Genomic DNA, 54,347 nt, shown 5'->3' on the forward strand with positions numbered 1-54,347 from the left:
TTGAGCATATTGTCGCCATCAAAGTGCGTGCCATGGATGGATGACACATTGTTTATACTTTATACCACTATCATATCTCTATTTTCTACTGCTTCACTGGATCCCTGGTACCAGCATATAACCGATGGTACACGATTGGTGGCATCGCTCAGTTGGTTAAGTTCTTTTGTGATGGAACCTGCCCATCTGGATTCGAGTTCTCGACTCGGTATGGATGCTTATATTTTTTGAATTTTTTCTACAAATTAACGTCTCTATTCTTCCAGTGGTAGGCAACGTGATCGTTGATGGCAAGACGCCTATGATGACTTTGTCAATCTCAAGATCTACTATGGTCTCTTGGAGGTCTATGTGTATTCATAGGATGAGTGTGTGCACGAGTATTTATAATCATCTGTCAAAAAAAATTATCTTCTGTTCACTGGCTCCATATTTATGGCACTGCTAGGGTCACACACAGATCAAAGCGTATGCATGTGGATAATTAATGGCTCAGCTAGTGCTAATAGTACCAACATGACTCCATGTTCTTATAGTGCACCAGCCAATGTGGCCACAAATGGGGCATGGGAAGCAAACGCCAATATGTGCTCTACCTCAACCTGAACTACTACTCTTAGTGTGTCCAAGCTTGCTTATATTATATTGTTTATATTGTTTAAGATTATAAACTTATAACCATACTCTTAGTGTGTCCAAGCTTGCTTATATTATATTGTTTATATTGTTTAAGATTATAAACTTATAACCATTGTAAAGAGTATATTTGATTATGAATTCAACCATATAAAGTTTACATTATAAAAATAAAAAATTGATAATTAAATTATTGGTCAAATATTGTAAAGTTTGAATCTTGATATGCGTGTGCGCCTTACAAATAAAAATTGAGGGAGCATATAGTAATTTTTCTATTCCTAATGGACCTGACAAAGTCATCATTTGATGTTTTTTGTTCCTAGTCAATTCGTGCATTTTGTATACATTCTCATAATACACAACATATTTTGACAACAATCGTTAGTGTATATATATCAAGTTGAGGATAGAAAAGGTCCTCATGTCGCACTCGGAGTGACTCAAGGAGCACCCACCCCCGCCCGTCGCTGCACCCCACCAAACCCTAGGCCAGTCGCCGCTATTGCCATTGCTGACTAGCAGAGGCATGAAGTCAGTTTCTGCACATGTTCCCCCTCCTTCTTCTCTCTTCCCCTCTCCCTCACTCACCCTAGGTCGCATCTCTTCTCTTCCTCCACCACCTAGGGCCTGGATGCATGTTAGCTCCCTGGCTTATGACTTTGAAACCTTTTTATGCCTTTGATTTCACCCTGGGTAATGCACTAATAGACCCCAATGTTGACTCACATTGTATTAAATTAATTGCTTTCCACATTTCTATACACGTTTGAGCCTCCCTTTTCTACTTACATGTAGGGGTCCAGACCCAACAAAAGGGGGATGGAGTCGACTGGGGACATTGGTCTGAAGCTCGACTATAGTGTGTTCACAATCCCATAAATAATTCCCCCGCCCCTACCAAAATCTAAGCCTCCATATCTCGATCAAGATAGTGGATATAGCCACATAGGATGCAACTATTTAAAATGATAAAAAAGTAATCGGCTATGTAAAAAATCCTTCGTCATTTATTGGCAAAAAGGAAAAATATCAATACGAAGGAGTAGAAATATGAAATAGTAATATTGTCCAAGCATCTAGAATTCTACCCGCAATAGGGGAAGTAGAAGGCTTAGGTGGAAAGAATCCGAGCTAAAGCTCTCTGCCGATAGCTAGTCTACTCTCCCCTATGCTAGGTCATGTTGTCCGAGTTGTGCGGTGGCTTCCCCTGCTGCTGATGGTGGTTTGCTGCAGCAGCTGATAGGCCATCGTGCCACAACGGGCACCATGTAGCTGTTGTTTGATCTAGTCTTCAATTTGTGTTGACCGATACATGAACTACATGATAGCCGAAGTCCATATCCTACACGCCTTGCTAGCATAAGGATAGAAATAAATTTACATAAAGTGCTACGAAAAGAGAATTACAGCTACCCAAAATCCATATCCATCCGGGTACATAAATATTATTGACCCGTGTGTTGAATATGGTTACGTATACGGTAAATAACATGTTTGCTAGCCGAAGGATAAAAATTACATTAATTGGCAGCTCGTACACGCATGAGGTCCGTATCTTTCCTATTGTATCACGTGAGGGTACGAGGTGCTAATTTATTTTTTATTTCCAATTATATACTTATTAGTTGTATTCGATATGGATTCTTTTAACATAAAATTTAATGATGTATATTCTTTTTTCGATTAACGTGGGAATTTCTAAACCCTCTCGACAAATTGGTGGCTTCTTTTAACACTATTGTATTAAGATAATACTCAGCCTTTCAGCATTTTCTGGTAGGAGCATAAAGCTTTGCTGGGCAGAGCTATAAAGCAGACCAGTCACCAGTGATGACTGATGAGGGACATGCCAGCTAACTGTCTTTTAAGAATAGTCCTCCTCCGACCAACTACTGAGGTGAAGCGGAAACTGGAGGACGACGATGCTAGCACAGTGGTCAATACTTCTGTTACATTTTCCTTCTTCCCAGAGAGCAGATCTTGCATCGTCCTTGTATAAGCAACTGATGAGAAGACCTGAAACTGAATTGCTGATGTATGCGTGAGTTGACAATCCATGCATTTTACTAGCTTTAGTGTCCAATTCTCATACCTGCAGTCAAATAAACAAAGATTGCTTGGAGATCTTCACTGCATTTTTATTGAAAGAAGATGTAGTGTAAGAACGGTTACAGTCCAGCCAAGCACCTTCACTTAGTCACTTTATACAACACCGGTGCTTGCACTTGCACGCCAGTTCAAGATAGAAAACCAGCGCTTTCCATTCCTTGCAGGAACAAACACGTCAGTTTCATCACAGGATCGATCATGGGCCTCTCTCAGGAAAGACTTGTTTGTTATAATAGGCAGGCCCCAACAGCCGGGTAACAGCCTTTTCTGATGTCTGACGAAGAGTGACTTACGAGAGCTCGCAATTGCCGTAAACCGATGGAACAGCAAGCAAGCAGCTCTCTTTTCCAAATTCCAACAAGGTCCGGCGTCGCTGTCTTCTCGAGATGACGCTAGCTACCATACGTTTTCCGTGATCACACATCGACTCGTTACCACTGTGATCTGCCTGCAGCTGTTCAGCTACTCCAGCCTCCACTTGCGTGGCGTCCGCCAGGCGTCGAAAGAAGCCCAGCGACAATGCTTTGTTGTTTTGCCTTCTCACAAGTCACAAGGATTAGTCACGAATCACGATGGCGAATCGACGAACAAAGCGATCGGATCGACCCGATCTGCGTACCCCGGCCGGGTCCCTGGTGACGGGCCACCAACCGCTTGAGCTGCACACGTCACCTCTCTCGCGTTCGTCGCTTTGCTTGAGCTGAAAGTACTTGCAACGCAGCACGCATTGACGCCGGGCGCGCACCGGCTCCGCTTCCGCTATAAGTAGCTGGCTGGCTCCGCTCTGCCTGCCCAGCAGCATCCGGCGACGAAACCAACGGCGACCACCGCCCCGTCAGTTCGTGAGTGAGTGAGCGGCGCACGATCATGGCCCGGCCTTCCTCGTCCCTGTTTCTTGGAGCGGCGGTTGCGGTGGCGCTTGCGGTCCTTGCCGCCGCGCCGTCAGCGCTCGCCGCGGACCCGGACTACCTCCAGGACCTCTGCGTCGCCGACCTCAACTCCGGTAAGCTCCAGGCTTTAATTTGCTCAGTACCTTGCCGCGACATCATATCTTTGCACGACTCCAGACCTTTTTTTTTCATACCTGTTCATTGCGCCGTGAGCATACTGTCGATTTTCGCCATCAGCGCATATCCCATCAAGATTTCCACGTACAGAGGCACGGACATAAGAGCAGCTCCGTTTCCCTTTTCCCTTCCTATGAGTGACAACGAATCCGCGTCCATGGTTGGAGAGTAGATCCACAATTCCGTTAACACGCATTGCTTTCTGAATGTGCGTACATGTTCAGTTAAACAATGTCATGATTTCCAAAGTCGTTTGGAATATTCTTTTAGGCCGCAATGCTAAATACACATCGACGACCCATTTCATAGCTTGGATCGCGAGCCGTTGCTAAGCGTACTGATTAGCTAGCTGCAGAGTGTTTTTCTTTTTCACTAGATGACACACACAACCCTACAGAAGCATACTGATTCTTGCATAAGGCCAGAGCTAGCAGATCTTTTCACGTGCCGCCATACATTATCATATGATCATATCATGAACCAGAGCCTGCGTGGGGCACCTGCCACTGCCAGAGCGCCCTCCGGCTCCGGGTGTCTTCTGCCACTGAACGGCGATGGCTCCAGAGCATCCTGCACGCCGCGTGTGACCCGATCACGGCCGTCCATCCACGCCGCTGCGACTGCGATGCACCACGCCACGGCCAGACTCTGACACGCCGGCATTTTCCTGTTACTGCAGAGGTGAAGGTGAACGGGTTCCCGTGCAAGGCGAACGCCACCGCCGACGATTTCTTCTCCAGCGTCCTCGCCAAGCCCGGCGCCACCAACAACACCGTGGGCTCCGTCGCCACGGGCGCCAACGTCGAGAAGGTCCCGGGGCTCAACACGCTCGGCGTGTCGCTCTCCCGCATCGACTACGCCCCGGGGGGTCTCAACCCGCCGCACACGCACCCGCGCGCCACCGAGCTCCTCTTCGTCCTCTACGGCACGCTCGACGTCGGCTTCATCACCACGGCAAACAAGCTCGTCGCCAAGACCATCTCCCAGGGCGACGTCTTCGCGTTCCCGCGCGGCCTCGTGCACTTCCAGAGGAACGCCGGCGACAAGCCCGCCGCCGCCATCTCGGCCTTCAACAGCCAGCTCCCCGGCACGCAGTCCATCGCCATGACGCTCTTCGGGGCCTCGCCCGAGGTGCCCGACGAAGTTCTCGCCAAGGCCTTCCAGATCGGCGCCGAGGAGGTGGACAAGATCAAGGCCAAGTTCGCGCCCAAGAAGAGCTGAGGATCCAGAGGAAATTTTGCCTGCTCAATCAATCGTCATTGGTGTTGATGTGCACGCATTGATTGGTTCGATTATTTTGCTGGCTCTTTGATCATTTGTGGCTGAGGGTGCCATGCAATCGTACGTGTCGTTGGGTTTGTGATATGATCGTCGGTTATGTGTGACCTGCAGAATAAGATAGTAGGTGTCTCTTGTAATAAGCTGCAGGCCTGCTGGAGAACATTCTGTTCATCTTATTTTATTAGCCCAATCATTTGTAAACTATTTCATATTACTATTACACATGCCTTTTTAATTAGTTACCAATCCTAGCACAGATTTGCTTGATTCGACATTGTTGCATCTGATCTGCATGGCTTGGTCGTTGCCCGGGTACAGTATCTTATCTGCTGACACCGGGAGTGGCCTCTGAATTAACTAGAGTGAAGTCTGAACTGAAGCATGAAGGATAGAATTCGCACCGGCAAATGATTTATCTTCAGCGAATGATTGATGTCAAAGCCTCCAAATCTGCTGGGAACTTATGTTTGATGATGGCAACGTTATACAGTCGAATGGAAATTTGAGTTGTAAGAAGATAAATTTTTTCTTGAAGTGTTGGTTTTATTATTAGCCCAATCATTTGGGAGATTCTGTCTGTAAACCATATGATATTACTACAACTACTACCTCTATAGTTTACCACATGGCATGATTTGGTCACCGCCTGTACTTGATTTTGTCATGTTGCATATGATCCATCTGCATGGTTTATAGTAATTTAGTTGTCGAGTAGAGTTTGTACTCCTTCCGTCCCAAATCGTAGGTAGTTTTGATTTTTCTACGTGAATAGCTTTTTGTATGTATCTAACTATAGTGTATATCTAGATGCATACAAACACCTATAAACCTAGGAAAGTCAAAACGGCCTACCATTTGAAATGAAGGGAGTGGTATACTAGTAGTATCTTATCTGCAACAACGAATTAACTAGTCTGAGCTGAAGCATCAAGCATGAAGGATCACAGTTCACGACGGAAAATCCTCATCTCCAGCAAATGATTGAGGTCAAACTCTACCAATCAGCTGGGAACACGACGGTTAAATGAGAATCTTCGAAGAAAAAATTATATAATTCAATGGAAGTTTCAGTTGTAAATAGAACAGACAAGTCATTAACTAGTATGGTCCGAGCATTCTTTTTGGTTTCTGAACTATTGCCAAGGGAATGCAGACTTGTACACTGTTGGAGTGAAAGTACGAACACTTCCTAGCAATAAAGAGAATCATTGGCAAAGCAAAAATACGAACTTCAAATCTGATCATGTACTTGTAGTAACTTCAGTACTCAGTTATCATCAACTCATCATACACTTGTTGTGCGGAACGAAGTGAACAAGAGAGAGTCCAGGTTCAGATACTTTCTTGATCTCAGTCTCACTGAGGGCCATTCGGCCACCCGAAAACGACGGGATCACGGACAGTGTTCTACTTCAACATGAGCACACGAGATGAAACTCTCCCTTGCAAGGAACAACCACCGGGTGTCAAACGAAACATATAATTCAGGCGCAGGATTAATCATGTCAAATCACCAAGATTCATCGGTTGAATTATTTGGCCATTGCCTGTCTTCCGGGATTATTAAGCCACCAGCAGCACGTATACTACTGCATCAGCGTGATCCATGACTCATGATTGACCCGATAAGAAACAGGGAGGCCACATGCAGCGTGCATGATCACCTCGTCGTCAGCCAACCGTTCGCTCGCCGGCAGTTGCAGGCTTATAAGTAGTAGGAGAGAAGAGTTGTGCAGTCGCAACAGATTGCAACTTGCAAGTGATCTGGTCAGTCTGGCAGCGTCTTGCTGAGAGACGATGGAGAAGGCGATCCTGCTCTTGCTGCTGAGCTTGTGCGCCGCCCGGCTTGACGACGCAGCGGCGCAGCAGTACTGGACGCCGGCCACCGCCACGTTCTACGGCGGGAGCGACGCGTCCGGCACCATGGGTAACACATCCACGCCGACGACCTTTTTTTTGACAGCTCCGACGAACCATGAGTTCGTGGCATTGATGTGCGCGTTCTTGTTTCGCAGGCGGGTCGTGCGGGTACGGCAACCTGTACAACGCCGGGTACGGGACGCAGACGACGGCGCTGAGCACGGCGCTCTACGGCGACGGCGCCTCCTGCGGCGCGTGCTTCCTCGTCGCCTGCGACGCGTCGCGGACGCAGTACTGCAAGCCGGGGTCGCCGTCGGTGACCGTCACGGCGACCAACTTCTGCCCGCCCAACTACGGCGACCCCAGCGGGTGGTGCAACTCGCCGCGGCAGCACTTCGACATGTCGCAGCCGGCGTGGGAGACCATCGGCGTGTACCAGGCCGGCATCGTCCCCGTCAACTACCGGAGGGTCCCGTGCAGCCGGTCCGGCGGGATCAGGTTCGGGATCAGCGGGCACGACTACTTCGAGCTCGTGCTCATCACCAACGTCGGCGGCGCCGGCGCGGTGGCGGCGGCGTGGGTCAGGGGGACCGGCACCGACTGGCTGGCGATGAGCCGCAACTGGGGGGCGAACTGGCAGAGCAGCGCGTACCTCACCGGGCAGAGCCTGTCGTTCAAGGTGCAGACGGACGACGGCAAGGCCGTCATGGCGTACAACGTTGCGCCGGCGAGTTGGCAGTTCGGCTGCACCTACCAGGCCTCGGTCAACTTCTACTAGAGAGTGATAAGATGATGATGATAGGCGCGGCACATGCATTTGCGAACTACTTGGGCCAGCTCTATGGTTGTAAAAAGAGGCCTTAAAGACTCGACTCAATGGGCCATGTTAAGTAACAGCCCATGAGCTGGGGAGAAAATTATTAAATAGTGCATATACCATCTTCGCAAAAAGGGAAGGAAAAAACACATTCTTTTAAGTGTGCATTTAACAGGGTTAATTCTATTAAAAGCACTCTTTTGTGGATCTGGATGTGAAGACATTAAACACACATGATGTTTACATGTGACCGAGCACGACAAGTGTGGAGATGCTTGGGAGTGTGGGGTAAGATCGATGAAATGCTAAACATTGATTGCTCTGGATCAGTACTGATATTCAGGGTGTGTTTGGTTGCATGCACCATATGATACATGTATGGATGATCCTGGATGGGGTGGTTCAACCAATTTGCTTGTACCATATGGTTCACTCTAATTAGTAGAATAATGTATTAAGTGGGATGGCCTCATCCTGAATGAGTTGGTCCAATTCACCCAACCAAACAAAAGGATCATTATTATTTTGAATCATTTCATACATGAATCAAATGATACAACCAACCAAACACATAGGGTCAGTGCCTCAACTGAATGTGTGCCTCAAACACACATGATTAGTGTTGACGGTCTGGTGGGAGAGAAGGCAGTTTGTACATGGTGAAAATATTCAGCCCCCATTTAGAGTGGCAATGTCCGATCCATTGGCGCTAACAACCCACATGTAACAGATGCACCGATGGTAGAGGCTTATGCTTTTAAACAGGGTTTGATGATAGCACAACATATTGGGTGCAATCGATTTATTCTCCAAACGGACTGCATGCAGGTTGTCGAGACAATGCAGGAAGGTGGCTTCTCAGCAACAGTAGCGGCTGCTAGGAGAGCAACATCCTTTGGAGTGGTTTTGATAATGTCTCTATAGAATATTGTAATAGGGAAGTCAATCAGGTAGCTCATGAGCTTGCTAGGAGATCTTTTTCTTTGAAAGATTCTTGTATTTGGGTCGACGAGCCTCCTAGTTTCATTCTGGATTTGTCGATGAATGATGTAACAATTTTGTTATATGAAAAAAGCTAGCCGAATGGTATTCCCTCAAAATGAGTGGTGACCAAGGTGCCAGGCAAAATATCTGAAAAAAAAAGGTTTGGTAGAACATGAAAAAGGCATGGCACACAACATTGCGGTTGTAATTGTTTTTTTTATGAAACAGGAGGGAAGTTACCCCTGCCCTGCTGGTTATATATTATATAATAAAAGAGAAAATACAAGCCAAGTATGGTCCTATTAGGAAACAAAGAAAGAAAAGAAGAAGATAAAAAAAGCGGTTGTAATTGTTGCACATCAACCTCCTTTTTTATTATGAAAGAAAGCAGCTGAACTCCGCTCCTTCCAAATGTTTCATGTAGTTGAGGTTGTGATCTCGGACCACCATTTTTTCATACTGGTCAGTAGAGCTCCACGTCGGTGACGTTCTGGAAGGCCTGACCAGGTAGCAACCTGTTCCAGACGGCGACCGTGTAGGTACCGTTAGCCAACAGTGCCTTCTCTTGTTCGACGGTTAGAATGTAGAAAAGCATGTATCTTGACCAGCCAAAGACCACATGACTCGTAGACTACAACTACAACCACCAATCTCCAAGCACTCCTGAGAGTACAAAAGTTGCCATGCACCTGAGAGTAGACTTGCAACACCATGAGAGAAAACACCCTCCTCGCCTCGGTATTTCTCCTGCTCGCCTCGTTGCCTTCCACTGCGCTTTCAGCAAGCGGAAGCCGGAGGAGCACTCTATGGCGCGGTGACTCAATCGCCGTAGTGGACGACGCCTCCGCCGACCTCCTTGTGTCTCCCAGCGGCAACTTCTCCTGTGGCTTCTACAAGGTGGCCACCAACGCCTACACGTTCGCCATATGGTTCACCCGCTCCGCCGACGCCACCGTGGCGTGGACGGCCAACCGCGACGCCCCCGTCAACGGCGGGGGCTCGCGCGCCGGGTTCCGCAAGGACGGGTCAATGGTGCTGCAGGACTTTGACGGCCGCGTGGTGTGGAGGACCAACACCAGCGGCACGCAGGCCGAGCGCGCGCAGCTCCTCGACACCGGCAACCTCGTCGTGGCCGACGCCGCCGGGAGCACGCTGTGGCAGAGCTTCGACTGGCCGACGGACACGCTCCTCCCGGAGCAACCCATCACCCGGTACAAGCGGCTGGTGTCGGCGTCGACGAGGGGCTTGCCGCGACGCAAAGCAAACATGATGCTTAGGCTCGGTATTAGGTTCGGATGATTCCGGACCACTCCATCCGGCGAACCAAGCACGATGTTTATGGACCATATGAGCATCTGCAAGAGGTTGCAAAGTGAAGCCACATCATCGATGTCCAATCCAACAAAAACCGCTCCAGCGTTTAGGTTCCTACTAGGTGACTCATACGCGACCCATCGAGAATTAAATACTACTCTTGTGAGCAGCCTTTCCCACCCACCATGTCTACATGCCGGCCTTTTCTCCACGAGGACGTTTTGTCTCAGGCAGACCCTTTTTTATTCCTTTGCACCAGGTGGGCGGTCAGATAGGTTTCGGATGCCAGGATAGCGCTACTTGCGAGTTGTGCTCCGTGTGTTGCACCCCTGAGATTCCTTTCTCTCACCTCCCAGCACCATCTAAAACCACACACTGGAGCTGCTCTAATGAGAAAAGATAGTTAGCTTCAATCAAATTAACAAGTTATTGTGAATCAGACAGTGTGATTTGGGTGCACTCTAGGAAGAATTAGTGCTAGAGCAGCATCATGCATTTCCTAATTTAGTTCATCAGTGCTTCGGGCTTTAAGAAACAACATGCATTTCCTAACTAACTCTTCAATACCCACTATTCAGTGCTTTCAGTAGTTCATCAGCACTGCTAGTAGGCTTTAAGAAGAATCATGCATTTCCTTAGTGCACAATTTATCTAGGAATTGAGAGCTTTGCAAAGTTTATTGGATTCCTAGTACCATGATTTGATCCATGATTTCAAATCTGACTGTCCAGTGACTTGGAGTAAGAGTTGTAGCTGCAGCTTTAGTGGGAGGGATACCTCCTTCTTCCTGAGTGGGATCAATTTCTTCAGCTTGAACCGTTGATTTCAAGGTTGAAGAAGCTGCACAACCCTTGATTTGCAATTCAATGACTCAGGCTACTGGATTCTAATTAGATATTACTAGTCCATCAACCCGTACTCCCGCACGGGCTAGTGTTTTTAAAAGTTACTGAATCTGAAAATTATTTAGAAATTAAACTCCTAACTAATAATTAAAATTGTTTACCTATTACTCTCTCATTTTTTCAATACTTCAACATACTACTCATATAGATATGTACTTATCTTTATTCAGTTGTGATTGATTTTTAATTAGTAATTACTCTATAAATTTTTTGATCCACATTCACACTTTTTTCATTTTCTATCGCACCTCCATACATTGTGTTTAGCATAAAAATTAATATTTTCATCAATTCCTCGCATACATGTATAAATGGTCTAAATGGTGACACTCATCATGCGTATATACTTTAACTTAGTATTTCTATATTAACAATGATATAAATAGGTAATTTAGAATCATATATTAGTTTACTTTTGGACATTTCTATATGATGCACATGAAGATAATTAGATCATGATTTAGGTATTTACTTTATGCTATTGTTAATAATAACATACGTGATTAACTTAGATACAAACTTAGAATGATATTTTAAATTATGCTTTATAATGATATGTATGAGTAAATTGGATGAATATTATTAGGTTATTTTAGATTATTTTTTATAATGGCCAACCTTAGTAATTTATATATAGTTTTAGAGTTTATTTTTAATATTTTTATAATGATAGTGGTGGGTAACTTTTTTTAGAAAATATAATAGATCAATGATTATGATTATTAGAGTTTACAAGATTGGTGTTTGATGTTTTTGATTTTTTTGAAAATTTTAAGGATTTGTTTTTTTTCTAGCGTGTCTCGTGGGAAATAATGCGTAGTCTCCAATGAAAAAATAAGACCACATTGATACAAAACTTTTACCATGAGCTACATCTCATTCGTTAAATATTCGAACACAATACTTATATAGATATATACTTATTGTCTTCATCCGATTGTGATAGATTTTAGTTAGTAATTGCTCTATAATATTTTCATCCACATTTATAATCTTTAACTTTTCAATTTGTTTAATGGATCCTAAGTTTGAGCTATAATTTTAACATAGAAACCTCTATTCTCATCACTTACTCTATATCTTTATAAATGGTGACGCACATCATGCGTATATACCTTAGTTATTATATTATATACCAATAGTGTAAGAAATAGAAGATTTAGACTCATATATTGCTGTATATTTTTAATTAAGGTGATTGGATTCAAATGTAGTCATGTTATTTTTAATAATGACATATGTGGGTAATATCGATGCAAATTTAAGGGGTTCCTTTAAGTTTTTTTAAGTATTAGTGATCGGCAATTTAGTTGCAAATTTAGGGTGTTATTTTAAATATTGTTTACAATGGCATGAGTGGGTAATTTTGATGAAAATTAGAGGGTTACTTTAGTTAATTTTATATAATGGCAGAAGTGGGTAATTTAGATATAGATTCAGAGGGTTACTTTATGCTAGTTTCTAGCATAATGCTCGTGTGTTGCTACGGTGAAATATTAAATTTTTTATTTTATATTAGTTTTATCCAATTAATGCATATTGTTAAAAAAGCAATAAGAAAATAATAGATATGTACTCATCGTGTAACCATGGATGTTTTGTCAATTTGATATGTATTGTTCGAAAAGCAATAAAAAACAATGAAACATAATATGTGCTTGAGCTTAGTATATACGTGCAAGATATTTGAAGCAAAATCTTTTCTCCACTTCTCTCGTAGAGTAGATAATACTTAATTTGGTGATGACCACATGTGCTCGGAAAGCATAATTAATAAGATTTGCCGGCTATTGAACCGTATCATGGATTGGCCCATTGGGCCAAAAACATGGTACCGTACTTCAAATGGTCAAATAAGTAAAATTGCTTAGGAAAATTCAAAACATGTGCGACCTGTATAGACCCCAGGTCATAGATTCAAACCTCTATCCCAGTAGTTTTTTTATCTTCGGGACGCCCTGCAGTTTTTTTGTTCCCGTCGGGTTGCGGTTTGTTCGCCCGGTTTGGTCTGGTTTCCTACGGTTTTGCGACTGTTCCGCACCTCCGTCAGTCAACGACGAAAATTGGTGGCAAAAATCTTAATTTAATATTAGGTAGAGATAATGGCCTTTAATATTAGGTAGAGATAATGGCATAGGTGGGTAATTTTTAGAGAATATTTTCTCTTTTTCTAAAGTGTCCAACTAAAAATCCTAGGTGGTTTCACTGAAGGTTTTAAATGGAACCTCCAATTAGTAATAATAAGATGATTACAAGGGAAACAGATACAATGCATGTATCCCACCACTAGATATTATTGCCGACTACAGTGTCAAACCTTTGGTGCATCATGTAGTAGGAGTCATATATCTTCTTGATCCGTGGCGTCGGCTCGACCCCAAGCATGAAAAGGCCGCCCATCCTCCGGAGGAACACCATGGCGCCGTCCTCATCGACGCCGACGATACGCGCACAGGGAATCTACTCACGGTCGTCAAGCGCCAGCGCCAGCGACCTTACCTCGCCGAACTTAGGGCATCGCGATCTCCACGCACGGGGGAGCAACGCGTCGACAAGGACTGTCCTACGGAGTGTCCAGGACACGGCGCCGGCGCCGTGGCCGTCGGCCTCCTGCAGCGCCCACCGGCGCAGCATGTTGCCCGTCACGGTGGCGAGGCCGAGCTCGCCGTCGGGCGTCCTCATGAGCTTCACGTTGCGCCCGTGGACTCTCCAGGCGTTCCTCGGCTCCAGGACGACGAGGACGTGCGGGCTGCCGCCGGCGCGCAGCTTGAGCGAGAGGACGCGGTCGTCGTCGAGCAGCCAGTACACGGAGTCCCCGACGGCGGCGCCGGGCGTCTGTGCCAGCCTGCCAGGGCATCGCGCGGGAGGCCGGGGCGGCTTGCGCTTGCGCGGTGACGAGGTCGCCCCACGGGCCCGTGTCAGATGCGTAGACCGCCGCAACCGCGGCGCCCGCCTGCGCCTGGACGAACGCGACGGCGACGCGGAAGCCGTTGCTCGTGGCATCGTCGCCACGGAGAAGCACCGCGCCGAATCCGTACGTGACACAGTCGTAGTTGCGGAGGGAATAATTTATCGCTGATAAAATATCGATAAATCCGATAATCTCGTTTATCGTCAAGGTCCGGTAAAATATTTTTTTCACCGAACTTTTGATTTTCAGTTGAATTCGCATGCAGTTCACTGGTTGACCCTCATAAACTTGTGGTGTTATCTCATTTCAGCTGTTATGTTAAATGGTTTGGAAATAAATATGTAACATTTTAGAGAAATTGGGACAAAATTTTGTTTAAATTTTGGCCGAAAATCAATCCGATAAACCGATAGATTTTCGATAAAACTGATAAACCCGTTTCTCGGTGCCCTCTGGTATATTTATCTTACCGGTAATGTTAACCCAGCGGACGGGCGGCCGGGGCACGAGGCGCTGGCCGTCAGTCACTGGGTCCCAGACGAGGAAGCGGGCGCCGGCATCGCAGAGCAGCACGCCGCCGCGGCGGGTGTCGCGGACGAGCCACGGGAGCGGCGGGCCTTGGAAGCGCGAGCCCGGGACGCGGTCGGGCGGGTCGCCGGCGGGGACGAAGCAGGTGCTAATGGGTGGGTTGTTGAGGAAGACGCCGAGGAGCGGGGCGCGGCGCTGGCGGAGGAAGCGGGGGTCGGTGACGAGGCCCGCTTGCGGCCGGAGGCGGAGTAGTATCTGGAGGAGGAGGTCGTCTGGCACCAACGGCGCCATGCGAATATGCGATGTACACGTGCTGCCGTCTCTGTTGTTCAAGAAAATCTTGGTAATCCTAGAAGCTATGAAGTGCGGTGCTAGAATCGAACACGGCGAAGACATTTAAATCCGAAACGAGTTTATGTGTTGACCTGTTAATTTGAGCAAAATAATGGCGTTTGTTGTCCACGCGAACACATAGAACTTCTGCAGTATGTGTAGTGCGTGCAACTAATCATCAAAATAACGCTGAGGACCGAAAGATTGTCGCGAAGGCAAGGGACGTGGCCAAACTGCACCGGGGGGTTGTCGGTTGTCACCTTGCCAGCAGTCATCACAGACTTCTTTAACAATTTTGGGGACTCCGATCAGCTCAACTCTTTCGAAGTCACAAAACCTGAGCTCCAACGCCAAGAATCGCGAGCATGGCGCGTCTATTTTCACTTCTCAGAACTGTGTCGTCGGCTCAGTCGCCAAATACCACTGCTGGAAAATTGAACATTGGTTTTAGCCCTTAGTACCAGTTGGTTTTAGACCCGGTACTAATGTGAGCATTAGTACCGGGTCTAGCCGTTTCCTAGGAGCCCCCGTGACCCCCTTTAACTTCCCTCCTATAAATCAGGCGTCTTTTTCATCTTGCCCGAGCTATTTTCTCCAGCTCAGGTTTCATCCATTCATGACTAAGGCTATTTGATTCACAAGTGGAGATAGGAGTCCACTTGATAGAGTCACGTTGATCATCCAATGGCACAAATGCAATTCTTGCGAAGAGCTCATTCCATTTGAGTAGTTTGTCCCCTACTAGTGCTCTTCTAAAAAAGATATTAAGTGGTACAGAACTTAAAGTGCTAGCTACTGTTATACGCTCTTCTAAAGATGGATACTGTTCTTTGAGAGGAACATTTCCGAACCATTTATCCTCCCAGAACCTGGCCTGAGTACCATTGTGAAGGTTAAAAGTTGAGGAGTCAAGGAAGTGATTCTTGACCTGACCAGATGTGTGAGTCCCTTGGCTTCCATTGAATTTTACCAATAGTCTTATTTTTTAGTATTTCTTTCTAAGAAGCTCCTTCCAAATCCCATCTTCATTTATTAGCTTATACAACCACTTACTTAGCAAACAAACATTTTGGATTTCAAGATTCAGAATTGCAAGACCACCTTGGTCTTTTGGTAGACAAAGAATTCCCCATTCTGTGAGTTTGTATTTCTTCTTATGGTTATCACCTTGCCAAAAAAAAAATTGGACCTATAGAAATCCAATTTCTTAAGAATACCTTTTGTATTTCAAAAAAAGACATCATAAACATGATCAGACTACTCAAAATAGAGCTTATTAGGACTAACCGTCCACCATAGGTCAGCATCTTTCCTTTCCAGCCACTTCAATTTTTTCTGAAACTGTTCTTCAACTGCCTTCCAATCTTTATTATTAAGTTTTTTGTGATTCATGGAATACCAAATACCGGAAAGGAAATTGTCCAGTCTCACATCCAAAAATTTGTGAGTATTGATCCGTATAATCCTTTGCCTCTCCATAGCAAAACAATTCACTCTTGTGGAAGTTTATTTTTAATCCAGAAAGTTGCTTGAAAGCACATAATATAATTTTCATATTCTTTGCTTGCTCCAAATCATGCTCCAAGAACAATATAGTGTCGTCAGCGTATTGTAAAATTGAGAGGCCACCATCTACCAAATGTGGGATCAAACTTTGAATCTGCCCATCCTCTTTTGCTCTAGTGATGAATATAGCTAATATATTCGTCACTAGATTAAAAAAAATTGGTGAGAGCGGATCTCCTTGCCGAAGACTTTTTTGCTTTGAAAGTATCAACCCACATCATTGTTAACTTCACTGCCTCCGGAAATAAATTGTTGGATCCACTAGCACCACCTTTCATTCGGAGTGTTTGTTGAAGGAAAATCCATTTAACTTTATCATAGGCTTCCTCAAAGTCCATTTTAAAAATAACACCATTCTGCTTCTTCCTATTATATACTTTGCTCATATGTGTGTGAGAGGTGCTGAGGATCCCAGACCAACCGCCACGTTTGAATTACGGTTGCTCACGTATGTTCGGATGGGGTATTATTAGCTCCCCGTAGCCCATATTATTTTTCTTTTCTTCGTGAAGGAAAAAATGTGTAATTGCTCTGATTATGCATTCTGGTCGATGGACTGAAAGAAGGATATGTGCATCGACGACTGTCATGCCTGCCTTCCTGTAGCGCTGTACGGGATACATACTCTGACGTAGCACGCATGACACATGTTGCTTTCGGTGACTGATTTTATCGTAAGCAGCCTGACGACCTGAAACCCTGGCCATGTTTATACACATTTGTCTATGTATTTGACTTGCCCCCCTTGGTTCACGGATTTTGGCATGTTGTTGCTACCCAGCAACCCCCGAAGAGAACGGAGACGATGTGTGGAGCCAGGCACCACACGTTGACTTGTGAAGTAGTCTAATCAACGGAGAAATTTGCGCAACTCCTCCACCCCTGTGCGCCCCATATCCTCCGCCTCCGAGCGTCTAGATCCGGTGGAGGCAGCGGCGCTACTGCCCTCGAGCGATCACATTTGCCAGTTTCATCGTCCAATGCGGGCTCAGTATAATGCATCTCGATTGACGACAGCATTTGGGAACGCGCAATGAAGCGATTGTTGCTGAGGTCAAGCTCCACGGTAGCCGGGTAGCGGCTCGCGTCCCTAGCGGCGTCACACGCTTATAGCGCAACCACTACCGTCATCTTCTTATCCTCTGGTCCCCGTGTCTCGTAAAAAGTGTTTATTTAGACTCCAAAATTTATCCCACAAAAGTATTCTTTTATCTCTTAGTAAGCCTTATCTAATTAAAGTAACATTCACACCAATAAAAAAAAATATGGAGAAGCACGTAGAACCAATCAAATAATCAATTGATGTTATTTCCCTAGTTCCAACTCACGTGCATTTGTTTAGGATTCAGAAAATTAAGCAGATAGTACGATTTTTAATTACAATTAATATTAGTTATTAGAAGCAACATAGACATTTGTAATAGTACCTATTATCAAATAGAGCTCCCACGATGCAAATCGGGGTCCGTGTTCGGTGAAATCGGAGTTGCAAACTAGGTCAAGCATGCCTGCGCCTGGCCGCGGCGGCGCGGCGCGATCCCCCACCCGCCACTCGCTGACGGCGCACGCTAACGACCTCAACGCCCAGATCCTTCTCCGCCTCCCGCCGGATGATTCCGCCCGCCAAGCGGGCTAGCTTCTCGGCCGTCAGCAAGCGCCGCCGGCCACCGCCACCCTGCGTTCGTTGCACAGGGGACGCCTCCCGCGTGCCGGGGCTTCCTCGATCTTGAGCCTGCACGATGATAAGCAAGCGTGGACTCTCCCTCCCTCCCCTCGCGGAGCACCATTGCAATCCAGGGAGGAGCAAACTAGGGACCGAGTTCCAGTGCAGTCGCTATAGGGACTGCAAGTTAAGCGATCGCCAGCTGAGAGAGGGAATACTGTTAAGCACTGTGCAGTACTGTTCGGACTGTTCATGTTTTCACTGTATTTCGTTACTGTAGTATTGCGCGGACCGTTCACAGGCAGATCGGACGGCCAAAATCACGTGCAGTCGATCTCCGTCCACAAACTAGAGGTCAATTGGACAAGCGAGACAGCAGAACACAAACCGTCTTTGTGTGAAGATGGACTTCACAGTTTTGGCAATCAGCTGCGTGTGGATGAACTCTACTTCAACCTCCCCCGTTGTTTCTTACATCTGTCGATCGATGCTGTAACATTTTCTTTACTTTCTTCATTGCTGAAAGGAAAAGGTATATGTAATTGATCTGATAATGCATTAAGGTAGAGTGAAAGAAGGGCATGTGCATTGACGACTGTTATGCCTGCCGTATTGTAGGGCTGTACGGAATACATACACCGACGTGGCACGACACATGTTGCTTTAGGTGACTGGTTTATTATATTGTAACAGTCTGACGGCCCTAAAACCCTGTCCATGTTTATATGTATTTGACTTGCCCCCCTTGGTTCACGGATTTTGGCATGTTCTTGCTACCCAGCAACCCCCGAAGAGAACGGTGTGTGGAGCCAGGCACCACACGTTGACTTGTGAAGTAGTGTAATCAACGGAGAAATTTGCGGAAGTTGTGAAATCAAGCATAATGTATGTGCTAAATCGCGGACTATGTACATGAATTATCCAGGAAATCGCGGCAGTCTGTGCTGAATCAAATTGCGCTACTCTTTTTCAGAATGTCCACTTCCTTTTATTTTGGCAAAGTTTTCTCAGGTGTGCTAGCTTGTGCACCAAAATTATGCTTTTCGGGATCTTAGTTCAGTAATCAGAGAAGTGGATTTCATGCACCATGGATGGTAGCATCCTTTGTGTCTAATAAATGTATTCTCTCCGTTCCAAATTACTATTCTAGATATAAAATTTTTGATATATATGTCTAGAGATACGTAGCAAAATTAATGTATCTAGAAAAACTAAAACGAACAGTAATTTGAGACGGAGGGAGTAGCACGGTAGCATCGCCATCATGCAAGCTTATTGTACGGTCGATCCGATACGAATATGATAGCGTAGCGTGCACACGGTTTTGTCGATGAACTTGTGATGATTATCTACAACTACAATGATCGGCAGTGGATTGCTTAAACCAAGTCGTGCTTGGAGAACAAGTCGTCCATGGATGCACCCTTATGACCTGGAAGCCGTGTTATCCGCGGGTGCACATGCTCTGATCACGGCCTCACCTAACTGGCTACGATCAGAGCATGTAGAACACACCATGCATGGCGCGCGGGAAGGAATTTGTGGCGCCTGACCGGCGAATTTATTTGCCGACGGTTTTCGGATGGTACTACCATCAGGTACGGCTCCTTAAATCATGCCACAACTTGATTCCATCCGGTGCTCGATCGGTCGTCGGCGTCCCACTGCAAAAGGTCAACCAGTTCACTTCACCATGCCCTGAGATGCCCGATACGAACAGACAGTTCCTCTCTCGCTTTCGCTTTCACAAAGCGCACGAGCTTTTTTTCCCCCTTGCAGAGACAGGTGGTAACAAACCTTTCCAGCGCAGTTCAAAGAAATGCGGTTTACGGACGCAAGAACTTTGGGTTGATTTCTTTTTTTTTTGAAAAATGTTGTCAGTACAAATTTCTGTAAGAAAATATAATTATAGGGTCCTGGAAATGTTGTCATTTTAGATTCATGCCCACTTGGCCGAGTTGGGTGTGCCTACGAGGGCACGGATACATGCATGCCCACTTGTATGACATGATCATTTCCATCATCGCCGCAGTGTGTCTCGAATCAGGCCGCACGCGCTTGAATCAGGGTTGGGAGAACTGAGCGAGACGCGCACATGGCCATGGCCGCCGGCGTCGGCGATCACTAGTTCATCCAGCGGTGGCACGAATTTTGTTTTCGCTGCATGCAACAGCAAAATGTTATCCAATCATGAACACCAACATGCAGGCGCGCGCAAAAGTCAATCCCGGCCAAACCATCCACGCGCTGGGCAGTCGCTTTCGAGCTCGCTGCAGAGTATGAACGGGGCCGGGCCTTGCCCCTCCCCGTCCGGTACTCGCCTGACCGGCCGGCTACTCGTCGTAGCAGCAGCGGTTGGTTGCTTGTGAAGTGGTCCTTGCAAGTGCCATCAAGAACCTGACACACTATTTATACGGCTCCTTGGTGGCCATTCCTGGGCACGAACACACTCAGCCGTACGGCACAAAACAAACACTGGCTAGCTACTGACATGCAGGCGAAGATGCTCGCGCTCCAGCTGGCCCTGTGCGCCTTCTTCCTCCTCGAAGGGTCGGCGGCGGCGGTTCAGTGGACGCCCGCCTTCGCCACGTTCTACGGCGGCAGCGACGCCTCCGGCACCATGGGTAAGCACACCCTGCTCGATCCATCCGCCATGCTCTTGCATTGAGTTATTCTACATCAGGTTATTACGAATGCTAACACCTCTGCTCCGCCCATCGATCGATCACCAGGCGGCGCGTGCGGGTACGACAACCTGTACAGCGCGGGGTACGGGACGCGGACGGCGGCGCTGAGCACGGCGCTGTTCAACAACGGCGCCATGTGCGGGGCGTGCTTCACCATCGCCTGCGACGCGCGTAAGTCCAGGTACTGCAAGCCGGGCACCTCCATCACCGTCACGGCCACCAACTTCTGCCCGCCCAACTGGGCGCTCTCCGGCGACTCCGGCGGCTGGTGCAACCCGCCGCGCCGCCACTTCGACATGTCGCAGCCGGCGTGGGAGACCATCGCCGTGTACCGCGCCGGGATCGTGCCGGTGAACTACCGCCGCGTGCCGTGCCGGAGGAGCGGCGGCGTCCGGTTCACCGTCAACGGGCACAGCTACTTCGAGCTGGTGACGGTGGCCAACGTCGGCGGCAGCGGCGTGGTGGCGCAGGCGTGGATCAAGGGGTCGCGGACGGACTGGATGCCCATGAGCCGGAACTGGGGCGCCAACTGGCAGAGCAACGCCTTCCTCAACGGGCAGAGCCTCTCGTTCCGGCTCAGGGCCGACGACGGCCGCGTCGTCACCGCCGTCGACGTCGCCCCCGCCGGGTGGTGGTTCGGCGGCACGTACACGTCCAATGCGCAGTTCTACTGACGTCGATCGAGGACGTGATCTTCTTCATGTCTCTTTTTTTTCCCTTGTTCTGTGTCGTGAAAATGTGTAGTATACCCAATGATTTACCAGGTAATACCGTAGTAGGTCGACGTGGCATAGGATCAAACGCCGCCCACGCATGCTTATACGCCATATACGCAGGATGTACCATGTGATGTACTGTGAACCGTACATTTTTTATGAACGGCTCAGTGTCAGCCTTAATCTTCCAATTTCTTTCTGTGTAGCTGTAGAAATTTAGTAGAAAATTCTTCTTTTTTTCAATTACAAAGGCCCATCAACAATCCACATATGCTGAGTAGGCCCAGAACGACGACCGCAGTGGCCGAGACGGAATCCGAGGCCTGTCCAATCTCTGGCCCAACTACATGCCCCCCGGCCCTCGGGCCACTGTGGAACGTCACACGGGCGGGCCACACGCTGCTCCTCATTCGCGCGGCTCACGCCGTGCGTGACCCGGCTGCCGGCTGCCGGCTGCCGGCGGCCAGAGGCACGTCAGATGCTGTGCCGAGGTGATCCCAAGAAAGTAGGATCACAGGTCAAGATTTCATTTTTCTCCATGCAAGGGAGCAATTTTGATCTCCAGCAAAATTTAAACTGGGGTTTCAAAACTTTGTTTTAAATTTGCTTTCAGTCTCGTCCGCTTGCTAACTCAGAATGTTGTGTGCTGAAGAATAATGAAGCGCTGGCTGCTGAAGCTTCTTTGTCACGTCGTCAATCCGCTCCGCGGTCGTGAATCAAAGCACGCGTGCTTTTTTTCCTCAGCAAAGAAGAGAGATGCCCAGGAATCCGATACTCGAAGTGGAACCAGATGCATATCAAACACTATTTTAATTATGATACTACTCCGTACGAGTTTACCATCTCGCTGATCTCCATAGGTGTCCGTACGTACACCAGCGGTGTTCTTCTCCGTGCCATGTTTTCACAAATTCATCATCTGCTGCATCGGAGAAATTTGGAAGATGCTAAATTTTAAGCTAAGAAGTACTACTACCTGACAAATTTGAGCGCTAGTATCGCTGAACCGCCCATGGACCATAAGATCACCAAACTATTGCAGCCGGCAGCCGGTTCGCTCAACGCCGCGGGCTGTCTCGATCGTCAATGAAAACGATGACAAGAACCAGCCAACGAACCTGTGATGGAACCAAATTGGTGGGGAGGGCCGCCGGAGCACGGTCGATGAAGGTGATCAAAACTAACAAGCCAACCACCCTACTTAACCATCAACCATCCTGCTTTTGTAGACGAAATTTAGTAGTAATTTTGTTTTTGAAACGGCATAGTAGTAATTTTGCAGCCAACGGCGAAGAACTCCAAACTCAGTGACTAGAAGTCTAGAACGCAGGAATCTCACAGGAACAGCTTGGGTTATCCAAAGCCAAAGGTAGCCGAGCAAATATTCGCGCGGTCCACAGGAACCCAATTGAACTGAATTGACCCGCATCATGACCTAGACCGCCACGTCGACGTCGTGCCACCTGGACCACCCGCCGAAGTAGCTGTTCCACACGCCCTCCGCCAGCCTGTCCACCCGCAGCGCCGCGACCTCCTCCTCCAGCTCGCCGTGCCCCAGCCGCTGCAGCACGCCGGCGGCGTCGACGGCGCCGCCCGCCACGCGGGGCGCCAGCGTGCCGGCGAAGACGACCTCCTCGCCGTCCTCGTCCACGCCGCGCCACGCCGACCTGCGCAGGAAGCACCCGACCTGGAGGCCGTCGCGGGCGCCGTACGCGCTCGCGTTGGCCTCGCCGATCACCTGCACCAGCCCGGCCTCGGCCTTCCGTCGTCCCTCCCGGCCGCCCATGACCACGACGGCCTCCACGGCGCCGCCGTCCCCGCCCGCGGCGCCACGCTCCTCGGCGGCGAAGAGCCCCGCCGCCGCGAGGCAGAGGGAGGTGGACGCCAGCAGCGGCAGGAAGGAGGCCGCGGCGCGCGGGAACGCCGCGGCGAAGCAGAGGAGCGCGGCGAGGGCGGCCGCGAGCGCCGCGGACGTCGAGGCGCCCAGGGAGCGGTAGGAACCCCGTAGCTGCGACGCGGACGCGCGGAGCTTGGCGTGGACAGCACCGAGCAGAGCGTGGCAGGCTTTGGCGGCAGAACGAGCGGCCATGGCTGTGCCTGCTGCGAGCGAAGTGGGAGTTGGGAGTGATGAGCTGATTAGCCGCGGGCGCATGGTTGGGTTATGGAGGAGGAGGAGAACATATTCGCGGAGCAGGAATGTGTCGGCTCGTGCTGGTAATCGCCTCCTAGCTTTTGGAAACGGAGGGTGGGAGTGGGCGATCGGCACTGGAAAAAGAATCTTTGTGCTCGTGTTTTGGCGCAATCGTTTACCACTCGTGACGGAACAACGAACTGCACTTCCAAAAGCTTTCAGCAGAAAGTTAACCTTTAGTCCAGACTCCAGAGGCCACTGCTCTGCTCCGTGGACAGGCCCGAAACCAACTCAAATTTGGGCTGGTAAGAAATGGGCTAAACCACAGTCCACCAGAAAGCCCATAAAGACTTTGGGCCCGTAACTCCTTTGGGCTGCTAAGAAATGGGCTAAGCAACAGTCCACTAGAAAGCCCATAAATACTTTGGGCCCATAACTCCTTTGGGCTCCCGCGGAGGTATTATCGCTCCATCTGAGCTGCCCTCTCTCGCTTCAGCGAAGTCGGGGTCTCAAAAAAAAAAAAAAAGCTTCAGCGAAGTCGTCAATGAACACGTCATCACTTTCAGAGTTTCAGTGCTGCCTGTACGCCACGAACCGGGCGAGGTGCCGCAGCGGCGCGGCGCGCGCGGCGTCGAACCCGTCGAGCTCGGCCTCGGCCTTCGCGAGGAGCTCGCCCGCGTACGCGCGCGCCCCCTCCAGGCCCAACAGCCGCGGGTACGTGGCCTTGCCGGCGGCGGCGTCCTTGCCCGCCGTCTTCCCGAGCTGCTCCGACGTGCCCGTCACGTCCAGCACGTCGTCCACCACCTGGAGCAGGAGCCCCAAAAAGTGCGCGTACCGGCGGACGTGCTCCACCTCGGCGTCCCCGCCGCCCCCGACCACGGCGCCCGACGCCGCCGCGGCCTCCACGAGCCGCGCCGTCTTGTGCACGTGGATGTACTCCAGCGCGGCGAGTCCCACGGGCGCGGACCCCTCGCCCTCCATGTCGGCCACCTGCCCCGCGGCGACGCCGCCCACGCCCGCCGCGCTCCCGAGCTCCACGACGGCGCGGAGGGCGCGGTCGGCGGGGACGCCGGCGGCCGCGCACCCGCGAGCCACGTGCTCGAACGCCAGCGCCAGGAGCGCGTCCCCGGCGAGCAGCGCCTTGGGCTCGCCGAAGGCGACGTGGTTGGAGGGGCGGCCGCGGCGAAGCGCGTCGTTGTCCATGCACGGCATGTCGTCGTGGATGAGCGACGAGGTGTGGATCATCTCGACGGCGCAGGCCACCGGCGTTGCGGCGGCGGCGGGCCCGCCGACGAGCTCGCAGGCGGCGATGGCCAGCGCGGGGCGGAGGCGCTTGCCGCCGGCGAGGACGGAGTAGCGCATCGACTCGCTCAGGGACTCGGGGCACCGCAGGCCCTGCAGGGCGGCGTCCAGCGCGTCGTGCACGGCCTTGGCGGTGGCCGACAGGTAGCGCTCGAAGTCGAAGCTGCCGCTGCCACCATTTGCGACGTCGACGCTGGTGACTTTGGGGGCTGTAACTGTAGCAGCATGGGCGGCGGCGCACCGGACGACCGGAACGGATCGGCTGCGTCCAGGCGAGATCTGGGAAGTGGATCTCTGAGGAGCGTAGGGCTTGAAGCTTTGGGATGGTGCTCCATGCTGGACGAAGCAGGATGCCAACTTGTCCATGTACCCGTGAAGTGTCTCGGCCTCAGAGGAGGTGCCGAGGTGGAGACTAGAGAGTAGAGAGAGTGGAGGCACTGAGAGTTGGGACTTGGTCGGGCTTGCTACCATTTTCGGGGACGAGCACTTTAAATAGACAGGCAAGGCCAATACATCATTTTTAGAGCACGTTTGGTTACCATGGACTAAAGTTTAGTCCACCCATTTTAGCTAGGGGTGTTTAGTTTCACGGATTAAAGTTTAGTCCCTATCACATCAAATGTTTAGATACTAATTAGGAGGACTAAACATTGAACTAATTATAAAATCAAATGCACAGATGGAGGCAAATCCGCGAGACGAATCTATTAAGCCTAATGAGTCCATAATTTGACAATGTGATGCTACAGTAAATATGTGCTAATCATGAGTTAATTAGGCTAGATTTGTCTCGCGGACTAGCCTCCATCTGTGCAATTGGTTTTGTAATTAGTCTATGTTTAATACTCCTAATTACTATCTAAACATTCGATGTGACAGGAGCTAAACTTTAGTCCGTGGAACCAAACACTAGTCCCGGGTGGACTAAAGGGTTTAGTCTTCTAGTCCAATAGGGGTGGACTAAAGTAGACTAAAAGGCATTGGAGATATCCCTACCCCTCATTTATTGCCTCCCTCCTGTCCGGCCCCCTCCCGCCCAACCCCCGCCGCCATCGCCGTACCTGCTGCGGTGCCAGCGGTCACCACCAGGTAGCGTGTCACGCGAGGGCGGTGGGAGCAGCACGCGGTGACGGAAGGTCTGGTCGAGGACAAGGATGCGGGGGAGGATCTTCCTGTGGATCGGATCCGGGAGGAGGAGGACGAGGCTGCCCCCGGTCCTTCCCGTGCCTGAGGGGGAGGGGTGCCCAAGGGGGTAGCTGCGGGCGTCGAAGCACGACCCGCCGATGACGTAGAGGTGGCGGCCGACGGTGAGAGCCGCGAAGTTGGTGAGGCCGTAGAGGTGCGGGGAGCAGGTTAGTGGCGGGAGGGGCCACCAGGCGGTGGGGGTGGCGGGATCGAGCAGGATCGGCGAGGTGAGGAAGGGGTCAGTGGGGAAGAGGCAGAGGAGGTGCCGGTGAGGGAGGTGGAGGCTGCGGCGGAGTGGGAGCAGCGAGGCCGCGGATAGGAGCAGGCGCCACACGCGGGAGGTGGCGCGGAGGCAGGACTGGTCGGAGAAAGTGAGCAGGCAGAGGATGACGGCCGTGACGTCGTCCGGGAGCCCCGATCAGCGATGCTGCCACCGCCGAACCCCTATGCAGAGCTAGGGTACCGGCGACGTGGCCGGCGCTGGAGGAGGACGAGGCCATTCCGGTCGGCCCTTGTCAGGATTGATGACTCGAGAAGGGGTAGCAGGTGCCAGAACTGGGGGTAGAAGGCGCACGCCAGAATAGGGGTAGCAGGCGCAAGCAGTAACAGGGGAGCAGGGGTAAAAACGACTTCGTTCAACTGCATTAATGAACTTTAGTCCATCGAACCAAATATGATAGGGTCTAAACTTTAGTCCATGGACTAAAGCAACCAAACACCTGTAAAAAAATTGAGCTAGGTAGGCAGGAAGTTTTTTTTTTAAAAGGCATGAGATAGACGGGAACACCTGACTAGCTCAAGTGCTCGCCGACCTTCGCGCTGCCTCAAGTGCTCGCCGACAAATTGTGCGCTTGGAAGTTTGGAACACAGTACGGTGATAGGATTCCGACGGATCCAGCGCTACCTGACGATGTAAGCAATGGGGCTAAAGGTGAGACAAAAATTGCTAAGTCCCAACTAAACTTTTCATTAGCCTTCCAAGCTAATGGGAGCTAGTTTTAGATATGAATGATAAAAAGATCAAAATTACCCTTCTACTTGAGCCTTACTATTTTTTTTTTCTCCTGCACCCACTAAGGGCAGATGGACTTTTACTTATAAATGGCTGGCTCCAAAGAAGACAGCTAATTTTAGCCCACTAAAACTTAGACGTCTAAATTTAGTCAAGACTAATCTTTAATTTTAATCTATCCAAACAGGCTCTAGTCAACGTCTGCAATGGCTTGTCATTGATCCTGCTATGAGTGATGTCGACAAAGTAACTCGGTAGCACCGTTTCTTTTTTTTCTTTTGAAAGAAGGTAGGAGCACTGCCTATTCATTTAAGAAGGACTCGGTAGCACTGTTGTAACAAAACACGTGAAACAAGAAACTCTGCGTGTTTTTACACGTTTTTGCGGGATGTTGCAATGTTAAGAGGTCACTGCAGTCGCTCCTCGTGTCGACATGTTTTTGCACATGGGTCAGGGTTAGCCATATTACCTCCTAATAATTTGCATTGAATCCATTTCTGCGACCTTAATACCTCGACACGACACATGGCTCCCGCCATGGATGGAGTCTGGAGACCTAGGGGGTGTTTGGATACGAGGTGATAAACTTTAACAGTGTCACATCGGATGTTCGGATGCTAATTAGGAGAACTAAACATGAGCTAATTATAAAACTAATTGCAGAACCCTGTGCTAATTTGCGAGACGAATCTATTAAGCCTAATTAATCCATCATTAGCAATGGTTACTGTAGCACCACATTATCAAATCATGGACTAATTAGGCTTAATAGATTCATCTCGCGAATTACACTCCAGCTGTGCAATTAGTTCTGTAATTAACCTATATTTAATACTTCTAATTAACATCCAAACATCCAATGTGACGGGTGTTAAATTTTAACACCCTATTACCAAGCAGCCCCCTAATGTTGGTGGCTGTACCGACACTGTTCGATGTGCTTCCCGTAGCGACTGGCGAGAGATTTGGGTCCGTTCATTCATCGGGGAAACGGATTTGGTAGCAGCCGCGCGCGCTGGATCGTACACAGCTGCCGGTTTGTCGTTGGATCTCTGACGGATGATCGTACACAGTAACTTGGCGCGCGGCACTGCTGCGGCCGTCTGACTGACCGCAGTGTTTTTGGCCATGCGTTGCCCAGCAGGTTTTGTTCCGTGAATAATTGGGCAGAAAGCACGTGAGCTAACAGCCCCTTTGTGCGTTTGTGGGTGTGTTTCTCGCACGCTCAAAGATGCTGAAAGCCTGAAACCGTTTCTTGTCTCCAAGCAAGCCTGAAGAATATTCAGAGCAACCGGATCAAATTGTAACGATTGGAGGAGTCTTTGCCAAGCACTTTTTTCCGGTGCGCTGAAATTACTAAGGACGCGTTTGGTTAGTCGCACGAGGCTCGTTCAGGCTCCAGCGATGCATGTTGCCGTTGATTGGTTGCCTGCATGTTGGCCAGAGCCTGGCTCGGCGCATGCAAAAGGCACCGGTGAGCCACCGGTGAGCCTGGCTCCCGTGAAATGAAAATGAAATCCGGTTCTCGCCGGCCAGGCTCGCTGGATGCAGGCAACTGCTAGCTAATCATGATATTTAATAGGTGATTAGCATATATTAAGTGAGATTAGTGTTTTTTAAAAGTGATTAAGATTTAATGAGGTAAAGTAAGATCTATTAAAATATTTTACACAATATAAATATTATAATGATACTTGGTTGTAGTATTTTATCTCATGCAATATATTCTCGTGCGAGCAACCAAACAACTTCTATTCACGACCTGATCAGATTAATGCGTGCAACCAAACAAACTCATGTTGCATTCATTGAGCGTGGCTAGCGGGAGCATGGTACGAGCCAGGCTAGCCTTAGCAACGAACCAAACGCGCCTTAACCGGCTCAATGCGCATTTTTTGTTTCGACCCCCCTGGGCTCGGTCCGGCCTTATTGTACTGTGTTTGTCTGAACGTTGGGGGTCAGTGGGACACACACTGACACACACACGCTAGCCTGCCTAGCCATTAGCCAAAGTGGACAGCTCACCTGACGCATGAGAACATGAACATGAGATTTCATTAGGAACATAACATGAGATTGATTAGTATTGTTAATGGTCTTTTGAAAAAAGATTAGTGTTATTACTTGCCTAGTATGTTTCTGAGCTAGCGCTAGACGTGTGTCGCTTGCGAGATCGACAAGATAGATAAGAAGGAACGTCGTTGGAATTATACAGTACAAGTCTGTGTCACGTGGAACATGTGTCAGGCCACGCTGAAACATCACCGCGCCGGGTGCGCGTGCACGAAATGACGAAACCCCTCCGTTTTCGTGTGGGAAGGCCGGCGTGCGTTTTGTTACTAGGTCACTGTACTGAAAAAGGCCAAAAGGAAAAATGTACTGATGCGCGCAGATCTGTCGTACGTGTACTGTGTATGTGTTTTGAGGTTTGTTTTCTTTTCTTAATTTTTGCGTGAGACCTGCCCCTATTTCTTCAAATGCAAGGGAACAAATGAAGGCGCAGTTGAGAGCTGCTTTTGAATTTCAAAATGCGTTTCACAGTTCACACCACCACGGCAAGTGCCTGCAGGACAGCAGGAGAATGGGACAAGATGGTCAGAATTATTGGCGCATCAGCTATGAGAGGAGGATGGGACAAGATGGTCAGAATTATTGGCACCCCTCACCCCTGCAGAGCCAACACATCAGATGGTGTTCTGAAAAGGGTTCTGTAAGCTGGGCAAGTGAGGATAACGATGGGTCGATAGCCACAGGTTAGATCGGTGAGTGAGGTGACTTCCGGATGTGTAATGGTATTCATCTGCGTGTATTCAACTGCTCCAACCAGCAGTGACTGCATGTATTCATCTGCATGTCTTCTTAGGGCGTGATTGGTTGCAAAGGATCGGACCGTCCAGAACGGACCGGTTGTTCTGGATCGTGGGAGACGGAATAGAGTGATACAGAGGGTTTGTTTGGTTGCACTTTGCTGTCGGCCTGAATCATGCGAGGTTGTGTTTGGTTGTTCTGGTTGTATCGTTCTCATGTACGACAGGAGTCACTAGATTGTGTTTGGTACATAGAACTGGATGAGATCGGAGCACCCTAGCACCATATTGGTGAGGTTACCAACAAAGATGATGAACATGAGATGTTTTAATATTACAAAGGCTGATCTCGTGCTTGACTACTTCCAAAGATAATAAACTAGTAGTAGGAGTACAATAATAATAATAAATTGTAGCGTAACTACGATATGGAGCCAACTAAGTTCATTTGCCGTCTTTTTTGAACCGTCAGTCGCTTCTTTGACATCGACATCTCCGTCACCAGTGAACTCTAGAAAAGATGCAATTGCCTCCTCTTTGGAACTAAAACTCTTGTAGCAACAGTTTGGATAACCGGTGACCTGCTGATGACAGGTTACCCAAGTTGCATACACTCCAGGCTTCCTACCACGGTACACAACGTACCAAGCCATTGTGCCTTAGAAAGGAAATGAAACTTGATTCAATTGCAAAGGTAGATGAATGATAAAAGAAAATGTGGAAATAGTAACTATTGGCCTCAGATTTTATTTGCATCTTCTCTTAACCTTGAGCTTGGAGCATCAGTGACACTAGATGAATACCAGACCACAAACAGTATGACAATGGCAATAGAAACAGCAGGTCATTGGCAACAGAATGACAAGTATGACAACAGCACAACCAGAAAAAAGGAACAAGCAGTACCAAAGAGGTCGACAACAAAAATAATATGACAGAAGCATGACAGGTTACCCAATTTGCAACAGAGGCAATAGAAACCATCCTAGGACTGCCAACAGAAATAGCAACTTCTGAGCAACCATCCCGGGACAACATCTGAGCAACAACAGAAGTTTGGAGAAGCAGTACCAAGGGATAGGTGCAACAGCATCAAATTGCTTGGGTAACCAAGATAGGTAACTCCATATGCATATTATCCAATTTGCATAGGTATATGTTTGGTAATAGCAAGTCTGATATGGTAAGTTAGAAAAAAATTAGCCTCAGATGTTATTTTCAACTTCCCTTGATCTTGAGGTTGGAGCATCAGTGACACAACAGGAAAATAAGACCAAAAACAGTAGCACAATGGCAACAGGAACAATAGCAATGTCACCAGAAATAACAGTGGCAGCACAACATGGACAATAGCTGAGCAACAGCACAAGCATAAGTAAGGAACATGTAGTACTAGTTGGCAACAAGAAGAACAAGATCAATGTCATGGTCCCTCACAAGCTCAAGGTCATCTGATGCTACCCATATTCTTTTAATTGGGCAAATAAGTTTGTCATCATAGGCATTTTTTCTTACCTTAAATAACATAAGTAACCATCAAGACAGTAGATCAATAGCAGAGCACAAACAGTAGGACAATGGCAATGGAAACAGCAGGACATTGCCAACAAAAAGAGCAGTAACAGCACATCGACAACAACTTAGCAACAACACAACCAGAAATAAGGAACAACCAGTACCAGGGAGGTCGACAACAACAACAATGTGACCTAACCATGACAGGTCACCCAATTTGCATATTACCTAATTTGCAAAGGTAGATGTATGATAAAAGCAAGTGTGATGTACTAACTGTTGGCCTCATATTTTATTTCCATCTTCTCTTGACCTTAGAAAGGGGAGCATCAGTGAGAGAAGGGCAAAAGAAGACCAAAAACAGTAGCATATTGGCAACAGAAACAACAGGACTGCCAACAGAAAGAGCAGTACCAAGGGATAGGTGCAACAACATCAAATTGGTTGGGTAACCAAGACAGGTAACTCCATATGCATATTATCCAATGTGCATAGGTGTGGGCGTGATTGGTTGCCCGCGTCCCACCGTCCGCTGCATGACCCCGAAGCATCCCGTGCACTCTCGCAGGAGTGACACAAGACGAAAATAAGACCAAAAACAGTAGCACAATGGCAACAGGAACAGCAGCAATGTCACCAGAAATAACAGTGCCAGCACAAAATGGACAATAGCTGAGCAACAGCACAAGCATAAGTAAGGAACATGCAGTACTAGTTGGCAACAAGAACAACAAGATCAATGTCATGGTCCCTCACAAGCTCAAGGTCATCTGATGCTACCCATTTACTTTTAATTGGGCAAATAAGTGTGTCATCATAGGCATTTTTTCTTACCTTAAATAACATAAGTAACCATCAAGGCAGAAGGAAGCAACCAACACATAGGAAAGGCTGAAAAGAAGATGGACTTACCAGGTAGCACAAAAGCAGTAGCAGGTCTTAAGAACAAGAACAATGGCATAGTCACTCACAAGCTCAAGGTCATGTGATGGTACCCATGGGGCAAATAAATTTATCATCAACAGCACAACCAGAAAAAAAGAACAAGTAGTAGAAGGGAGGTGGACAGTAAAAATAATGTGCCAGAAGCATGATAGGTTACCCAATTTGCAACAGAGGGAACAGAAACAATAGGACTGCCAACAGACCATAACAACTACCAGGTCAACATCTGAGCAAAAACAGAACCAGAAAGAAGCAGTACCAAGGGATAGGTTCAACAACAACAAAAATGTTGGGTAACCAAGATAGGTTACCCAATTTGCATATTATCCAATTTGCAAAGGTATATGTATGGTAATAGCAAGTCTGATATGCTAAGTTACAAAAAAATTGGCCTCAGATGTTATTTTCATCTTCCCTTGACCCTGAGCTTGGAGCATCAGTGACACAAGACCAAAATAAGACCAAACACAGTAGCACAATGGCAACAGGAACTATAGCACAGTCAACACAAAAAACAGTAGTAGCACAACATGGACAACAGCTCAGGAACAACACAACCATAAGTAAGGAACATGCAGTACCAGTTGGCAACAAGAATCACAAGATCAATGTCATAGTCCCTCACAAGCTCAAGGTCATCTGATGCTACCCATATACTTCTAATTGGGCAAATAAGTTTGTCATCATAGGCATTTTTTCTTACCTTAAATAACATAAGTAACCATCAAGGCAGAAGGAAGCAACCAACATATAGGAAAGGATGAAAAGAAGATGGACTTACCAGGTAGCACAGAAGCAGTAGCAGGTCTTAAGAAGAAGAACAAGACCAACATATGCATCCATGAATTCAGAACATCTATCCAAGATGAAAGAAAAATACCATCACCAGCACATGAACCACCAGGAAAGCTCAATTTAGCAGACTAAAGACTTGGCATCCATCACATTGACCAGGTGTAAGTGTTCATGTTTACACACCCAACAGATCCCTCCCAACCACCTTTACCAGATGGAACCATGTAGCCTATGCTATACAAAAATATTTGCAGCCTTGGAAATATTCCAAATGGTGTCTCTACCCTCACCATCAGTGGTTAGTGCTAACCCAAAATGTCAGACTACAGCATAGGCAAGCAAAATATCATATAATAGTCCTTAACCACCTAGAGGAAGTTAGATTGGCTCAGGTAGGTCCTAAGCCAAAGGATCCTATGGGCTTCACTCATCTGAACAAAGTATAGGCCTTCTGCTTTGTTCTTCAGCAAGTACACAAGTGCAAACATCAAGGCCTCCTGTGAGTACCCAGGACAGGACATGACACAACCATAAAGATCTGCATGGACCTCATTGTGCTGAGGAGCTTTCAGGGCTTCTGCAACAGAGGCAACAACAACAGTCATACCATGCATCAGCTGGTATTCTTCCTCACCCAACTTCCTCCTTTTACCACCTCTCCCTTCCTTATCATCAGAACTCTTAGAGGTGTCCAGCCCATTGGAGCCTACATTTTTCTTACCAGAATCACCCTCATTCCCATCTAAATTAATTGTCTCTATTGTAACATCCCCCCCCTCAAGGTGTCCAAGGTCAGTTGGTACACCTAAAGGTTCATTGGAACCCATGGCAAACCTACCAGTAGCCTGACTAGACCCAAAAATGGCCTCCATTTGGACATAGTTCTCAATTGGGGTGTTCAAGAACTTGGCATCAGCAGGATGATCCTAGTTGGGCAAAAGGTTGTGCAACAGTTAGAGATAAGGGTAACTATTAACCATAACAGTGAGATATATGTAAGCTGTGGCCTAACCTTAGTGTGCCCTATCAGATGCTCCTCCTCAAGGACTATCATATGATGGTCCTCATTCCAGAGAGCACCACTGAGATCCTTGAGCCTAGCAATCTTAACCCACCTCTGTCTCCACTTGCGTAGGTGGTTATAAATTTGGTTGGTGGTAACATTCACTTCAGCAAAATCAGAAACCATCCTAGCAACTTGCCTAACATGCACTTCCTTGAAGCCTTTGTCAGTTTTGACCCCTTGCCCAACCAGATCATGAAACCTCCTAAGCATGAAGGCTGACTGAACACTGGTCCATTGCATTGGCCCCCCAGGCTTGGCTCCATTGGGTGGAGGGCCTGCTGGGAACACTTCCTCCACAGCAGCCACCCCACCCTCGGCCCCTGCCTCATTGACAACACCAACCACATCCTCACCCATCGCAGCCATGTCCTAACCATCATACCATAACAAAAAGAAACACCAAAGCACTTAGAAATCAAACATGAAAGTAAGTACTGCATGCAAATATCATACCAAGTTGTATTGTTCATGATTGCAGTTACACATCATAGCAAAGTACCAAGGTCTCAGACCATATTACAAATTCATCAATGCTAGTTAACAGTACATGACCCCAAGTACTTAAGTGCAATTAAACTCTAGAAGATCCCCTATTCTGCCACATTTGTGCAGCCCATGCATCCCTTTGCTGTGCCCAGGTTCCATTATCAGCACTATGTTCTGGCTCAGGGGGGGTATCAGTGGAGTTAGGAGTCCAAGCAACTTCAGTGGGAACATGTTCATCTTGTCCATGCCTAAGTATCCAATTGTGCAGAATACAACAGGCAAGAACCAACTTAACTTGGGTTTTGTAAGGATGGAAAGGCTTGTTATCAAGGATTCTGAATCTATTCTTTAAAGCACCAAAGGCCCTCTCTACTGTCACCCTAAGGGAAGAATGCCTCAGGTTAAACAACTCTCTTTGATTTTGTGGCCTATTTGAACCAAACTCCCTCAAGTGGTACCTTGTACCACGATATGGCGGCAGGAACCCAGGCCTAGCTGCATATCCAGCATCCACAAGATAGAATTTCCCTAGACAATGTAACAAATGGAGATGATTTATCAGTTTAGTGTGTGCAAGTATTGTTGCCATGTGTGTATGTGAGTTATGGTACCTTGTGGGACTGTAAGACCATCTGTCCTTTCAAGAGCATCTGATAAAATCAGAGCATCATGTGGAGATCCCTCCCAACCAGCAAGCACATATGTGAACCTTAGATCAAAGTCCACTGCTGCCAGTACATTCTGAGTGATGGTGTGCTTCCTGCCTCTAAAGGCAGCTTGCATCTTCAAAGGCACTCTAGCTAAGACATGTGTCCCATCAATTGCTCCTATGCAATCCTAAAAATAAAAAGCCATATTAACAGGTTGGTACCATATTGGTCAGGTCAATTGGGTTGCAATTAGGAAAGGGCCACCAACCTTGAAATATGGGTTCCATCTCCTGCTGCCAAGGATCCTAGGATGGACACTAGTGGATGCTGGAACAATCAACTCATTTCTCAACTCACCAACTGCATACAAGACTTGATGAAAGAACCTACTGATAGTTTCAGGTGACCTCCTAAATGTCATGTTAATGACCCTGAACCTTTGGTTGTGTCCCACTACATGCAAGAACATTGCTACCTGTTCTTCAACAGTGGCATGGATGCTATCCACAACCAACTCTCTAGACCGAAACAGGTCACACAGTTGGAAAAAAGGTGCCCTTCTCATCCTTAGCAGGTTGACACAATGCACATCATCAGATTCATAAATGAATCTGAGGTTGCTATTCCTCTCTCTGTCCCTCTCTGCCATGGGACCATAGGTAATAGATCGAGCATCCTCACTTCTCCTTCTAAACCACAAGAAAAACCAAGCAGCAACAGCAGCAACAAGAGCAGTCGCAGCCCGGCGCCTACCTTGGAAGTCCATGTCTAAGAATACAATGCAGTGTTCATTAGAGCTCAGTATACAAGAACTTGGGGTCAGGTTGTTAACCAAGCAAACATTCAGAACTACATTTTATCCTAGACGCGGCTGCCACACCCGAAGGTGCTCCTCCGGCGGCAAGGAATCATCATCGACCTAGGCACTTTGCTCAGCTCACTAGGGCGTCATTGGTTGCAAAGCAGTAAGCCATGATTTCAGGACTCAAGAAATCAGATCGACAAATATACACGACAACCTTAGATGCGCATAAGAACGAACATAGGGTTCATGAAAACCATAAATGCAGATGCACAAACAACATAGGGTGGATGAAAACCAACCAAGATGTACCGTCGCAGGACCGGCGGAGGCACACGGTGCCGCCGGAGGACCCCGACCCACATATAGGATCGTACAAGAACCGAACAAAAATTCAGATCGACCTCTACACATGTGAGAACCATAGATCTGCATCAGAAAAGTACCTACGGTTCATCACAACCTTAAATCCACAAAAGGAGCGCACGGATCTGACAGAAGAATAACCTAGGGTTCATCGACACCAACCAAAAAAATACGAATCGACAGATCAGCGGGGGAGAGGGGATGAAGCAGTGTAAAGAGGAGGGGGAGATGTACCGTCGCAGCACCGGCGGGGGCACAGGGCGCCGCCGGAGTACCTCGAGCCACCGGCGAACCGAGGTCGAACAGGAGGAGGAAGAGGAGAAGGCGCACCGGGGAGGAGGGGAGCGAAGAAAATGGCCCGAGGATGGGAGGTCACCGTAACCTCCCGCGCCTTTAGCCCCGATACGGCGCCATCTCCCACCCTTCGCCCAAATCTTCCCGCCAGCATCGCGCCATCCCGGCTCGCGAGAGAAGGTGCCCTCTGGGCGGACGGGGCGATGCGGGATGGAGTGAGGGAAACGAACGGGGGGGTGCGCCGTTTCGGTTCTGGGAGAGCAACCAAACACGCGACAGTGCACGGGATGCTTTGAGGTCATGCAGCGGACGGTGGGACGCGGGCAACCAATCACGCCCTTAGTGGTGAGTGCCGGTAGCACTTGCATGCGTGAGTGTGTGCGTTTCTATTACTTGTAATAATGATCATGGGTCAGTTAGTGACCCTATGAACTCCTCTGTGCGTTCTATATAGAGAGAAGCCAGAACCTGTTTGAAAGTAGCACGCATATTTGAGAGTCCAAATAAAGAAGCATCATCTACATATTCGTTGCCTTGTTCAGATATTTGGGTATGCATTCCTGGGTATTTTCCAACAAGGGCATATACGGTTCTTATTAGTAAGCATGATGCCTGATACACATATGGCCCGCTTCCCACAGGTTCAGCTTGGAAGAAAATGCTGAAACCAAAATCGAACATTCATTTCTCCCCAACTTTGAACCCACTATAGTATTGCTTTAATTTTAGTAAAGAAGCCAAATTGCTCACCATTTTTACTGAAAGTAGCTGACTCTGACTTCTGTTTCCTTAGTTTGTTTTTTGGCACCCTTTTGCAGCAATCACCGTGCGTAAAGCCGTAAAGCCGTTGGACACTATACTAAAAAGCACGAGTATTCTAAAGCACTATGGGACTGTTTGGATCCAAGGGCTAAATTTTAGCTCTACACTTTTAGTCCAAAATTTAGCTCTTGGAATCCAAACAGGTGGACAAAAAGTGTAGAATAGCTAAAATTTAGACTAAAAACTTTAGCCTCCAAAGAGGCCCTAAAAGGGGCTAAAAGTGCCCCTCCCCACCAATTTCCACACCTTGCCCCCCTTTCCTCTCTCCTCTCCGCGTGGTCCCCCCTCCCGCACCCCTCCCTCTCCTCCGCCTCCAACTTCCATCGCCTTCGGCCAGCCCGCTGCCTCCGATCAGGCCCACGTCCTCAGTCCCCCCCCCGTGGCCTCACGGATCGGATCGGCGACGGCGGCTTCTTCCAAGGCCCCGCGGAGGCACCGTTGGAGGCTATGATGGCGTGCACGGCCGTGGAGCTCCACCATCACCATGTTCTTCAATGGCATCGCGCCCGCCGGATCCGAGCCTAGGCCATCCTCCGCCTCGTCCGCCATCCTATGCTGCCCCCGGCTGCCGCCCTTCCTCTCGTCGCAGCCTTCCTCGGGGATGGAGGGCCGCGGCGGGCCGTGCCGCCACGCGAGCGCCGCCGAAGAATGGGAAGAAGGCGGACACCCCGTCACCTCCGCCAGCACCCGCCTCCGCGGGCGCGGGCGCGGGCGCTGGAGCAGCTGGATGCGGGTGCGTGGACGGAAGGGAGGAGGACGGTGCATGGGCGGAGGCGGCAGGTGGATGGAAGATTGGAGAGCGTGCGGGTTCGGTGGTGTCATCGGCGACGGAGTCTCGGAGGAGAGGAGGGGAGGCGGTGGCGGATGCGGGGGGCTCGGATGCGATGGGGCTGGAGGCGGCCTCCTCCTGGGACCGCGCTGCAGAGGCGAGGAGGAGGGAGAGGATGAGGAGGTGGTGAGGAGGACCACACAGCGGATGCGGCGGAGGCGGTGCGGGGCAATGCCTGTGTGCTTGTAGAGAGGAGGGATAGGGAAGGAGGATAAAATTATCTTTGTTCAACAACATTTATGGACTTTAGTTCATTTTAGTCCATGGATCCAAAAACCCCAGCAGAACTAAATTTTAGGGGCTAAATTTTAGGAACTAAATTTTATCTGCATATATGGATGCTAAATGAACATGATAAGGATGGACGTATGGTGAAACGTTTGGACATACCTGCCAGTTGATGAAGTTCGTGAGCACTATCGGCACAGTCATGCTCCTTTCACACAATGAAGCAACATGCAAGAAGGTTCAACAAAGTTTAAATTTTTGAAACGAACTGGGTAGAAGAGCTGTCGATTATATTAAAAAGAAGAAGTTCCAGACTAGAAAAGTACAAAGCACAAAAAGGTGAAAAATGAAGACAGCTATTAATTACACTTTAGAGAGTATAATGTATTAGCAACGTGCCAGAAGAGCGGAGAGATGCTTTGCCCTGCCATGGTCCACATAGCGGCCTCGTCTTTGAGTTTTTATAAAGAGCATGATGTTGATTGTAGATTCCTTGTGATGAAAAATTCTCGCATTCCTCTCTCTCCACACTGTCCGTGAGGTGAGCATGATGATAGAACTCATGCCTTGTCTTGAGCAGCAACTTGCTGCGGCCCTCGCTATCCACCATGGATGTAATGTGTCCGCGTGCTCCCACTTCCTCAGGTGAATTGCTGGGGTAGATACCCAGTCCGCCACCATGACCCAGAGCCTTTGGGTGAACCTACATTCAATGAGCAGATGCATGGCCAACTCATGCGTGTTACGACATAGTGGGCAGTTGATTTGATTTGGCCAGCCCCGCTCCTGTAATCTATCTGCCGTCCAAAGGCAGTTTTGAATCGCGAGCTAGGAAAAAATCTTGCAGCTTCAAGCACCCATACCTTCCAAATTAGCACATCAAAATTGGTCGACATCGAGCCATGAGCCATGAACTGGGCGTTGTAAGCTAATTTGGACGAGTAGGTGCCGTCGGGACTGAATTTCCATCCGATCTCATCCTGCACAGCAGGTCGTAGCACCACTTGTTGAACAACTCTCCATAGGAGGACGAACTCCTGAAAATGTTGCACGGAGAAGCTACTGTGCTGTAGGTTGATGTCCCTAATCTAGTTTCTGTTACATAAAGCTTCCCACAGGCTCCAATTCTTTCTCCTTGAGACCAAGTAAATGCGCGACGTCATGTCCCTTGGGCGCTGTCCCTGCGCCTAGCCACTATGCCAGAAGGAAGTCTTTGCACCATCGCCTATGTCGATAGTTGTGCATGCGGCAAAGAGCTTTTTATCCGTGTTATTGCAGGGAACTTCGGATCCTACCCAAAGCTTGTCCTCCGCTTTCCACTCTTTCCATAACCATCTGAGCCTTAACCCTCTTGCGAACTTTGTGATGTTGAGGATGCCCACACCCCCAAGCCTTGTCAGCCTGGCGGACCGCACCCAATTTAATTTGCATTTGCCACCACTTAAAGCCGTCACCCCTGCCTAGAAAATTTTTCTTTGTTTGGAGTCAATGTCCTCCATCACTTCTTTGGGAGCTTCTAGCACTGGCCTGTGAGGTTAGGACCGATTTCGTAAGTTCTAAATCGCCGCCAGGGTCATGTTCCTTGCATTCCAAAAGCTTGCCAATCACCTTGTCAACAACGTGCTGGAAATCGACTCGCTTTAATCTTCTCATTGTAAGTGGAAGCCCCATGTACCGAACCGGGAAAGAAGCTCTTGCCACCGGAAATTCCCCAATAATGCCTGTCAGATTCACACCCTCGCATCTGATTGGCACCACACTTGATTTCTCAAAGTTGGTTTTCAAACCTGACGCTTCTCCAAATCTGGTCAGAAGATCAACTAGCACAGTAATATCCTCTCTGATCGGGTTTAAAAAGATAGTGGTGCCGTTGGTGTACATGGAGGTTCGGAAATTCAGGGACCTGCCCCTCAGCTTGCTAATGAAACCTTGCTCGGTGGCTAGCTCTAGGAGGTACGTGCAGTGGCTCAATTGCATAACAAAGAGGAGCGGTTATAGGAGGTCTCCTTGCCGTAGACCTCGTTGGTGGCGAATGGGGCTGTTCGGGATCCCATTCAGAAGCACACGGGAAGATGAGGTATGAAACAACGAGACCATCCAATCTCTCCAACGGGTGGGGAAGCCCAGACGCTCTAGCAGAGATAGCAAATAATCCCACCAGATAGAGTCAAATGCTTTGGCAATATATAGTTTGAGAAAGAGAGTTGGTATTCTCAGATGGTGGAAGCGTCTCGCCATGTTGTGAACTGTCAAGAAATTATTATGGATGCTCCTTTTCTTTATGAATGCCGATTGTGATTTTTAGATGATGTCTTTCATGTGAGGAGCTAGGCTCATGGCAAGAACCTTGGTAATGATCTTGAGGAAAGAATGAATTAAGCTTATCGGCCGAAAGTCACTAACTGATTCGGCTCCTTCCTTTTTCGGCAGTAACACAATGTTCGCTGTGTTGATTAAGGGCAGGCTCATGCATCGTAGGTTGTGGAACGCGTTCATGGCCTTAGTGAAGTGGCCCTTTATTATCTCCCACCGGGACTTGAAAAATACCCCTGTGAACCTGTCAGGTCCAGGCGCCTTGTCAGAGGGCAGCTCATCTATTGCTCGTTTAATTTCTGTCTGGTGAAAGACTTGTCAAGAGCATGGAGGTCCAGTCTGGGAAGATTCATGCTTTCCCAATTGATGTCCTGCGTCCGCTCTCCTGGCGAGCTCATCATTCTAACAAAGTGATCTTGGACTAGTTTGACTTTCTCCTCGAACTAGGATTCTATACTCCTTGCAGCTGTGATAGCATCTATCCTGTACATCCATTTAGGAATCTGTTCAGCCTTGAGATCTCCAACATGTAGCCAATGCTTTGAATTATGGTAGTGATTGGTAGGCTGCACTAGTTCCTAGCTAGGATAACTCTAACCTAGGCCTATTTTAACCAGGCTAAATCAATGCAAATTGCTCGTGTTTGGTTGGGTGGCTAAAGATAGCTTTGTTTGCTATGCTCATGTTTGGTTTGCTGCGCAATATGATAAGATTACCCTGTATTTCATATAGACGAAGTTACCACCCATCATCACTCCCCCTTCTCTCCTCTTCCCCAATCCGTCCCCTCTTCACCTCGACACGACCCTCCTATCTGGCACGGACTCATTGTGCTAGACGAGCATCACAGCTGCGCAGTAGCAGCAATTTCCCAATCGGGCACCACAGCGTCAGTCTCGCTTGCCTTCTTGCCCTCACCTCCCCGTCGCTCATCGCTGCATCAAACCTCAGGAGGAGAGAGAGTTCCAAAACTCCTCGACGACCATGCAGTCCTCAAGATCGAGGGGACATTGTCTCCTTCATTCGCGGCATCGTGGAAGCAGCACGGGGCAGCTGCTCTTCTATCGGCCGCACCAGCAGCGTCAGCATCTGACGTGGAACCGCCGCTGCTCGTGGCGTCATCAGCCTCGAAGTGGGTGTGGCTATTCGAGATGAACCTTGATTGCGCTGGCTTCGAGGAGAGTGGTGTCGGGAGGACGGCGCCGTCCATGACGCAGACGACCCTGCCGCTATAGTTTCCATCGTCGCCATCATCCTCCTCCTCTTCCTTTGGGAAAGTGAGGTGGCGGGGTGGAAGGTAGGGACGGGGGAGGCCGGCAGCGATGGACTCAGCGTGGAGGCGGCGATGGGGAGGGCAGAGGAGGTGCGGTGGGGATGGGAGGTGAGTGGATGCATAGCATATAGCTAAATGAAGCCTGACTCCGTGGATGTGACCGCCCCTCACGTTTCCAGCTAACCAGGCCAAGAGGGCCATGATGCATAAGTTGGGCCTGGCTAGGGGGCTTATGCAGCCAACCAAACATACCTAAATTGCATAGACGAAGCCTGGTTAGGGCTTATATAGCCTACCAATCACTACCTATGTTCCATCAAGTATTGTATACAACAGGGACCATGTACGTATATAGATAGCAATACATGATAAGAATGATTCGAAATAATTTAAATAGGCATACTCTCTATCTCCCCCTACCCTCCCACCGTCTCTCTCCCTTCCGACCAGATCTAGCGGCGGCATGGCTGGCTGCGCATGGCCTCAGCGCACAACAGTGGCGGCAACGCTAGGCCACAGGAGGTGGGACGATGCTGCACAAGGTCGAGGTGCGAGCAGGCCCAGCCGAGTCGGGGAAAGGCAGCCCCGGCTCTAGATTTGGCTGGAGCAGCACTAGATCTATAGCCGCGGACCTCATCGCCCAGGACGTCGTCAAGCTCTACGTCTATGCCGCTGCCGCCCCTGCGATGGGCCCCGATCCATGGGGGGTCAACGTGGCCTAGGGCAGCGCTGCAGCATTGATGTGGTGAAGAGGGCTCTGCACATGCGTAGTGGTCGTGCGCATGCTGGTGCAGAGCTGCGGAATCGACGAGCGCGGTGTGAGCTCCCGCTTCTGCTCGCACACAAGTGACTTTGTCGTCGGCGCCCGGCCACAGGTCCACATGTGGGATGCAGTGCGCCGACCCTTAGCCCTCGATAGCGCGGCTCCATCCGCTAGAGCTGACCTTCACATGTGCCATGCACGGGTGGACGAGCGGCGACTCCTCCCCTGTTGTCAGTGCCAACCGGGGTGTAGTAGCTGGAAGCCTTCACCGGCGGCCAGATCCGAAGTGGTGTGGGCCAGGAAGTCACCGGTGGTGGCCGGATCCGGTGCCATGCGGAGGTAGGCGTGGCCGCTCGCAGACGGATGGTGGCGGCATGCGCAGATTTGGAGGTCCAGTAGCAGGGAGTGGCGGCGGGCACAAGCATCTCCTCGCGCGGGAGCGGAGGTGTTGTGTGGCTGCCACCGCCACCTCCGACACCGACCCCAAGGCTGTAGCGGGCGACGAGGTAGCAGGGGACGGCCGACGCATGTATCTGCCTCGAGGTGGTCCCGTTGGTGGAGGGAACCTGGAGTTGAGCCCCACGGTGCACGACGATGAGGGTCGGTCCCCGTGGTGATGACAGGTGGCTGGTTGGGGGGGGGGTGGCTAGCTCAATCCACTTAGCAGCACAACAGCGTCGATGAGGTGGCCAGCCACGGCAGCATGGCGCGGCGCGGGAACTGGGGGCGCATGGCTAGCTGAGGTGTGGGGAACCCGCCTCGCTTGACTCGGCGGCGCGATGAGGGGGCCGGCTGTCGGTGTTTAGACCCAGCAGCCTACCGAGGGGTTACCCGAGGTAGTGTTTTATGCATGAGGCTCACCGAGATCAGCAACTCGAAGGTGAACTCGGACACACGATTTAGATAGGTTCGGACCGCTTATGTCGTGTAATACCCTACGTCCTGTGTGTTGGTTGGATTGTATTGATGAAATTTGTTTGGAGGGCGTCCCTGCCTCGCCTTATATTGCCGGGGGGTAGGGTTACAGGTCAGTTGTCTTACAAGAATACTAGTCGGATTCGACTAGTGAGTCATACTATAATTGCTATGAGTAGTTTCCTAATCCTCGACTAATTCTTGTCCTCCACGTAGACCACGCCATCTTACACCGTAGTCTTCATGTCTGTCATGTCTCGGTGTATAGCCCCGTATCTAGGATTGTCCAAACCTTCTGGTGGGCCCATAGATGTATGGACGACAAGCCCCTGAGTACTTTTTAGTCAAATGTAGCAGTCCCGAGTAGTTTTGTAGGCTTTTCTGACTAGTTTGTGGTACTTTTCGAGTACTCTATCGGATCTCAGTCTTCAAACGTTCTCGAGTACTGTCATGTGGCTAGAATGTGCTCAAGCCTCATTTAACTTGGTCTTGAATCTTCAATCTTGAATTTTATATGGAAGTGCGATGAAAATCGCACTCCATATGGAGTAGCTCCCGAGCCTTAGGTTGAATCGAAGAATCAGGCTGAGGGTCAATCTTGTAATTTCACATCTCTTTTCCTTAAGAACCCAAAGAAAAAAAATTTTAGCCGATGGGCACGTGGCACACAGCCCTCGAGCTGTTACACGACTACTTTGGGTATAAGGGTCAACCACTGCTCAACGTGACCGTTCGCCAACAGTAACCTTATCCCTTGTGATAAATTTGGAAACTGCTGACCGTGGCGTAATCTTCAGGCATTTTAAAAACGGAATATTCCCGTTAATCTCACTGCTATTTTAACTGTGATGCAGTTATAAATAATGGAGGAATTCATCCCTTCAGTTTCACCTGAGCCATTCTGTCTGTTCATTTTCCTCACTGTAGCCCTGGTGCCGCCGCTCGCTGATCCTTGAGCTTGAGTTCCACCGTTTCCCCCCGCTTATCCCCCGAGCATATGTGCAAGAAAACCCTCATGGTAGCACGAATGGGGAAGAAGGCAACTTCCAGCAAGACGGTAGAGAGCAAAAAGAGGAAGATCGTGAAGAAAGAACTTCAACTGCCAGCGTTGAAGTACGGCAAGACGGACCAGACTGCTCCGCAACACAAGCGTGCGCCTGGAAGAAGTCCGTGGTGAAGGAGGCGGATTTTCAGGCATTGGAGGATGCCAATCTGCTCCAGGAACAAGAGTTCATCAAGTGGAGGGAAGCCTGCGGCAACCCTTGGCCGATGGAGAACTACGCCCATGAAACGGTGATCTTCACACACTCCATCGAATGAGGTTTGGCTTTGCCCTCATCTGAATTCTTCCGCCGGCTGTTGAATTACTACAAGTTGGAGTTAGTGCACCTCAACCCGAACTCCATCCAATACATTGCCATCTTTGTGCACCTGTGCGAAGCTTTTCTTAGAATCCAGCTGCACTTCTAGCTTTTTCGGAAGTTTTTCAGAGTTAAACCCCAGCTCAGAATGGATCACACTGAAGTAGTCGGAGGGGGGGTAGGAATTTAACTGCGGGAGCAAGTCAAAAGCTTGTACTTAGATTATGAATTGATTGACTCCCACTCTGGCCTGGAAGGAGAGGTGGTTCTATATTGGAAATTACCAGCCCCAACTACCCAAGGTAATAGACCACCACCCAGTCTGGAACAATCGGTGGTTGGATGAGCCTTCCCATGCAGATAGCTTTCAACTACCTGAGCTGCTGGAGAATATCGCCATTCGGAAGGCACAAGGGCTGACAGGAGTAGGCGTAGCCTTCAGTTTCATAAGGAGGCGAGTCCAACTCTTTCAGCTGCACTGTACCTGGGGATATGACTACTCGGGTCCCAATGATCCATCTTGGATGACATCAGAAGACTTGTCCGAGGATGAGGTTATGGCGTGTTTGAAGCGCCTCTTTAATCACACGAGAGTGATCCCGACGGTTGTGCGAGAATACTACACCGCCAACCCGCCAAGCATTGTAAGAACCCGTGGCCTCAGCCCCGAGTACCAATTTTGTACTTTGTCAATTTTCTTAACTTGTCTTCTCTTGCAGGAAAAAATTCACTTCTATTGCTCCGCTCCTCCTCCACCTAGCTCGGATGGCTCTGATGCCACTCCTTGAGTGCACACGGCTACCGAAGCTCAGAAGGTAGTTGAGGAGGAGGAGGAGTCGGAAGATTTCTCGTCTTTCAGCAGCTCTAATTCAGAATCGGCTGAAAAATGTGTCGTCAAGGCCCGACCGTCTAACAAGGCGAGGTCTTCCTCCGAGACATCCAAATGTGAAGTCGGAGATGACCTGGAGGCTGGGCTAGCACCACCGCCGAAGAAGAGGCACATTGTCGCCGTCAAGCGCATGGTGAAGAAGCCATCCACCGCCGATGAAGTCCCTCCTCCGGTAATCACATTCAAAGAAGGATAAGATCCTGAGGATTGAGTACTCGTAAGTTGTTTCCCTTACCGCCATGTCTGCTTAGTTATGACTCTGGAGGATTGCAGGTAGTTGAGGAGGAGACAGAGGCAGAGAAAACGACCACCGAAGTTGTGCAGCAAGAGCTGCCGGTGATCAAGGAGGTCATCGAGCTGTAGGATGACGAGGAGCCTCCTGTCACTAGGGCCAACCCGGCCGGCATGTAGACTACTCAAGTGGTGGAGACGATATCCAAGGTTGGCGAATATCAAGCTGCGATCCAGCAGGCCGTGCCGAAGAAGGCGTCGCCCACTGTCAAGTCCTTGCACCTGGGGGGAGAGCCCTCCTTGAAAATTAAGAGGTCCACAAGGTAAGTACTGGAGTGTTTTCGAGTACTAATTGTGACTTGACCTTTTGTTGTAACGTGTCTTAACACTTATCTTGTGCAAATATTCCATCAGCATGGACATTGGAGGCCCGAGCCCAAAGTCTGCAACCGATGGCAGCAGCCACTCGGCCCAAGACATCGCCCCATCGCCTACATTTCTATCGCCGAAGGAGCAGCCTGCGCTAGAAGTAGCTCTAGGTGTTGTATCCCTTATCGCTGTGCTTATGCATGACATCATTGCATCACTAAATGTTGCTGTAGTACCAGCCCTCGAGCTGCTAGTAGTCGAGCCTATCGCGGCAACTACTTCTGCTGTGATGGCTACATTGGTAGCCCTTGAGCTGGAGCCGGAGACCAAGACTGAGGTGGCGACTGCCTCTAGAGCTAAGGCTACGTTCGCAACCCCCAAGCCTGAAGTGGAGGTTGAAGCTGCCGGGGTGCTGGAAGCGTTGGCTGTCATCCTGTCGTCTGATGTGGGACCATCAACTAGCCACGGCGTGACCTCTACCTCGTCCGTTGAAGCTGGTCCCTCAACTAGCTGAGCGCTGGTTCCTCTTGGTGAGCCGATCTCTAAAGAGCACGAAGAACCTCGGACAGCTGAAGCGGTGAACCTGGAGGATACCCAACTTCTGGCAGACCCTCTGACCACCATGGACATGGAGGCCACGATCATGGAGATGCACCGTCGCATGGGCGAATACGTAGTGGTAAGTTCTCCTCTGTGTTTATCTTTAACTTAAAATTGGTACTTGTTTCTTATACGAGTATTTTCTCTATTTTGCAGAAACTGATTGAGCGCTCCCGCTGGAAGTCCGAGATGATCCAGGGCTACGGAGAGATTATAATGCGGGCGCAAGCACTTGAAGAAGAGCTGGCCAAAGAGCGGCAGTATTCCTCCCGGCTGCTCCTGAAGTACGATGGCCAAGCTGCCAAGTACCGCAACCTTGTTCAGCAAGCTGCGGAGGGGAAGGACCGCCTTCAGAAGAGCAACAAGGCGATGAGGCATCGATTGGAAGGTAACTTGTCACCTCTTGCTGGTCTTCGAGTACTAATTTGCACTTGATGATTTTGAGTTGCTCTTTTGTATTGTTCTTGTAGCGCTCACGAAAGAAAAGGAAGATCTCCAAGGCCACGTTACGGACTGGTATAACTCATATTACAGAGTGACGGATCAACACTTCAAGTTGTTCACTCTGTACGAGACTTTGGAGCATCAACCGGAGAAAGAGCAAAAGTTGCGCACAGATGGAGAAGTCGACCTCATAAACACCATGACGTCCATCCGGGAGCGTGAGGCTGAGCTGGAAGCGACCAAGCTTGCTCCGAAGGAGCTGATAGAGGCCGCTCAGCCTATCGCTCACATGGTGGAGCTCCCGGCGGAAGGTATGGAGCCCCGACCAATGGCGGAAGTACTCAAGAAGGTGCGTGCGAAGATCACTGGGTACATCCAGAAGATGGCAGAGTCCGTCTCGAAGCAACTATTGATGATGGTGAAATCCTTCTACCTGCAAGCTGACTTGGCTCCAGTTGCGGAGGGGATTTCCCAAGACTGCTCTGATGAGCAGTTTCAACAGTATCTGCAAGAGGTGGCTCCCATTGCTAAGGAGGTAGCCGGTCAGATAGACCTTGAGTAGCTTGTATGAAAAATATGAAGTTATTGTAACATAAACATGTCATGAATGAAATGTAAATTATTTAAAATCTTGTCACAAATTTCATTGCTTGTTGACTTGTTTGAATTGTTTTGGTTTAGTGCATCTCTCAAACTACCCTGATTGTTGCTCGTACGGTAGTCGTGAGTGTCTGCGCACAAGGCTACTCTTATGAACCTCTTCAATTACGCGATGTTGAGTACCTCTAGGATGCGACCCCTTTCTGCGGAACGCAAGAACTCTGGTATCTGGGTAGTCGAACTCTTTAGGCGAGTGACTCTTCAGGACTTCATCAGCTGGAGCCTACCTTTGCAATCTCTTTGGGTTGTTCGGGTGTTGTGCTCTGAAGGCCTGGAACTACAGACTTGTTATTACAAGATGTGACTAGACATACATGTCTAGATTAGAACTCGGGTAGTATAGATAATTCCTGGGCTACTAACGACTTTTTTTGCAAGAGGCTGTTGCTGGACAGACTTGTCCAAGGAGCTGACTAGCTCATGATTTTTGTGTGCAGGTTTGCCTATGCAAGTAGCTGCTGGATGACTTCGTCCTACGTGTTGAATAACTCAAAAATATGTGTGCAGAATTGTTATTACATGCCGCAAATTGGGTGATAGTACCCGGGGAGCTGAATAGCTTGGCAAACTTGCTTTTGCAAGCTACAATCCCACAGAGACTAGTTGTTTTATGAAAAAAATAACTCTACTTTATTAAATTATAATTGTACAACTGAGGCCGATGGACGATTTACATGAATATGTAAACTATGGGTAAAATCGACATAGGTGGTAGATATGTTGGGATACGAGGTAGGCTACACTAGCGCAAATCAAAATTTCTACCGCGTAAACCAGGAAGAACTGCCGTATAAGGATCACGGGATTACCACTCGACGCACTACTGGTGCGGAAGATGTAGATATGCGTCGATGCAGTGAAGACGATCACGTAGTCGTACGTAGTCGATCAACATAGTCGTACGTAGTCGATCACGTCAACGTCCAGCAGCTCGTCCACGTGCAGCAAGATCGCCTCCGGTGCCGCGGCTCGTCGTCGGCTCGTCGTGGCTCGTCGGCGGCTCGTCGGTGGCTCGTCCAAGTGCTGCAGGCGCAACACCTCCAAGGTATCCACACGTGCAGGGAGGAAGCATCGCAAGCCGGACTGCTAGATCTGTGAGTAGCAACAGGCGAGGGCGTGGGAGGCGCGGCAGGTGTGTTTCGCCAAAAAGGTGTGAACCCTAGGGCGCCCCCACCCCTCTATTTATAGAGGTTCCTGACGGGCCTCTGGGTCCGAGGCCCATTAGTACTTCTAAACCTAATCCAACTCGGATCAGATCCGAATTGGGCTTCCAGCCCCTTAAGTGTGTGACCCTATGGGTTCGGATACGTATAGACATGGCCCGAGTACTCCTACTCGGCCCAATAGTCGGTAGCGGCCTCTAGCAAGACGTGCCAACTCCTATACGCACACGAAGATCATATCAGACGAACCATCACAACATAATATACATGTTATTCCCTTTGCCTCACGATATTTGGTCTAGGTTCAAGCTGACCGCTCTTTCTCGATCCTGTGATTCGGAATCCCTTTGTAGGTTAACTCTTAACCGTACGTAGCATGGCCATGCATTTTCGGATCCGATCACTCGAGGGGCCCAGAGATATCACTCTCAATCAGAGAGGGGCAAATCCCATCTTGATTGACCATGTCTCATAGCATGCTTCTTGACAAACCCGAAAGCTACCTTTATAACTACCCTGTTACGGCGTAGCGTTTGATAGCCCCTAAGTAGGTCGATCCACATCTAGAATACATGCGACAATCTCAGGTCTAAGGACAAAGCGTATATGTTGTTTAAAGAGAGAACTACTTCTCGTGTTGGGTCAGTCCTAGCACATGTCTCCACATGTGTCCACATTATTAGTTCAACATCTCCATGTCCATGACTTGTGAAACATAGTCATCAACTAATACATGTGCTAGTCTAATATTCATGTGTGTCCTCACATGAACTCCGACTAGGGACAACTTTAGAATAACCATACAAGTAAAGAGTTTCACATACAATTCACATAATTGCAAATCAATTCAAGTAGCCTTTAATGGATATTCAATGAACACAATATACAAATCATGGATACAAATGGAATATCATCATCTCTATGATTGCCTCTAGGGCATACCTCCAACAAGATGTTCCACAAGTTGTCGACTTCTTCGCTAGAGAGAGTTTGTAGCCTATATGACCCAAGTCCAGTGACCTTGGAGATGATGAAAGGACCCTCCCATGGTGAGTTTAGCTTGTGCAGCCCCTTGGTATCTTGGATACACTTGAGGACCATATCGCTTGTGCTGAAATGAACGTTCTTTGATGTTGCGATCATGATAGCAGCGGATTCTTCTGCCGAGTGTTGCACAATGAGCTTCTTCGAGGGTATCTAAGTCTAGACACCTTGTTTCTTTTGCCGCACCCTCCTCATACTGCTCGACTACTAGAGATTTCCACATGACGTCGGTGGGGAGGACAGCTTCTGATCCATAGACCAGGAAGTAGGGTGAGTACCCCGTAGGCTTGCATGGCTGGGTGCAAAGCTCCCAGAGGATATTGGGTAGCTATTTGAGCCACTTACCTCCTTTGGTATTTCCAATGTCGTGCAGCCTTTTCTTGAGAGCTTCCAGTACCATAACGTTGGCGCGCTTAACCTGACCGTTGGCCCGTGGATGAGTGACAGAGACGCACTGGATATCGATCCTGCTATTCTCACAGTACTTCCAGAACTTGTGATTGTTGAAATTTGAGCCTAGGTTTGTGATGATGCGATTGGGGCAAGTTACTGGCTTCACCTCGATTCACTTGGTAAACTTATCGATCGTCGCGAGTATTCGGTTGAGCCCTCCATGTGCCGTAGGTAGTGGGCCAATCATGTCTAGCCTCCAGCATGTGAAGGGCCAAGAAGGTGGTATGGTAATTAACTTGTAGGCAGAGACATGTTGTTGCTTGGTGAAGAATTGACACCCTTGGCATCAACAGACTAATACCTCGGCGTCAGCGAGAGCTGTAGGCCAATAGAATTCGGCTTTGAAAGCTTTGCCCATGATCATTCTTGAAGATGCGTGGTTGCCGCAGATGCCTTTGTGGATTTCCTCTAGTATGTCCTTACCATCTTGTCGTGAAATGTACTTCATGAGTACTCCTGATGATGCACCTCATCTGTAGAGTTTTTCCCTCACTAGAACGTAATTCTTGCTGTGCCGTGAGACTTTCTCTGCTTCTGTTTTGTCTGGAGGTAACTTGTGCTCCTTGTTGTAGTCGATGAAGGGGGTTCTCCAGTCTACATCGATCATCATAACCTCCCGATATGGCGCATCATGGCCTTGATCGGTGGTTTTTGAAGGTGTCGGCTCTGCTATGGATGGATTGTGTAGTTCATGGAGGAAGACCCCTACTAGTACTTGAGCACGAGTAGATCCAAGCTTTGATAAGACATCCGCAACTACGTTGTTGTCGCGGACTACGTGGTGGAACTACAGACCAGAGAACTTTTTCTCTAGTTTGCGTACTTCCAAGCAGTACGCATCCATGTTGTCCTTGTGACAATCCCACTCATCGTTGACTTGATTGATGACCACCAGTGAGTCGTCGTATACTAACAATCACTTGATTCCCAGCGAGACTGCCAGGCGGAGCCCGTGCAGAAGCGCTTCGTATTCAACTTCATTCTTGGATACCTCCCAGAAGATCTGCAAGACATATTTGAGTTGTTCGCCTTCGGAAGAGATTAAGAGTACTCCTGCATCAGCGCCCTCGAGTTTGAGCGATCCATCGAAGTACATGACCCAATGCTCGGGGCATTCTGCTAGTGTTGGTACTTGATTTTCCCGCCATTCTGCCATGAAATTGGCTACTGCTTGTGACGTGATGGCAGTCCTTAACTTTAAATCTATGGACAATGATCCAAGTTCTACTGTCCACTTGGAGATTCTTCCTGTTGCATCTCGATTGTGGAGAATTTCTCCCAAGGGGAAGTTTGTGACGACGGAGATATTATGTTCTTGTAAGTAATGTCATAGCTTCTATGAGGTGAATAGTATAGCGTATAACAGCTTTTGAACTGGCGGGTACCTAGATTTGGAATCTGATAACTCCTCGCCGACGAAGTAGACAGGCCTCTGTATTTTGTATACATGACCTAGTTTTGATCTTTCGACCATGATCGCCGTGCTGATGACGTTAGTAGTCGCGGCGATGTAGAGCAGCAAGTCTTCATTGGGATTAGGCGTCGTGAGGACTGGTGGCTTCGATAGGAAGTCCTTCAACTGTTGAAGGGCTTGATCTGCCTCCTCGGTCAACTGAAATTTATCTTGCCGCTTGAGTAGTTTGAAGAAGGGTAGTTCCCATTCTCCAAGGCTTGAGATGAATCTGTTGAGAGCCGCCATGCATCCATACAGCTTCTAGATATCCTTGATGCACGATGGGGCGTGCAAATCTTTGATGGAGGCGATCTTCTTGGGGTTAGCTTCAATTCCTCGGTGACTGATGATGAACCCGAGTAGTTTTTCGGAGGGTACATCGAACATGCATTTTGTTGGGTTCAGCTTCCACCGAAACTCTCGCAAGCTTGCAAAAGTTTCTTCCAGGTCTGGAATCAAGTTGTCAGGATTTCTAGTCTTTACGACCATGTCATCCACGTATGCTTCTACGTTGCGGTGTTGTTATTTCTTTAAACACTTCTGGATGGCCTGTTGATAGGTGGCACCTGCGTTCTTCAACCCGAAGGACATAGTAGTGTAGCAGAATGGTCCGTACAGGGTGATGACTGCGATCTTGATTTGATCTTCTTCCTTGAGAGCTATCTGGTGATACCCCTAGTAGCAATCAAGAAAGCAAAGTAGAGCGCATCCAGCCGTCGAGTCGATGACTTGATCAATCCTAGGAAGCCTGAAGAGACCCTTTGGACAGTGTTTGTTGAAGTCCGTGTAGTCAACACACATCCTTCACTCATTGTTGTTTTCCTTCCGTACCAAGACGGGATTTTCTAGCCACTCTAGATGGTAGACTTCTTTTATGAAGCCATCCGCGAGTAGTTTGGCCAACTCTTTTTTTATTGCTTCTCTTCTATCTTGGGCGAATCGGCGTAGTCGTGGTCGTTTTGGCGTAGCTTTGGGATCCACATTTATTGAGTGCTCAATCAACTCCCTGGGCACCTTCGGCAGATCTAATGGTTTCCATGTGAAGATGTCTCGGTTGGTCCGAAGGAAGCTAACGAGCGCGTCTTCCTATTTGCGGGTCTAGCCCTGAGCCAATTAGGGCTGTCTTTGAGCTATCACCAGTTTCAAGGTCAATGGTTTTGATATCGACTTCACTTGCCAGCTTGACCTTGGTTGCCCCCGACTTCTTCTCTAGAATCTTGAGTTCCGTCGGGGACAATTTCTTGGAAGCGGTGAAGACTTGCATCATTGAATTTGGGACTTGAGTAGTCGCTGCCAGCTCCACAGTTTCTGTGTTGCAGTCATATGATCTTTTCAACTCTCCGCGTAGGGAGTTGGTCCCGACATTTTGAGTACTAGGTACACATAATGCAGGATGGCCATGAACTTGGCAGTGCAGGTCTTCCGAGGATAGCATGATACGAGGTTTCAAAATCAGCTACCTCGAACCAGATGTACTCTATCCGGTAATGTTCTTTGTTCACGAAGGTAACTGGCAAAACCACCTGACCAAGAGGTACAGCCGCTTTGCCTAGGACAATCCCATAGAACGGAGAGTTCATCAAGGTGAGCATATCCGTAACATCGAGGCCCATCTTCCTCAAAGTCTTGGCAAAGAGTACGTTGAGACCACTGCCGCCATCGATGAGGACCTTGGTGAGTCAAGAGCTTGCAACTACTGCCGCCCAGGCTTGTATCATGATCTTGAGATATTTGATATCTTCCGGGTATCTCCTACCAAAATCTTGAAACATCCAGTGGTTGTAGAGACCGTTCTGGAAGC

At 48.8% G+C, this 54,347-nt stretch overlaps 7 protein-coding genes across 7 annotated transcripts; 3 read left to right on the plus strand and 4 right to left on the minus strand.

Moving 5' to 3' along the window:
* Positions 1-3,500: 3,500 nt before the first annotated feature.
* Positions 3,501-5,338, plus strand: LOC117854864 (germin-like protein 5-1). The gene is made up of 2 exons (XM_034737123.2): positions 3,501-3,751; positions 4,495-5,338. The coding sequence occupies exons 1-2, from the start codon at positions 3,616-3,618 to the stop codon at positions 5,034-5,036; spliced, it is 678 nt and encodes a 225-aa protein (XP_034593014.1). The 5' UTR covers positions 3,501-3,615; the 3' UTR covers positions 5,037-5,338.
* Positions 5,339-6,412: 1,074 nt separating this feature from the next.
* LOC117854863 (expansin-A9) lies at positions 6,413-8,122 on the plus strand. Its single transcript, XM_034737122.2, has 2 exons — positions 6,413-7,023; positions 7,112-8,122. The coding sequence occupies exons 1-2, from the start codon at positions 6,894-6,896 to the stop codon at positions 7,732-7,734; spliced, it is 753 nt and encodes a 250-aa protein (XP_034593013.1). The 5' UTR covers positions 6,413-6,893; the 3' UTR covers positions 7,735-8,122.
* An 11,966-nt stretch (positions 8,123-20,088) lies between these two features.
* On the plus strand, positions 20,089-21,571 carry LOC117859148 (expansin-A8). The gene is made up of 2 exons (XM_034742348.2): positions 20,089-20,601; positions 20,710-21,571. The coding sequence occupies exons 1-2, from the start codon at positions 20,469-20,471 to the stop codon at positions 21,336-21,338; spliced, it is 762 nt and encodes a 253-aa protein (XP_034598239.1). The 5' UTR covers positions 20,089-20,468; the 3' UTR covers positions 21,339-21,571.
* Positions 21,572-22,615: 1,044 nt separating this feature from the next.
* Positions 22,616-23,561, minus strand: LOC117859149 (uncharacterized). The gene has a single exon (XM_034742349.2). It carries the CDS (start codon positions 23,530-23,532, stop codon positions 22,816-22,818), a length of 717 nt encoding a protein of 238 aa, XP_034598240.1. The 5' UTR covers positions 23,533-23,561; the 3' UTR covers positions 22,616-22,815.
* Positions 23,562-23,712: 151 nt separating this feature from the next.
* On the minus strand, positions 23,713-25,283 carry LOC117859147 (uncharacterized). Its single transcript, XM_034742347.2, has one exon. It carries the CDS (start codon positions 25,177-25,179, stop codon positions 24,082-24,084), a length of 1,098 nt encoding a protein of 365 aa, XP_034598238.2. The 5' UTR covers positions 25,180-25,283; the 3' UTR covers positions 23,713-24,081.
* An 8,157-nt stretch (positions 25,284-33,440) lies between these two features.
* On the minus strand, positions 33,441-34,502 carry LOC140222706 (uncharacterized). Its single transcript, XM_072293572.1, has 2 exons — positions 34,085-34,502; positions 33,441-33,998 (listed from the first exon to the last, which is right to left on the minus strand). The coding sequence occupies exons 1-2, from the start codon at positions 34,493-34,495 to the stop codon at positions 33,441-33,443; spliced, it is 969 nt and encodes a 322-aa protein (XP_072149673.1). The 5' UTR covers positions 34,496-34,502.
* Positions 34,503-34,709: 207 nt separating this feature from the next.
* LOC140222707 (protein ALP1-like) lies at positions 34,710-35,941 on the minus strand. Its single transcript, XM_072293573.1, has 3 exons — positions 35,543-35,941; positions 35,236-35,461; positions 34,710-35,152 (listed from the first exon to the last, which is right to left on the minus strand). Exons 1-3 carry the CDS (start codon positions 35,921-35,923, stop codon positions 34,710-34,712), a joined length of 1,050 nt encoding a protein of 349 aa, XP_072149674.1. The 5' UTR covers positions 35,924-35,941.
* Positions 35,942-54,347: the final 18,406 nt, after the last annotated feature.

This window comes from Setaria viridis, chromosome 5 (assembly GCF_005286985.2).
Source record: "Setaria viridis chromosome 5, Setaria_viridis_v4.0, whole genome shotgun sequence".
Taxonomy (NCBI): domain Eukaryota; kingdom Viridiplantae; phylum Streptophyta; class Magnoliopsida; order Poales; family Poaceae; genus Setaria; species Setaria viridis.

Excerpts from the sequence above, each read along its gene's own strand:
- LOC117859149 (XM_034742349.2), bottom strand. The coding sequence starts at position 23,532 with ATGCGCCCGCGGCTAATCAGCTCATCACTCCCAACTCCCACTTCGCTC.
- LOC117854864 (XM_034737123.2), top strand. The coding sequence starts at position 3,616 with ATGGCCCGGCCTTCCTCGTCCCTGTTTCTTGGAGCGGCGGTTGCGGTG. Across the intron at positions 3,752-4,494 it reads CGTCGCCGACCTCAACTCCG|AGGTGAAGGTGAACGGGTTC; the intron begins GTAAGCTCCAGG and ends CTGTTACTGCAG.
- LOC117859147 (XM_034742347.2), bottom strand. The coding sequence starts at position 25,179 with ATGGACAAGTTGGCATCCTGCTTCGTCCAGCATGGAGCACCATCCCAA.
- LOC140222707 (XM_072293573.1), bottom strand. The coding sequence starts at position 35,923 with ATGGCAGAGAGGGACAGAGAGAGGAATAGCAACCTCAGATTCATTTAT. Across the intron at positions 35,462-35,542 it reads GATGGAACCCATATTTCAAG|GATTGCATAGGAGCAATTGA; the intron begins GTTGGTGGCCCT and ends TTTTATTTTTAG. Across the intron at positions 35,153-35,235 it reads TGGTCTTACAGTCCCACAAG|GGAAATTCTATCTTGTGGAT; the intron begins GTACCATAACTC and ends TACATTGTCTAG.
- LOC140222706 (XM_072293572.1), bottom strand. The coding sequence starts at position 34,495 with ATGGGTGAGGATGTGGTTGGTGTTGTCAATGAGGCAGGGGCCGAGGGT. Across the intron at positions 33,999-34,084 it reads ATCTGATAGGGCACACTAAG|GATCATCCTGCTGATGCCAA; the intron begins GTTAGGCCACAG and ends TTGCCCAACTAG.
- LOC117859148 (XM_034742348.2), top strand. The coding sequence starts at position 20,469 with ATGCAGGCGAAGATGCTCGCGCTCCAGCTGGCCCTGTGCGCCTTCTTC. Across the intron at positions 20,602-20,709 it reads CGACGCCTCCGGCACCATGG|GCGGCGCGTGCGGGTACGAC; the intron begins GTAAGCACACCC and ends ATCGATCACCAG.
- LOC117854863 (XM_034737122.2), top strand. The coding sequence starts at position 6,894 with ATGGAGAAGGCGATCCTGCTCTTGCTGCTGAGCTTGTGCGCCGCCCGG. Across the intron at positions 7,024-7,111 it reads CGACGCGTCCGGCACCATGG|GCGGGTCGTGCGGGTACGGC; the intron begins GTAACACATCCA and ends CTTGTTTCGCAG.